Here is a 72,089-nt window from a genome sequence, read left to right on the forward strand (position 1 = left end):
ACAAAGGTTGCACACCACTGTTCGTCGGTCGTCAGGCGTCTCTGTGAAAAACTGCCAGACCTTAGAGCACCTCGGCCTCTGCAGGGTGGCATGGCGCGAGGGGGCGCTTTGGGAAACACTTGGTGGATTATTCGGTCTGGCCCTGCCTCTACCCCTGGCCACCGCACTGCCTCTTGCAACCTGCCCTGCTGATGCCCTTGACTCCCCCTCTGAAGACCTGTCCTCCTGAGTAAGCGTTGCACACCAGGTGGGGTCAGTCACCTCATCGTTCTGCTGCTCTTCCTCCGAATCCTCTGTGCGCTGCTCCCTCGGACTTACTGCCCTTACTACTACCTCACTGCAAGACAACTGTGTCTGATCGTCATCGTCCTCCTCACCCACAGAAAGTTGTTGAGACAGTTGGCGGAAGTCCCCAGCCTCTTCCCCCGGACCCCGGGAACTTTCGAATGGTTGGGCATCAGTGACGATAAACTCCTCTGGTGGGAGAGGAACCGCTGCTGCCCAATCTAAGCAGGGGCCCGAGAACAGTTCCTGGGAGTGTTCCCGCTCCTGAGCAGGTGTTATTGTAGTGGAGTGAGGAGGCTGGGAGGAAGGAGGAGCAGCAGACAGAGGATTCGGATTGGCAGCAGTGGACGGCGCAGAACTGCGGGTAGATGATAGGTTGCTCGAAGCACTTTCTGCCATCCAGGACAGGACCTGCTCACACTGCTCATTTTCTAATAACCGTCTCCCGCGTGGACCCATTAATTGGGCGATGAATGTGGGGACGCCAGAAACGTGCCTCTCTCCTAATCGCGCAGCAGTCGGCTGCGACACACCGGGATCAGGAGCTCGGGCTGTGCCCACACCCTGACTTGGCCCTCCGCGTCCTCGACCGCGTCCACGTCCTCTAGGCCTACCCCTACCCCTCAGCATGCTGTATTACCAATGATTTGATTTCACAGGCAGGAAATAAATTGGCGCAAGACTGCAGGCCAAATATAATTTTTGCCCTTTTTGGAAAACGAAAGGCCCCACTGCCTCTAGTGAATGAATTATCTAAGTTTAATAACTGTGCTGTGTCCCTGCTAATGTGTCACAGAACGTGAGGGTAGCAGAGTTATTATAACTCTGGCAGAGCAGGTATTTTTTTCCCAATTAAGGAAAGCAAATGGCGAAGCCAGCAGTAAAGCGTAGCTGGGTGCGTCTGATTTAGCAATGTTGTTCACGCAGCTCACACGTGTCCACAGCCCTTAGGACGGACAGAGGCTGGACAAATAGATTTGTTTTCAGTTTTTTTCCACCAAAAGGCAGCACTGCGTATATTCAATGAACATGAGAAGTTTAATAACTGTGCTGTGTCCCTGCTTATGTGTCACAGAACGTGAGGGTAGCAGAGTTATTATAACTCTGGCAGAGCAGGTATTTTTTTCCCAATTAAGGAAAGCAAATGGCGAAGCCAGCAGTAAAGCGTAGCTGGGTGCGTCTGATTTAGCAATGTTGTTCACGCAGCTCACACGTGTCCACAGCCCTTAGGACGGACAGAGGCTGGACAAATAGATTTGTTTTCAGTTTTTTTCCACCAAAAGGCAGCACTGCGTATATTCAATGAACATGAGAAGTTTAATAACTGTGCTGTGTCCCTGCTTATGTGTCACAGAATGTGAGGGTAGCAGAGTTATTATAACTCTGGCAGAGCAGGTATTTTTTTCCCAATTAAGGAAAGCAAATGGCGAAGCCAGCAGTAAAGCGTAGCTGGGTGCGTCTGATTTAGCAACGTTGTTCACGCAGCTCACACGTGTCCACCGCCCTTAGGACGGACAGAGGCTGGACAAATAGATTTGTTTTCAGTTTTTTTCCACCAAAAGGCAGCACTGCGTATATTCAATGAACATGAGAAGTTTAATAACTGTGCTGTGTCCCTGCTTATGTGTCACAGAACGTGAGGGTAGCAGAGTTATAACTCTGGCAGAGCAGGTATTTTTTTCCCAATTAAGGAAAGCAAATGGCGAAGCCAGCAGTAAAGCGTAGCTGGGTGCGTCTGATTTAGCAATGTTGTTCACGCAGCTCACACGTGTCCACCGCCCTTAGGACGGACAGAGGCTGGACAAATAGATTTGTTTTCAGTTTTTTTCCACCAAAAGGCAGCACTGCGTATATTCAATGAACATGAGAAGTTTAATAACTGTGCTGTGTCCCTGCTTATGTGTCACAGAACGTGAGGGTAGCAGAGTTATTATAACTCTGGCAGAGCAGGTATTTTTTTCCCAATTAAGGAAAGCAAATGGCGAAGCCAGCAGTAAAGCGTAGCTGGGTGCGTCTGATTTAGCAATGTTGTTCACGCAGCTCACACGTGTCCACAGCCCTTAGGACGGACAGAGGCTGGACAAATAGATTTGTTTTCAGTTTTTTTCCACCAAAAGGCAGCACTGCGTATATTCAATGAACATGAGAAGTTTAATAACTGTGCTGTGTCCCTGCTTATGTGTCACAGAACGTGAGGGTAGCAGAGTTATTATAACTCTGGCAGAGCAGGTATTTTTTTCCCAATTAAGGAAAGCAAATGGCGAAGCCAGCAGTAAAGCGTAGCTGGGTGCGTCTGATTTTTACAGGTTGCAGACGCAGCTCACACGTGTCCACCGGCGTTAGGCCGGACAGAGGCAGGACAAATTTAATTATTTTCCGTTTTTTGGCACCAAAAGGCAGCACTGCGTATATTCAATGAATAATAACTGTGTTGTCGCCCTGCCTATACAATTCTTTCCCTGCAGTATCAATGGAGGGTGCAATGGTCTGCAGAGGCGATTTTGAGAAGCAAAAAAAAATGCAGCACAGCTAACAGCAGCCAGCACAGTACTGCACACGGATAAATATGGCCCTAGAAAGGACCGTTGAGGTTCTTGAAGGCTACACTCACTCCTAACACTCTCCCTGCCTATGCAGCACTTCTGTCCCTAATGCCGGGTGCAATGCTCTGCACTGCCGATTTTGAGAAAAAAAAAAATGCCACTGCTAACAGCAGCCAACACACAGCTATCAGTGGCCCTAATAAGGACCTTTGGGGGGTCTTGAAGCCTACACTAACTACCAATTCTTTCCCTACAGCAGCTCCGGTACAAACAGCACTGTCCCTCATCTAACTCACCAGGCATCTGAGGCGAGCCGCGGGAGGGGCCGACTTTTATGTTCGGGTGACACCTGATCTTCCCAGCCACTCACAGCAGGGGGGTGGTATAGGGCTTGAACGTCACAGGGGGAAGTTGTAATGCCTTCCCTGTCTTTCAATTGGCCAGAAAAGCGCGCAAACGTCTCAGGGAAGTAAGTGAAAGTAACCAGAACACCGCATGGTGTTCGTTACGAATAACGAACATCCCGAACACCCTAATATTCGCACGAATATCAAGCTCGGACGAACGCGTTCGCTCATCTCTAGTCAATATCCAACAGACTTCAGGAACTTAACTACAAAATAATATCAAAATCATATAGGATCCCTACTAAAATATATAAAAAATTTCTGTCAATACCAGACACTTGTTGGAGATGCTCTTCAGCAGTGGGTTCAAAGCTGCGCATTTGGTGGAAATGCCCATTTATATTCCCTCTTTGGCAAGATGTTTGTAGTCTATGCAAACAATTATGTATATCCCCGATCAATATCACGCCGGAAATTGCACTTCTATCCATGTACTCAAGCTTGGTCTTCAAATTTAAAAAGGCCTACTATGACACATTATAATTGCAATGCACCAAGTAATCCTTAGGTATTGGAAACAAAACATTTATATCCTGAGAATAGTGTAAGTGGAAGCCCTGGATCATCTGAGATACATGGAAGAACTCAGATGCTCAGACCTATAATGAGGACTTTGAGGGGTTTCTCTCTACCTGGCCTGTATGGATAGACTTCAGAGGCTCATCCTCTTTCCTTAATTGATTATTAAATGGCTCCAGTCCATAGAGCATACTAGTTGGGTGTGGTTTGTGGGTCACTTCTGATAGGTACACCATACTCTCCTTTTTTCTGCTATCCCTTTTTTTCTTCTTCTCTATGTTCTTATTTTTATTATTTTCTTAGTCTCCTGCACTCTTTTATCCCTTTAGGTTATTTTCTTATATGGTTAATTCTTAAGATATTGCCAGGTACCACTTCCACTCTCAAGAATTCATTATGATGTCTTATTTGGTCTGCCCCCTTCATTATGACCATTATATTTTAGGACTGGCTCATGCTAGACTCAGAAGACCATCCAAGGAGGTGATACCTGCAGTATTATTAGTTTTTATTATAATCCAGAAGTCATTATTGCTACTAAAAAAGAAGAAGAGATGATTTGTACAAATTACTTTACTGTATCTTCACATATATTCTGGCTTCAATAAAAACCTTTTGAACATAAAGACTAGTATGTTGTCTCATGTCTTCCCCGACAGCAAAATACAATAAACCAGAGAGGTTCCAGTTACTTGTGTCGTGGATGTTAAACATGATTTTTCGAATTGAGATAATGGGACTGGTAGTTGTGATACAGAATCTAGGGACTGAATATAATTACAGATTTGTAGGTATTGAAACCATGCCTCAGCTGGTGCACCCCCCCCCCCCCTCCCAATAATTTGCGCAGAGACCTCATGCCCAAGCCAAAAATTAAATTGCATACCAGGATAAGGGAACTTCTACTTTAGCTAGTAACGATGAGCCCCTGAGCTGCTCCGAAAGGTAATAGTTGCCTACAAGAGGTGTAAGTGGACCCAAATTTGATATCAAGTTTAAATGTGTTGTAAAGCTGTGCCAAACATTGAGAAACTGACTGATAAAAGATGGTAACTTAGAGATTCGTTGGCATGAAAAGCAAGGTAGCCAGAAGATACCTTGAGCTTGGTAGGCGATGGAGTCTTGTTCTAATTTTCTAACTCTACTCACAATTTAGAGGAACGCTTATGAAAAAGGTCGAGCATGCATTTACATAAAGGTGCTTTGTGGTATAAAGAGAAATTTGGTAGGCCCACTCCCCCATCTCTTTACATTGCATAAGTGTCCCAAATTTCAGAAGCTGCCTGGTGTTTCCCCAAATGATGTTCAGGATGGCTTTGCAAATACTTGATAAATAGGACCTAGGTAATTTGATAGGAAGGGTTTGGAATAAATAAAGGAACTTGGGAAGAGCGTCCATTTTTAGGACTTTAACCCTACCAAACCATGAGAGAATAAGGGTGCGCCACCCTCTGAATGTCAGTCTCCTGGGAAGAAAATATAGGTTTGTAGTTTGTGTCAAGTAATTGATTTGGTTTGTTTTTTAAAGAGATCCCTAGATATTTAATAAAATCATCAATGACAGCGGAGAGAAATTGTTGATTTTAATTGAAATGCTTAAATTGTCAGGAGGGTTATGTTAAGGATCTCAGATTTGTGGACGTTAACTTCAAAGTTGCAAACTCCCCCGAATTTATTGAATTCCTGTAATATGGTTGTCAATGTAATTCAATGATTCGCCAAGTAGATCAAAAGGTCATTGTCAAATAGCTTATGGCTGTAATTTCCTGTCCCCATCCCCTGTATATCTGGGTTGCTTCTGTGAGCATTTGCTAGTGATTCCATTACTAGGATAAATAGAAAGGATGATAAGGGGTAACCCTGTCTAGTGCCATTTTTAATTTCTAGAGGGGAAGATAAAGTCCCATTAACTCAAACCCAAAATATTGGATGTTGGTGTAGCGCCATAATCCAGTTCCAATAACAAGGCCCCTAGGCCTATTTTTTGCAGGGTCACCTCCAAGAACCCCCAATGAACGCCATGAAATGCTTTTTCCACATTTACCAACAAAAGGTATAGGAGGCTCCAAGAGTAGCATGCCCGCCACATAAGAGCCAAAGTTTTTATGGTGTTGTCCCTTGCCTCATAACCAGGAACAAATTTATTTCACTTATTTAGTTAGTAGTTGCTTTCTTTGTTAATATGAAACAAAACAAAAAAACAAACAAACAGGGAAGCAGCATGTTAGCAGCCTCAGACGTTAGCCAAAGTCGCCAATCTGACCACTACGAACAGTCTGCATGCTTTACACATCTAACAGTGGTTTTCTACAAACTACAAAAGTTAGCTGATAAGTTACATAAAACTACAATAAAAAGTAAATGAAAAAATAGAAAAAAGAATAAAGAGGAAACATAAAGAAAGCAAGGGGTAGGAGACGTGTCAGTACTGGTGGTGGTGGAGGTGGTAGAGGATGGACCACGTTGGCACTTCAAGCGGCTCCTACTGAAGCAACAGCTCCATGTTTTGAAGGAGGCAAAGCAAGTTTACTGCCATTCCTTAGCCCGTACAATCCACGGCATGCAGAACAAGCCTTAGAGTGGATGACACAGCTTCCTTAAGTACCACCACCTCCTCTTTCTCCCAGTCGCAGGCACACAGCACTCAGTCTGCACAAGTGTCCCAACTATCTGGCCAGTCCGCCATTACTTAACACCAAAGGAAGGATGGCTTTGAGAAAAAAGGGGGGCATCTTTTCCAACATCTTTCTCCACCCACTGGAGAAGTATAGAGGAGAAAGAGCAGGAGGAGGAAAAGAGGAGGGAGATAATATAGGTCCAGTGGAAAGGGATAGGGCTATGCAACGTTCCTTCCATAAATCACTAACTGCAGCTATTCTGGATAGTGGGAGCAGCCCGAGGACACTTTTAGGCCTGATCTCGAGGAATATGGGCTATGATTCTTGAGCACTTCGAGGCATGAGTGCTTTTATACTGCAGTGCTTGCAGAAGGACTGTTATATAGCTCACATCAAAACATGAGATCATTATTAGGCCACCCTCCTTGATCCCAACTGCAAGGCCAAAATGACAAATCTTATTCCACCAGTAGAGAGGGACCTTAAATGTAGCAGCTTGAAAAAATTTCCCCATGGCCGCGGAGATGCATCCACAATGGATTGCAGCTCTGCGGCTCATGGCAAATGAGCAGGAAGGAGCTGCACCACCGTTGGCAGGGAAAGTCTAACATAAGTGTTGCATAGTTTTTTCAGCCCATTGCAGCCTGCAGGAAAAGCACAGGGTAGGACTCACAGTCACAGGCAGCACTTAGCCATGATGGTCCAAGAGTATGTCGACTCCCACATAGATTTACATAGAAAAGGCGTTGACCCCTTTGACATCTGGGTTTCCTTAGCGCAACTGCGCTATTGGATATAATGTGTGTGCCAAATCGGGTGTGGTTGAGCTCAGACAATCAATACATGTGACACATGAGATGTGTTCACAAGATGATTCCACACATGTTTATTGCTCAGCAGTTTATATATTATTTCAAGGAGAAGCAACCCCCTACAGTGAGCCAATGACCAGAATAGCAAGTTTTGTGATTATATACAACTAGAGATGAGCGAACGCGTTCGTCCGAGCTTGATATTCGTGCGAATATTAGGGTGTTCGGGATGTTCGTTATTCGTAACGAACACCATGCGGTGTTCTGGTTACTTTCACTTCCTTCCCTGAGACGTTAGCGCGCTTTTCTGGCCAATTGAAAGACAGGGAAGGCATTACAACTTCCCCCTGCAACGTTTAAGCCCTATACCACCCCCCTGCTGTGAGTGGCTGGCGAGATCAGGTGTTCGCCTAATATAAAAGTCGGCCCCTCCCGCGGCTCGCCTCAGATGCGGTGTGAGTTAGATGAGGGACAGTGCTGTTTATACCGGAGCTGCTGTAGGGAAAGAATTGGTAGTTAGTGTAGGCTTCAAGACCCCCCAAAGGTCCTTATTAGGGCCACTGATAGCTGTGTGTTGGCTGCTGTTAGCAGTGGCATTTTTTTTTTTCTCAAAATCGCCTCTGCAGACCGTTGCACCTGGCATTAGGGACAGAAGTGCTGCATAGGCAGGGAGAGTGTTAGGAGTGAGTGTAGCCTTCAAGAACCTCAACGGTCCTTTCTAGGGCCATATTTATCCGTGTGCAGTACTGTCCAGGCTGCTGTTAGCTGTGCTGCATTTTTTTTGGGCTTCTCAAAATCGCCTCTGCAGAGCATTCCACCCTCCATTGATACTGCAGGGAAAGAATTGTATAGGCAGGGCCACAACACAGTTATTATTCATAGAATATACGCAGTGCTGCCTTTTGGTGGGAAAAAACTGAAAACAAATCTATTTGTCCAGCCTCTGTCCGTCCTTACGGGCGGTGGAGACGTGTGAGCTGCGTGAAGAACAGTGCTAAATCATACGCACCCAGCTACGCTTTACTGCTGGCTTCGCCATTTGCTTTCCTTAATTGGGAAAAAAAATACCTGCTCTGCCAGAGTTATAATAACTCTGCTACCCTCACGTTCTGTGACACATAAGCAGGGACACAGCACAGTTATTAAACTTCTCATGTTCATAGAATATACGCAGTGCTGCCTTTTGGTGGAAAAACAAGTGAAAACAAATCTATTTGTCCAGCCTCTGTCCGTCCTTACGGGCGGTGGAGACGTGTGAGCTGCGTGAAGAACAGTGCTAAATCATACGCACCCAGCTACGCTTTACTGCTGGCTTCGCCATTTGCTTTCCTTAATTGGGAAAAAAAATACCTGCTCTGCCAGAGTTATAATAACTCTGCTACCCTCACGTTCTGTGACACATAAGCAGGGACACAGCACAGTTATTAAACTTCTCATGTTCATAGAATATACGCAGTGCTGCCTTTTGGTGGAAAAACAAGTGAAAACAAATCTATTTGTCCAGCCTCTGTCCGTCCTTACGGGCGGTGGAGACGTGTGAGCTGCGTGAAGAACAGTGCTAAATCATACGCACCCAGCTACGCTTTACTGCTGGCTTCGCCATTTGCTTTCCTTAATTGGGAAAAAAAATACCTGCTCTGCCAGAGTTATAATAACTCTGCTACCCTCACGTTCTGTGACACATAAGCAGGGACACAGCACAGTTATTAAACTTAGATAATTCATTCACTAGAGGCAGTGGGGCCTTTCGTTTTCCAAAAAGGGCAAAAATTATATTTGGCCTGCAGTCTTGCGCCAATTTATTTCCTGCCTGTGAAATCAAATCACTGGTAATACAGCATGCTGAGGGGTAGGGGTAGGCCTAGAGGACGTGGACGCGGCCGAGGACGCGGAGGGCCAAGTCAGGGTGTGGGCACAGGCCAAGCTCCTGATCCAGGTGTGTCGCAGCCGACTGCTGCGCGATTAGGAGAGAGGCACGTTTCTGGCGTCCCCACATTCATCGCCCAATTAATGGGTCCACGCGGGAGACGGTTATTAGAAAATGAGCAGTGTGAGCAGGTCCTGTCCTGGATGGCAGAAAGTGCTTCGAGCAACCTATCGTCTACCCGCAGTTCTGCGCCGTCCACTGCTGCCAATCCGAATCCTCTGTCTGCTGCTCCTCCTTCCTCCCAGCCTCCTCACTCCACTACAATAACACCTGCTCAGGAGCGGGAGCACTCCCAGGAACTGTTCTCGGGCCCCTGCTTAGATTGGGCAGCAGCGGTTCCTCTCCCACCAGAGGAGTTTATCGTCACTGATGCCCAACCATTCGAAAGTTCCCGGGGTCCGGGGGAAGAGGCTGGGGACTTCCGCCAACTGTCTCAACAACTTTCTGTGGGTGAGGAGGACGATGACGATCAGACACAGTTGTCTTGCAGTGAGGTAGTAGTAAGGGCAGTAAGTCCCAGGGAGCAGCGCACAGAGGATTCGGAGGAAGAGCAGCAGGACGATGAGGTGACTGACCCCACCTGGTGTGCAACGCTTACTCAGGAGGACAGGTCTTCAGAGGGGGAGTCAAGGGCATCAGCAGGGCAGGTTGCAAGAGGCAGTGCAGTGGCCAGGGGTAGAGGCAGGGCCAGACCGAATAATCCACCAAGTGTTTCCCAAAGCGCCCCCTCGCGCCATGCCACCCTGCGGAGGCCGAGGTGCTCTAAGGTCTGGCAGTTTTTCACAGAGACGCCTGACGACCGACGAACAGTGGTGTGCAACCTTTGTCGCGCAAAGCTCAGCCGGGGAGCCAACACCAACAGCCTCACCACCACCACCATGCGCAGACATATGATGGCCAAGCACCCCGCAAGGTGGGACAAAGGCCGTTCACCGCCTCCGGTTTGCACCCCTGCCTCTCCCCCTGTGCCCCAACCTGCCACTGAGATGCAACCCCCCTCTCAGGACACAGGCACTACCGCCTCATGGCCTGCACCCACACCCTCATCTCCGCTGTCCTCGGCCCCATCCAGCAGTGTAGTTCAGCGCACCGTTCAGCCGTCGCTTGCGCAAGTGTTCGAGCGCAAGCGCAAGTACGCCGCCACGCACCCGCACGCTCAAACGTTAACCGTCCGCATAGCAAAATTCATCAGCCTTGAGATGCTGCCGTATAGGGTTGTGGAAACTGAGTCCTTCAAAAGTATCATGGAGGCGGCGGCCCCGCGCTACTCAGTTCCCAGTCGCCACTACTTTTCCCGATGTGCCGTCCCAGCCCTGCACGACCACGTCTCCCGCAACATTGTGCGCGCCCTCACCAACGCGGTTACTGCCACGGTCCACTTAACTACGGACACGTGGACAAGCACAGGCGGGCAGGGCCACTACATCTCCCTGACGGCACATTGGGTGAATTTAGTGGAGGCTGGGACAGAGTCAGAGCCTGGGACCGCTCACGTCCTACCCACCCCCAGAATTGCGGGCCCCAGCTCGGTGCTGGTATCTGCGGAGGTGTATGCTTCCTCCACTAAAGCACCCTCCTCCTCCTCCTCCTCTGTCTCACAATCAAGATGTGTTAGCAGCAGCATGTCGCCAGCAGTCGGTGTCGCGCGGTGTGGCAGCACAGCGGTGGGCAAGCGTCAGCAGGCCGTGCTGAAACTACTCAGCTTAGGCGATAAGAGGCACACGGCCCACGAACTGCTGCAGGGTCTGACACAGCAGACCGACCGCTGGCTTGCGCCGCTGAGCCTCCAACCGGGCATGGTCGTGTGTGACAACGGCCGTAACCTGGTGGCGGCTCTGCAGCTCGGCAGCCTCACGCACGTGCCATGCCTGGCCCACGTCTTTAATTTGGTGGTTCAGCGCTTTCTGAAAAGCTACCCACGCTTGTCAGACCTGCTCGTAAAGGCGCGCCGGCTCTGTGCACATTTCCGCAAGTCCCACACGGACGCTGCCACCCTGCGCACCCTGCAACATCGCTTTAAGCTGCCAGTGCACCGACTGCTGTGCGACGTGCCCACACGGTGGAACTCTACGCTCCACATGTTGGCCAGGCTCTATGAACAACGGAGAGCTATAGTCGAATACCAACTCCAACATGGGCGGCGCAGTGGGAGTCAGCCTCCTCAATTCCTTTCAGAAGAGTGGGCCTGGTTGGCAGACATCTGCCATGTCCTTGGTAATTTTGAGGAGTCTACCCAGGTGGTGAGCGGCGATGCTACAATCATTAGCGTCACCATTCCTCTGCTATGCATCTTGAGAAATTCCCTGCAAACCATAAAGGCAGCTGCTTTGCGCTCGGAAACGGGGGCGGGGGAAGACAGTATGCCGCTGGATAGTCAGGGCACCCTCCTGTCTATTTCTCAGCGTGTACAGGAGGAGGAGGAGGAGCATGAGGAGGATGAGGAGGAGGGGGAAGAGACAGCTTGGGCCGCTGCTGACGGTACACCGGCTGATTGCCTGTCATCCTTTCAGCGTGTATGGCCTGAGGAGGAGGAGGAGGAGGAGGAGGATCCTGAAAGTGATCTTCCTAGTGAGGACAGCCATGTGTTGCGTACTGGTACCCTGGCACACATGGCTGACTTCATGTTAGGATGCCTTTCTCGTGACCCTCGCGTTGCACGCATTCTGGCCACGACGGATTACTGGGTGTACACACTGCTCGATCCACGGTATAAGGAGAACCTGGCCACTCTGATTCCCGAAGAGGAAAGGGGTTCGAGAGTGTTGCTATACCACAGGACCCTTGCGGACAAGCTGATGGTAAAATTCCCAGCCGACAGCGCTAGTGGCAGAAGGCGCAGTACCGAGGGCAAGGTAGCAGGGGATGTGCGTAGATCGAGCAGCATGTACATCCCAGGCAGTGCAACAGTCTTTAAGGGCCTGGCCAGCTTTATGGCTCCCCACCAAGACTGTGTCACCGCTCCCCAGTCACGGCTGAGTCGGCGGGAGCACTGTAAAAGGATGGTGAGGGAGTACGTAGCGGATCGCACGACCATCCTTGGTGACGCCTCTGCCCCCTACAACTACTGGGTGTCGAAGCTGGACACGTGGCCTGAACTAGCCCTGTATGCCCTTGAGGTGCTTGCTTGTCCTGCGGCTAGCGTCTTGTCGGAAAGGGTGTTTAGTGCGGCTGGGGGAATCATCACAGATAAGCGTAGCCGCTTGTCAACCGACAGTGCCGACAGGCTAACACTCATCAAGATGAACAAAGGCTGGATTTCCCCAGACTTCTGTTCTCCACCAGCGGACAGCAGCGATACGTAAGCAATACGTAGGCTGCACCCGCGGATGGAAGCTACGTTCTCTCTCACCATCCAAAACGGGGACATTTCTGCTTCATCAATCTGTGTCTAATATTCCTCCTCCTCCTCCTCCTGCTCCTCCTCCTGAAACATCACGTAATCACGCTGAACGGGCAATTTTTCTTAGGGCCACAAGGCTCACTCAAATAATTTTTCAGAACAATTTTTATAAGTTTCAATGCGCTTAAAAGCATTGGAACTTTAACTTGAACCAATTTTTCGTTACACTGGGCTGCCTCCAGGCCTAGTTACCACTTAAGCCACATTAACCAAAGCGATTAATGGGTTTCACCTGCCCTCTTGGCTGGCCATGGCCAATTTTTGGGATGTACATTAGTACTGTTGATACAGCAATTTTTGTGGGCCCTCGCCTACAGTGTAATCAAATTAATTTTTAGCCCACCTGCATTACAGCTGACGTTACCTCAGCTGTGTTGGGCAATGCAATGGGATATTTTTATGTACCGCCGGTGGGTTCCAGGGAGCCACCCATGCTGTAGGTGCACACTGAGTTTTTAATACATCTGTACACTTCTAAAGAACCCGTCTGACTGGGCCATGCAGTGTGGGCCGAAGCCCACCTGTATTACGCACGACATTACTACCTCAGCTGTGTTGGGCAATGCAATGGGATATTTCTATGTACCGCCGGTGGCTTCCTGGCACCCACCTAGGCAGTGGGTCCACAGGGAGTTTAACCTACATGTGTCCACTTGTAAAGAACCCCAGTCTGACTGGGGCATGCAGTGTGGGCCGAAACCCACCTGCATTAACCCTTTCCAGTCCACTGTGTGACCTGTGAAGACATTAGGGTTTAAGGCTGTACAGCTCCGTTGTTGGTAGACGTCCGTCGGGGTTCTCTTACTGTATATTGCCAGCCTCTCTGCTGTCGGAGCCTATCCTACGTGTCAGCTCATGCAGTACTGGCTTTAGCCAGCATATAACGCCGTTGTATAACGGCAGAAAAAGAGTAAGCCCCCTAGGAAAACCATATACAAATTGGATTGGAAAGGGTTAAGCACAACATTACTACCTCAGCTGTGTTGGGCAATGCAATGGGATATTTCTGTGTACCGCCGGTGGGTTCCAGGGAGCCACCCATGCTGTGGGTCGACAGGGACTTCACAATAGGGAGTTGTACCTGCCTGTGTCTATGAATTAAAAAGCCCGGTCTGACTGGGGCATGCAGACACCTTGACAGAATGAATAGTGTGTGGCACATAGGTTCCCCATTGCTATGCCCACGTGTGCAGCTCCTGATGGCGGTGGCACAGGATTCTATTTCTCATTGCTTCTGTACAGCATTGTGGGCTATCGCTCCGCCACTTTTAAAGAGGGTCGCTGCCTAGCCGTGCCAACCTCTGCAGTGTGTGCCTGCGGTCCCTCGTCATGGCAGACGCAATTCTAAATAGACATGAGCGTGGTGTGGCATGAGGGCAGCTGAAGGCTGCCCAGGGACACTTTGGTGTGCGCTGTGGGGGGGAGGGGGGGCGGTTGGGCAGCATGTAACCCAGGAGAAGTGTCAGTGGAGTGTCATGCAGGCAGTGATTGTGCTTTGTTGGAGGTAGTGTGGTGCTTAGCAAAGGTATGCCATGCTAATGAGGGCTTTTCAGAAGTAAAAGTTGTTGGGAGAGGGGGGGGCCCACTCTTGCCGGTATTGTGGCTTAATAGTGGGACCTGTGAACTTGAGATGCAGCCCAACATGTAGCCCCTCGCCTGCCCTATCCGTTTCTGTGTGATTCCCATCACTTTGTTGAAATGCCCAGATTTTCACACATGAAAACCTTAGCGAGCATCGGCGAAATACAAAAATGTTCTGGTCGCCCATTGACTTCAATGGGGTTCGTTGTTCGAAACGAACCCTCGAGCATCACGGGAAGTTCGTTCCGAATAACGAACACCCGAACATTTTGGTGTTCGCTCATCTCTATATACAACCAATTGTAACTTGTATTCCTATCAATCTATTAGCATATAATATTAACCTATTAGCATATAACCAATCATAGCAGATATTCACATTAACCCATGCACATGCGATTTGTCTGTTCTCAGTAAATATTTCAGCTCAAGGCTCCCATGTTATCTGGTAATTGTTTATGGCTAGACCTTGTGAGAAGGTTAATCTAATTATTACTTGGAGAAAGAATGTTTACCCACACTTATTTTTGCACATACTTTGCAAATATTACATATTAGTAGTTTGCTCTGAGAATCATATACTTTGCAGTCATAACTAACATTAACTGAGAACACATGACCACTGTCCATAAAAGAGGGGCAATTTACCCTAACAGCTGTAGGCAAAGGTTGTAATAGAAATGCGTATTACAGTATGCCATATCATCTTTGTATGTGGGGGAGATTTCAGTAGAATATCCTACTTGCTTTTCAGTATGTCTTACATAAGCGCATTTCAACTGAAATACAAAACTAAGCATATTAATACAAAATAGGCCTCCTGCACATGGCCGGGTCAGATTCTGCTGGCAGGAGGCAGGATCCCACAGTGGGATCCGACCCGGTGCCCAACCAGAGACCCATACTCACCTGTCCGAATCCGCCGCGAGTGTCTCGGCCGGAGCACATGCTCCATGCAGGGCATGACGCGCTGTCACGCCAGCAAAGACACGGATCTGCGGTGATTTCAAAATTGACATTTTGGAATCGCCGCAGATCAGACGGCTTCAATTGACTGCAGTTGAAGCCGTCTGTGTGTGATTTCTCGCACCAAATAGAGCACGCTGCAATTCTTCCTCCTTGCAATTTCCACTCCTGTGCAGGGAAGAATCATTTAGCATTGCATGCTATGGACGGACATTACTGCAGAATTCCTGGGGGGTGTCTGGCCGCGAATTCCGCAGCAAAAATCTGTCTGTGGGCATTGGGCCTTATAGTTTCCTTCACATTGTCTAAGCTAGATGAGTGGCTGGAGCTTGCACAACATACTTTAGAGGTGATTGCCTGCCCCATTGCCAGAGCACCATCACAAAGGTTGTTCAGCACAGCTGGGAGGGTGATAACTGGCAGACACATCTGCCAGTCCACAGACAATGTGGATCATACTTACATATGACTGGTCATAAATTTATATCGAAGACCACACTGTGCCCTCAAGGTGCTGTTGCTGATGGTGGCAGTGGTGCTACTACTCTTCTTCTCCTGCTTCTGCCATGTTTCTTCTTCCTACTTCCCCTTAAATGAAAAATATGTCAATATGGAAATACAGAGCTACAGCTGTCATGTTTCTACGAGGAGCACACTCTGCCCTCAAAGTGCTCTTCTTGATATATAAAAATAGGATACCGCGCTCCTAGGGATATACACACCCCAAACAGCTGTATATTTACTTCACCTTGTTTATTAATCCGTACTACGCGTTTCGTCCTATGGACTTCCTCAGGTACATAATCTAACAGAGGCTGCGGCACGATCTGAACTGTGTACAATGGTAACCATAGCAATGTTCATTCACAGAAGCTGTGGCACGGCCCGAGCTTACTCCTCCCCGCATTAGGGGCGGCGCCCAAGGAGCGACGTCTAGGTCATGTGTGCCTGCGTCACCAGTGATGCAGGATGCAGGGCGGGACGCCGCCGGACGCCGGAGAGGAACGGGACTCCCGAGCCCAGCTGATCAACTAAGGTAATAACCATTACATGTGTATATATATAGGAGTGTTTTTTACATGTTAGATTATGTACCTGAGGAAGTCCATAGGACGAAACGCGTAGTACGGATTAATAAACAAGGTGAAGTAAATATACAGCTGTTTGGGGTGTGTATATCCCTAGGAGCGCGGTATCCTATTTTTATATATCAAGATTACACTTCAGCGGCTCCCTGGCCAGGGAGACGGAGGATCCGCAGAAGCTCTCCCGCAGTCTAGCCCTGAGGGATTTTGAGGGATTCACCAGCAGCAACCATTTACAGGCTTTCCTGGATATTGGGTGGTGGCAGAGATCCGTGGATAGGTCTCTGCCATACACCGGGTAAGTGTGTTTTTCACTTTTAACACACGGAAATACTAGCACCAGTGGTGTATATCATTCAGGAGCGCTAACCTATTTGTACTTTGGTTTATGTCTACGGACTCCTTGCGGAGTTTCGGAATTTTTTCAGGAGTGAGCGCACCGAAAATATACATATATGGAGAAAATTAAGGATTTCTGGGCCAATATAGATGTGAGATTAATGTGTGCCCTGGAGGAAATACACAGTGACATTAAAAAGGTGAACCTTTCTGCTGTCCCACATTTGAATGATGAAGATCTCAGGTGGGATATGTCATCGGACCCAATAGAAGTGGGTAGAGAGATTCACCATATGAAAAAAACTCTACAAGAGGTTTGGAAACAATCATTGGACATAATATTTCTAAAAATGTATGATTTAAATAAAATAGTCCCGAGAGGTTTAAGAGTAAATATCCTCCCAGCGTTTCCACATGACAGCGATTTTTCTGGACAATGGGTGTTAATGTTGCATACTTTTGCGACCCTTATGATATCTAAACTAATTAGCAAACGATTATCATTGTTGGCATTGAGAATGAAAGAAATTGTACTATGCAACGATGATAGAGATTACGATGCAATTTATAAACATATAGAAAAATATGAAAAAGAAATTATATCTCGTAAAGTAAGAAAATTTATAAGGGATTATAGAGATTATGAAGAAAAAGTGTTTTTTCCCAAGGAATATAATAGAAAGAGACTGTCTCGGGGGGGAAATATGGGAAGGGATATACCTATTGAAGAGAGGAGAAATAGAGAAAAGGGACCTTATATAAGGGAAAATAGGAGGAATAATATAAAATCAATAGGTAGAGAAGATCACTACCTACATAGCCGAGAGCATAGATCCCCCTATATATATCAAACACAGGGGAACCATGGTGAAATAGGACTGGAGAGAGAGAGAGGAAGATATGAACAGAATTATAGATACTATGATGCTATATACAAACGGGGAGAACAAAATAGGAACTACTCCAAAACCGCAAGATTTCCCCCTCCACCAGAGAAAAGATACAACAGGTATAGGGGGGAATACTACCAACAAAGAGATAGAAATACTAATATGTATCAAAATAACAGAGTGAATAGACGGTTTGTAGACAATGACACCCAAACCGATAAGGTGATATATACAAGAGAGCAAAGAACCAACAATATTCAACAGACAATAGGGCGACCTAGGAAAACTATGGGGCAGTTCCTAGATGAGCATCATAAATCACTATTGGTGATGGACTCTACTATGGGTAGTATCCCAGAGAGTACACCATCCCACCAACGTCCAATAAATAGGAGCTCACAACAAGAAAATAATAGAGGTCAGGTTAGTGAATATAGGCTGATAGCGAATACACCAACAATAGTATCCAGTGAAATAGAGGAATTATTACTCAGGTCCCCTATGGCCAATTCCCCTCCGGACATCAATGGGGTTATTGACCTGAGTATAAGAAGTGGATCATATAGACAGTCCATAGAAAATAGTGACACTACACTGGTTCCTTTTTTAGGAGGAAGGGAATCGTTAACCAACAAAGAACCAGGGTTAACGTCGTCCCCTATAAGTCGGACATTAATCAATGCAAGAAATATGACATCAAACAATACTTCAGGGGTACAATCCAACAAAAATCCCATGACACTAGGGGCGAGATCAAAAACAAAAATACATCAGTTTTACCAGCCGATAAAAGTAACATCTACCTTGAAAAAATCCCTAAGAGAAGACGGCGGGGGAAGAGGGGTGGGGCAAGGTTTAACAAAGGGAGCAGGGGGACAAAATCAGCCTATGAGGAGATAGTAGGTTTTCAGGAAGCTAGAAATAAGGGGGTAATTAATATTTCTAGATATAATCTAAGAAGGAGTGAGATGGAGGTCCTAGCGAAGGGACTATCCTTCAGCCCTACCAGGGCATCTAACCTTTTTGATTTATTCGTGGATTTAAATTCTTTTTTACGCAAATTGACTTTAAATAGGTACTATATAATACAAGAAAAGAAAAATATAGAGAGTAACATCATTGATGAACAAGGAGAAAGGGATTTCAATATGGAAGACCCCATAGTAACTGATTTGAGACCTAATAGTAGATTTCACCCTATAGAAGTGAGGGGTGAGTACCTAGAATTATTCTATAGTAAAACCATGAAAGAATTTTCCTCCATGTGCAAAGATAATAAACATACAACACATAATCTTACAAAACAACAGAAAAATACCCTTAAAGGACTGATGAATGAGGATAGCATTGTAATTAAAAATGCCGACAAAGGGGGTGCTATTATAATTATGGGGTATGATCAATACCACGCGGAATCTCTTAGAATTCTCGGGGACCATAATTACTATGAAAAATTAAAAGAAGACCCAACTAAAATTATTACAAAAGAATTCCATGCATTGATAGACAAAGCATATGAAAAGAATAGTATGGGAAAAATGGAGTATAAATATCTAAAAGAAACACCGATTGGTGTCCCATACTTCTATCATGTGCCTAAGGTACACAAGAGCCTGTTCAATCCCCCAGGGAGACCTATAATAGCAGGCATGCAGGCTATCACACATAGGCTGTCTGAACTGATTGATCATCAGTTCCAGAAATATGTGGTCAGTTTACCTTCATACCTACGAGATTCGGGACACCTATTAGAATTGATTGAAAATATAAAATGGGAATCATCCTATATTTGGTGCACAATAGACATCGAAGCTCTTTACTCGAATATTGACCATGTAAAGGGTGTTGAAGCAGTGGGATTAACATTGAGTGAGGACCCATTGATGCCTGCTCATCAAAGAGGTTTCCTACAAGAGAGTTTGATGTTCATACTACAAAAGAACATTTTTTCGTACAATGGCGATTTTTATCGCCAAAAGATCGGTACGGCGATGGGAACTAAGTGTGCGCCAAGTTTCGCCAATTTAGTCATGGGGATATTCGAAAAGGAGAGATTCAAAGATGATAGAGTGGTTATGTACAAACGATTTATTGATGATTTGATCATCATATGGAATGGTAAGGAAGAGGATCTGAGAAATTATATCGAAGACCTCACCCCGAATGAATTCCACTTTAAATTTACATATAATATTGATGCAAAAAAGGCTATCTATTTAGATCTCGAACTGGAGGGCGATAGTAACATCAATAAAATTATATCCAAGACACACTTTAAAACAGTAGATTCTAACAGTTACTTAAACTACTTTAGTTGCCATCAAAAAAATTGGAAAAATAATATACCATTTGGTCAATATCAGAGAGTAAAAAGGAACTGCACGAGAATTATCTATATATATAAAATTGAATGTATGTCTGTCTGCGTGCGTGCGTGCGTGTCTGCGTGCGTGCGTGTCTGTTTGTCCTTTATGCGCTACTACACCATTCATCCGATCGCCATGAAACTTTGGGAAGTTGTTAAGTACACTCCTGGGAAGATTATAGGCATAGTACAAATATCCTACGATAAATGGCGCGCGAGCGTCGTCGAAAGTTACGCCCCCCCCCCCACGTAGATCGAGTAAGTAAGCCACCTGCTATTGTGATGTCATCACTGATGTCATCAACATCGGACGCCCTTGAACATGCCCCAACATGTTCTATAAAGCTGCATTGTGATGTCATTAAGGCTGTATTATGACACGTACAGCTTGGAACCACTAGAGCACGCCAGCCAATTACCATTGGAGTTGGAAGTGGGTAAACAAGTACTAGGATATCTTCCTAAGAAGCCACAGCAGCCGGATAAATTGTATGTTCCACCCAACGACTATTTTATTCAGCCCGCAAGGGGGAAGCAGCGGCCTACAAAATCTCATTCAGGTAGGTAGGTTCAGTTCTTGGAGGTTGGGGAATGCTTATGGGCAAGGCCTTATGTCTCATCCCAACTTAATTCTCTCACTTCCCAATGTCATAGAAACTTAAAATTTGGCACGAGCATTGATTATGTCATAAATAGGAAAAGTTAATGGGTCCCAACTCGATTATTCAATTCAAAGCGCCAAAGAATTAGCGTTCAAATTTTACGTACGGAATCTAATTCTCTCATTTCCTGATGTCATAGATAGATAGATAGATAGATAGATAGATAGATAGATAGATAGATAGATAGATAGACTGTATGCAATAACCCTGATAGATAGATAGATAGATAGATAGATAGATAGATAGATAGATAGATAGATAGATAGACTGTATGCAATGACACGTACAGCTTGAAACCATAAATACTAGAGCACGCCAGCCATTTACAGTCAGTCTCCATTGGAGTTGGAAGTGGGCAAACATGTACTAGGATATCTTCCCAAGAAGCCACAGCAGCCGGATAAATTGGATGTTCCACACAACGGCTATTTTATTCAGCCTGCAAGGGGGAAGCAGCGGCCTACAAAACCTCAGTGGTCGCTGCTGCCGTCATCTAGATATATAAAAACGAATGTATGTATGTATGTCTGTCTTCGCAGCAACGCGCGACGGGTACGCTAGTTGATTATAAAACACAGTCGAAAATCCTTAAAAAACGGTTTCTAGAAAAGGGTTATCCCAAGAAGTTAATAGAGGCAGCCTATGAACAAGCTTTGAGTCAAAAAAAGACGTCCAATATAAGTCGATCTAATATGAGTCAAGAAAAGGAAAAAGAAATTGAGGTGAAGATAAAAATGGATAAATTTCGCACATCTTTTGTGACTAAGTATAGTACACAGGCGAGTAGAATTAGTAATATCCTTAAGAAAAATTGGGCTATCTTGAAAGAAGACCCTTTCTTGGAGAGTAACCTTCCTGATAGACCTCCTTGTATATTCAGGCGAAATAAAACTCTAAAAAATCTCATAGCACCATCGTGCCCAAAAAAGGAAAATAAAATATATAAAACAATTGATTCTATCAGAGATCAAGGTGAGAAAGGAGGGATATATAAATGTAGGGAAAAACGATGCAAGTGTTGCCTTAATATAAATCATGGGGCTAAAGTCATTGAATTGACGAATGGCGAAAAGATTAGGATAAAACAAAGAATGTCATGTAACGTTAAGGGAGTCGTTTATATGCTAGAATGTCCGTGTAAGCTTAGATATGTTGGTAGAACAATTAATACACTGAGAGAGCGTTTGAACCAACATCGCAGTAATATTCACAAGGGTAAATATACAGCTGTTTGGGGTGTGTATATCCCTAGGAGCGCGGTATCCTATTTTTATATATCAAGATTACACTTCAGCGGCTCCCTGGCCAGGGAGACGGAGGATCCGCAGAAGCTCTCCCGCAGTCTAGCCCTGAGGGATTTTGAGGGATTCACCAGCAGCAACCATTTACAGGCTTTCCTGGATATTGGGTGGTGGCAGAGATCCGTGGATAGGTCTCTGCCATACACCGGGTAAGTGTGTTTTTCACTTTTAACACACGGAAATACTAGCACCAGTGGTGTATATCATTCAGGAGCGCTAACCTATTTGTACTTTGGCTCAAAGTGCTCTTGCTGCTTTTGGTGGGGGTACTGCTCCTTTCTTCTGTTTCCGCCATGTTTCTTTCTCCTTCTCCTAAAACAAAAATTCTCTAAAGCACCAGAAACCGTTGCAGCTCTACAGCTTTTCCTTGAAGAAGGCCCGTGCTTGGCTGTTCTATTCACCGAGGAGAATTTGTCCTTTTGAAAACTTTATGACATTGCTTTTACAAAAAGCAGCACACCTGTTGTCTTGTGTAGTGACATTTTTGGTAGCTCTACAGCTGTTCCTTGGAGCAGGCCTGTGCTTGAGTGTTGTTTTCACATGGCAAAATTTATCTTTATAGAAGTTATCGCATTTCTTTTAAAACTAGCAGTACACCTTCTGTCTTGTGTAACAAAATTTTTGGTAGATCTACAGCTGTTCCTTACAGTAGGTCTGTGCTTGAGTGTTGTGTTCATCTTGCAGAACTTCTCTTCGTACAACTTATGACATTGCTTTCAATACAAGCAGCACACCTACTTTCTTCCTTGGCACAATTTTTGATCTAGGAGACCGTATATAGGCCTTCTTTTGTTTTCAGTGACACCCCGGTGCTACGATTGACCCCTACACCACTTAACACTATGTTTACCAATTTTTGGGAGGAGTACAGTGTTCCCTAGATGTGTGATTATATTCCCATGCAATTTGGTGGGGCTTTGGCTGCATTGGGGACATTCTAGAGGGCAAATTAGTGGACCTGATTTTTACTACCATTGACTTTAATGGAAGTTGGAATTGACCATCCTGATAAATGATGATTTTCATGAAATCAGACCAATTATTGGCATTAACCAATCCATGACCTGAACAGATTATTCCACTAATCACCTATCACTACTGGAGACCACAGAAGACTCCAGATTCAAACCGATCTGTACTGCTAGTAGCAGGGAGGGCATTTGCACTCGCGAGGATTCACAGAGGCATTAATAGTCGATATTATAATCAATTGGCCCTTCACAGAATAGACTTGCTAAAAGATACTCTTTATTAATTCAATTTAAAACCGTATAGACGTGGGGCACATGTAATGCCAGAGGGGGAGGTATACGTCAGGTGTGTGTATACTCACTCCTGCGGCAGAAAAACAAATAATTAATACTCAGACAAAATCACATTGAACATGAACGTTATAGCCACAATGTTCAATGCCGGATAAGGAGTATGTAGCAGTCCTCACTGTCCATAGATAATTACCATCCAACAAGGGGTACATATAAATCCTCAAAGACTGCTCTCCTAAGTAAAGCCTACGTGGCTAGAATACTTGAAGTGTCGCTAGTCTGATAACCAAGATTATGTCACCACTCAAGCGTAGATACACATAAAGTGCCATTCGCAGATGTTATGGCATTTATAGATGCTCAACGTTGGAGGTATTGGATCTCCAAGTAGACAACTTAAATATATCGGTTTCACTTCAAGCTCGGATGTACTCGAAGTTCAAGATATTAGGTCTCAAATTATATGTCCTAGATGTCTTCAATTTTTAATATTGTAATTTCAACGCGTTTCACCGCTGATGTTGACGGCTCATCAGGAAACTCCAAGATTGGAGCCAGTTGTCAATGTGTCACTCTGAATAAATGGCGTCTATCCACAGAATGACACAGTCCAGGAAATCTCTGTCAGGGAGTCCCGCACATGTGATTCTAAGCAGGGCAAAATTCCCCCACTTGCTCACTGTCCATATAAGTTGATGTGCTAGACCCGGGTAACACCTTTCAGTTAGTGTGTTAAAGGTGTTCCTATACTGCATGTTGATACATGGTCAGTGAGGGTTAAAGATACAAGTGCTGGTAATGCATATGAGGAGAGTAGATAAGAGTAAAATAACAAACATATAGGGCCACTGGCCTGGATGGTAGGTCAGGGCATAAATGAGAGCAAGGATCATGCCCCCGTTATACAGGAAACCTGCAACACGCCCACTGGGCGTGTTTAAGAAAACTATGCCAATAGTGATGATATACCGCCCCTTGTAAACAGATACCAACTCCAGAAAGAATCAATTTCCTATGAATTCCAAACCTTTCCATGCCAAAATTACATTCACAGAATTGAATGCAAATTGCTGTATGATTATACCAAAAGATCACTGATAAAGTACAATATATGACCATACTCCTTGATCGGCAACCTGGTCACCAGGTAGAAATAGTGACGCCCACGGAGGAGTGTTGAGGGGCGCGGCATTGAACGTAGCAACCACACTTCCTCTGCACGTCATATAGGTCATGTGACCACGTTGCATAGCGGGGTACATCGCCTCTATACTGCACGTCATATAGATTATGTGACCACAGCGCCTGACCTGGTACGTCACCTCCATGCAACGAGGTCTCAAGAGAAAGTTAGCTGAACCAAAAGTGTTATTGGTTATATAGAGATTAGTTATTCCATTGTGTCTCAAGGCCAGAAGCCCTATCTGTTTGTTATTTTATTTGCATTACCAGCACTTGTATCTTTAACCCTCACTGACCATGTATCAACATGCAGTGTAGGAACACCTTTAACACACTAACTGAAAGGTGTAGCTGGGGCTAGCACATCAACTTATATGGACAGTGAACAAGTGGGGAAATTTTGCCCTGCTTAGAATCACGTGTGGGACTCCCTGACAGGGATTTCCTGGACTGTGTCATTCTGTGGATACACGCCATTTATTCAGAGTGACACATTGACAACTGGCTCCAATCTTGGAGTTAATGTCGTCTGGTAGACAAATGGTTACTACCAGACTGTTTGCTCACTGATCCCTCAGGGCTCAGTCACACGGACGTTTGTAATGGGCGTTTTTCCGCATGTCAAAAAATTCGCACTAGAAAGAACCAATGCTTTTCAATAGCAGCGGTCAAATTTGCTAAATTTACATGCGGAAAAACACCTGCAGCAAAAATTTTAGGACACCGGTTCGCAGAACGCATGTAACTGCGTTCTGCAGCGAACCGGTCTTCTGTGTATGTGAAACCCCTGGATGCGACAGCATCCAGGGGTTTCACCTTGCGCTCAATGGGGCCAGTGGCAGCAGCGTCGACCCCATTGAGAACATATAGTGAAGATCGCGATCCTCTGCCACAGCTGTGGCAGAGGAGAGAGATGTTCTCCGATTGAATTCAATGGAGCCGGCAATACAGCCGGCTCCATTGAAAGCAATGGGCTGCCGGCAAGCACTGCAGTGATTTTCAGGGAAGGGCTTAAGATATAAGCCCTTCCCTGAAAATCAATACAAAAATGTGTAAAAAATAAAAAAAATGTATACTCACCTCTTTGCAGCTGCCGGGGCTCAGTCGTGTCCAGCCGGCTCTTCTCCTGCACTGCACTGAGCAGTATTCAGCAGGCAGGGATTTTAAATTGGCTGAACACTTTGACCAATCAGAGGCAGCTTTCAGCTATAAAATGACAGCTGAGAGCTGTCTCTGATTGGTCCCTGCGCTCAGCCAATCAGAGGCAGCACTCACCCATTCATGAATTCATGAATGGGTGAGTGCTGCCTCTGATTGGCTGAGCGCAGGGACCAATCAGAGGCAGCTCTCAGCTGTCATTCAATAGCTGAGAGCTGCTTCTGAATTCATTAATGGGTGAGTGCTGCCTCTGATTGGCTGAGCGCAGGGACCAATCAGAGGCAGCTCTCAGGTGTCCACTTGGAGATCCAATACCTCCAACGTTGGGCATCTATAAATGCCATAACATCTGTGAATGGCATATTCGTGTTGCTCATCTTCAAGGGTAACTGAACTATACACTGGTGTTTCAGTAATATTTGCACTTTATGTGTATCTACGCTTGTGTGGCCGCGTAATCTCAGTTATCAGACTAGCGACACTTCAAGTATTCTAGCCACGTACGCTTTACTTAGGAGAGCAGTCTTTGAGGATTTATATGTATGCCTTATTGGATGGTAATTATCTATGGACAGTAAGGACTGCTACATACTCCTTATCTGCCATTGAACATCGTGGCTATAACGTTCATGTTCAGTGTGAGTTTGTCTGAGTATTAGTTCTATGTTTTTCTGCGCCAGGAGTGAGTATACACACACCTGACGTATACCTCCCCCTCTGGCATTACATGTGCCCCACGTCTATATGGTTTTAAATTGAATTAATAAAGAATATCTTTTAGCAAGTCTATTTTGTGAAGGGCATTTGCACTCACAGACCATATTCTGGGCCATACCTGGCATAACACTCCCTATCGCAGGAGTGCATCAAGATAGTTATTTGCTTGCGGCAAATAACACGCTGGAGGTTCAGCATTTTGCTTCTTATCTTTAGTAAACAGTAAAACAAGTCCCCGAAACAGTCTATGAATCTGTTTTATACATCTCATAACTTGTAAGTTGCCTTCTAGCGAAAAACAAACATATATCTAGGGATAAACAAAAATAACTCAAAGTGGACCTCCAATTCATGAAGGATTACTGGGCAGCAATCAACAGGTCGATTGACAGTAACAGTTTTGTAAAAACAAGCAAACATTCTGTAATACAAGAAACTCACAATAAGAGCCTGTGCCTTAATCCTCCGGTAAATGAAGAGTTTGGTGATAACCACACTCCTAAATTTTGCCTCATTCTTATGTATTGGAATACAGAGCTGTGTCCCAGCCTGACTGCAGGTCTACTGACCCAAACTCCGAGCATCGTAGGAGTGTATGATGCTCGGTATTCTGGTCAGGAGACACGCGGTCAGACTGGGACACAGTTCCGCATTCTATACATAAAATAGGGGCAAAATACGGCAATGTGGTTAGTCCCTTACTCTTTCCCCTTATTTCTGGTGGCAGTGAAACATAAAATGGTGGAAGGCATTAGGCTCCTCATGCAATACAGTCTTTATCTTCACCACTAGGCAACAAATCCTTTCACAGAGCTCAAAGACAGGATAGCATTTCTTGGATGTAGGCTGTGCCAGGGGGCTTGATACAGAATCTCCACCGGCAGCAGCTCCTTCCTTCATACATCTCCACTGGCCTAAAACTGCATAAAATTACTTTACACAGTGCATCAGAGCCTTTGAGACGTCTTGAAACATGTGATCTCCAAACAGCCTATCACAAAATAGTAGACATTTTTATTACAAAAAAGCCCAAAAGCAGTAACACCGAACAACCACTCGAGGTGAGCTTTTGTCCACAGTTTAACATAAAAATCAACATATCATATCTGAAAATAAGAAAACAAGATAATAACAGATGTGGATTGTTTCTTCACAACCAACTCCAATAAAATAGATTCCTCCCGCCTCCAGAAAAACATCAATCTAGACTAAAAGATTATATTTGCTGAAAGGAGTCATGGACTAGTCTTTTGCACTGAAAAATTTCATATTGTTTTAGTTTGATGATTCTTCATCAAGATTTAATGCGTCATGAAATAATATTTACTCCAAAGAAGGTGGATAATAGTAATGAACAGGTTACAAACCCAACGGCTCCCTACACATTTGATGAATACTCATTTTGGGTGACTTTAATCTTTAGGATTACCCAAAGAGTTGTTTCTTTCTTGTCCAACCTTGATATCAATTTAATTTAAAATGAGAGCAACTGGAAAGTTTCTTAAAAGACTTTTTAATTTCCTGATTTCTCAAGCCATATATGACAGGATTAGCTAAAGGTACGAAGACCGCATAGGTGAGACCAACAGCCCGATTGTAGTCTGCAGAATAGGACTTGCCTATACGTATATACATGAAACCAATACTGCCAAAAAATAACACAACGACAATAAGATGCGCTCCACATGTGGAGAAGGCCTTCTGGCGTCCAACTTCAGACTTAATCTTCAGTATATCAATCACAACCTTTATATAAGAAAGGAGAACACACACAAAATTCACCATGATCACTGAGCTTAGGGAAGACTCCACCATTTTAAGTAAACTGATGTCTGAACATGCTAAATCAATGAGAGGAGGAAAATCACAAAAAATGTTGTTTATTACATTTGGACCGCAGAAGGGAAGACGAGAGATTAAAATCATCTCAAAAATTGGACAATTAAATGCCCAAAAAAGACACCCAAGGACTGATTTTTTAAACAAACCAGTAGTCATAATGGCGGAATATCGTAATGGCTTGCAGATGGCCAGATACCGGTCATAGGCCATTATTGTGAGCACATAACATTCGGCAACAACCAGTACATGTAGGAAATAAGCCTGTAAGAGGCAACCACTGAATGATGTCCTCTTCTCAACCAATAGATCGCTCAACATCTTAGGGATAGTGACAGCTGTGCAACAAATTTCTATACAAGATAAAGTACCAATGAAGAAGTACATAGGAAACTGGAGACTGGGCTCCAGCAAGACCAAGAGTGCTATCAGCCCATTGCCAAAAACTATAAATAAGTAGATGAATAGAAATACCATAAAGAGTAAACCTCGAAATTGTTGTAGGTCCGAAAATCCAGACAAAATAATATCTTGTATGTTGCTGACATTGTTGTACATACTTTGTAAATTGACTGAAAATCAGTAATACAGGAGGAGACACAATGAAATTTACAGTAAACTAATGGTAATATCGATTTGCAAAAACTTAGTATCTTTTATATTATTGAACACATGCACTTTCACATTATCCATTGTCTGGTAAATCTCCCTTATAGCAACATTCAACTAAAATAAACATATAGGGGCACATTCATAAATCTTTCTGTGCCTGTTCCAGGCGTAAAAAAAAAAGTCCAAAATTTTTGGAAAAGCTGGTATTTGTGTAAAACATTTGTAAATTTTCTTGTTTCTTTTGAGAAGTGGGCAGAGCTTGTTGGGAGGGATCATGACCACCCTGGATTGACAGATTTAGGTATAATTTACACCAGAAACTGGTGTAAATTATGCTAGAAATTTATGCCAGGTTGGTCCCGGTGTGCATTTCTGAGAAGGTGTATTAGGGGCTGGGATGCACTTAATACATGAAGAGTTCTGCAGCTATATCAGGGGTCAATAGAGAATTTATACATCAGGGTCAATACAGAAATTTCTCCAGTCATCTATTTATACCAAGACAGCCAAGTACCTTATTTATTTTGGATTGTTTCTTTCTTTATACCAAGGACTGTGACTGTAAAGGGGGGCACCCTCTACATCTAGAGGAAAGAAGGTTTCTACACCGACATAGAAGGGGGTTCTTTACTGTAAGAGCAGTGAGACTGTGGAACTCTCTGCCTGAGGACATGGTGATGGTGAATTCCATAAAAATAAGTACAAGAGGGGCCTGGACACCTTTCTTGAGTGTAACAATATTACATGTTATAGTCCCTGATTACTTCAGAATGGTTGGTGATCTGGGGATTATTCTGACGTCAGATTGGAGTCAGAAAGGAATTTTTTTCACTTTAAATGAGGAAAATTGGCTTCTACCTCATTGGGTTTTTTTGCTTTCCTCTCGATCAACATTGAGAGTTAACCCTTTCCAATCCAATTTATATTCTGGTTTTCCTAGGGGGCTTACTCTTTTTCTGCCGTTATACAACGGCGCTATATGCTGGCTAAAGCCAGTACTGCGTGAGGGGACACGTTGGATAGGCTCTGACATCAGAGAGGCTGGCAATATACAGTAAGAGAACCCCGACGGACATCTTCCAACATCGGAGCTGCACAGCTTTAAATCATAATGTCTTCAGATGTCAGACAAAGGATTGGAAAGGATTAATAGACTGAACTGGATGGACATATATCTTTTTTCAGCCTAGCATATTATGTTACTATTTAATATGACTCACGTTCATCAAATTAGAGGTATGTTAGCAATGTTGAGATAGATATCATGGCTCACAGTAAAATTTCCAAATTACCAGAAATAAATGCAATGGGGTTAAGGTCAGAACCTAGACAAAGGGTTATTGTCATTCAAATTAAGAAAGAGCCCTTTTCAACTTGTTGCCACAAAAAAAATGGAAGTCCACAGTTCCCCTTCCAAGGAGAAAGTCAACCACAAGTACTCCATCCCACTTATCGCCAATGATTCAGGACCCTACTTTTCATGGACATGCGGTTGCACTTTTCCAGCAGATTCTTGCCAAAATACTGTACCCAGTGATCTCAGTCTTTTCTGTACCAACTTGGACTTGACAAAGGCTGCAACAACAGCCGAAACATTGGCATCAAGCTCCTGTGTGTAGGACATACCGCACAAGAATGCAACACACACACAGTGTACAGTATTGAGCCAGTTAACCATTTCACTGCTAGCTATTTTCTCTGAAGGTGGATATATGAGTATATATATATATATGTTTGCATAGGCTGATTTAAGAAAAACATTTATATTATAATTATTACAACAGTCCCTCCTTTTCGTTTCTTATAGCAGTCAGGCGAACCTCTATGGCAGGTACTTACAAATGCCCTAGTGGCAAGTGCCAGTATTCCTACACTACTTCCCCGGATCCCCCAACGGACGTTCTCATAGTATGCATAAACAAAAAGGTATCATAGGCCAGCACTGCAAGAAGAAAGGGGTTGATCGAAAGCAGATTCAGCTTCAGAGTCAGTAGTCAAAGGCAAAGACATCATCATACATCACAGAGACAGCTTTGTCGAGAGTCTTTGGGAAAATTCCTTGAAGGCACGAAATAATGCAGTCAATAATAGCGATGTCAGTAAGAATAGTCCCTAAAGTTCTAACAAAAGATGAAATCTGGTGGCTCCATCTGCCAAAAGTATCAGTCCACCAGGCATTAAAAGGGGTCGGAGATGCCAGAATTTGCTGCTAGTTCTTTAAAGAGGCTAGTTAGACCCTACAGAGACTTAGTTATGGAACCATAGCTGTGAGAAAGATAACAGGGATTGAACAACCTAGGAGAAAGCATATATTCATTATGGTGGGAAGACTCTCTTGCAATGAGACGCATGTATCCAATTGGATTTGTCCTTCCAGCTGAACATCTGTAGCGGTGGTCAGGAACACTTGTTATTGACTGTCAAGTCTGGGTTCTAGAGCTTTGCAGAAGTGTCTTTTGGTAACAACCCAATCTCCTAGTTTCGCAGAATGAGTTCCTTCTAAGCTGTCAGGATCTGGAGGGGAAGCAAACACTCGGGAATACACATTAGCTAAGTCTTTTGTAGGAGCAATAACACAGTTTGTCAAACCATCAGGCTGCATTTGGAGTTATTGCTCTAAATATAATCCTAACCTTGGGGCCGACCCAAAAAGTACCTCATATGGGCTGAGACCTATTCTTTCAGGTGTGTACCTTACGGAGAAGAGTGCCAGAAGGAGGCACTCGGTCCATTTTCTATTGAGCTATGCCATGGCCTTCTGGATCGTGGTTTTTAAGGTACCATTTAAGCTTTCTGCTCTACCACTGCTTTGTGGATGGTACGGAGCATAAAAAGCCAGTTCTACCCCCAACATTTTCATTACTTTCTGCGTCACTTCTCCCATGGAGGGAGTACCTTGGTCACTCTCAGTTGTCTCTGTTACTCTGTACCTGTATACCACCTCAGATATCAGTTTTTGTTAGTGGCATTTGTGAGCAGGTATGGCAGACTGGCTACCCTGAGAACGGGTTTAGGCAGACTAGAATGAACTTGTACCTGCCCACCCTTGGCAGTTGGAAGTAGTCTACTTGAAGACGCTGGAACGGGTAGTCAGGACGGGGGGTGCACTGCATGGGAGCCTATACAGACCTCCCCACGTTGTTCTCACGGATGTTATCCGTCAGCCCCCAATACTCTTCTGATTTATTCAAAGGAAGTACAATACAAATATAATTGACCATGATGCACCAATTACATGCATGCCCCTCCCAACATCATAACAACTCATGTTTGGCCTAGTATGTAATGACGCTAATAATTAACATATGTTTGCGCCCCAGGTGTATGTCGCTATGTGAACATGCAATTCCTATATACCCACGTAGCAAAGACTTTATTAATATGCCAATCTTCAACCAAGGAATCTAAGGGAGGAGCTAAGGAGCACCCCCCCTCCTCCTCCTCTTATGAGCGGTGGGTTCTCATTAGAAACACATCTGTAGACAGTGCTAAGTCCTGGGAACTGTGTAGCAGTGTGTTGGGGATACGCACAAGAATGCAACACACACACAGTGTACGGTATTGAACCAGTTAACCATTTCACTGCTAGGTATTTTCTATGAAGGTGAATATATGAATATATGTTTGCATAGGCTGATTTAAGAAACACATTTATATTATAATTCTTACAACAATCTGTATTCTTGTAATGTAAGTCTTACAGGCTGAGACCTTCACTGTCTTATGTGTCCTTCATTTTTTAATTAGCATTTTTATCCTTTTGAAACCTAATTAGCATTTATTTTTCACTTGTGAACCTTTTCTATGTAGTTTTACTAATATCCATGTATGGAGATTGCATGCTTGACTTTATATACCTGCTAGAAATGGATGTCTCTGAAATAGGCAATCCCAAGATGTCCATGTAGACATGAAGTTTTGATTGTATCATAAATTCTGTGAATTTAATCCACTTTTTCCATTTAAATGTTATATCTACCTCCAATAATCCTCAATAACTTGTTTGTATATGGCTTTTATGCAGACCTATGTGCCTCTATCTATCTATCTATCTATCTACACTACCGTTCAAAAGTTTGGGGTCACCCAAACAATTTTGTGTTTTCCATGAAAAGTCACACTTATTCACCACCATGCGTTGTGAAATGAATAGAAAATAGAGTCAAGACATTGACAAGGTTAGAAATAATGATTTGTATTTGAAATAACATTGTTTTTACATCAAACTTTGCTTTTGTCAAAGAATCCTCCTTTTGCAGCAATTACAGCATTGCACACCTTTGACATTCTAGCTGTTAATTTGTTGAGGTAAGCTTGTGAAATTGCACCCCACGCTTCTAGAAGCATCTCCCACAAGTTGGATTGGTTGGATGGGCACTTCTGGCGTACCATACGGTCAAGCTGCTCCCACAACAGCTCAATGGGGTTCAGATCTGGTGACTGCGCTGGCCACTCCATTACCGATAGAATACCAGCTGCCTGCTTCTGCTGTAAATAGTTCTTGCACAATTTGGAGGTGTGTTTAGGGTCATTGTCCTGTTGTAGGATGAAATTGGTTCCAATCAAGCGCTGTCCACTGGGTATGGCATGGCGTTGCAAAATGGAGTGATAGCCTTCCTTATTCAGAATCCCTTTTACCCTGTACAAATCTCCCACCTTACCAGCACCAAAGCAACCCCAGACCATCACATTACCTCCACCATGCTTAACAGATGGCGTCAGGCATTCTTCCAGCATCTTTTCATTTGTTCTGCGTCTCACAAACGTTCTTCTTTGTGATCCAAACACCTCAAACTTGGATTCATCCGTCCACAACACTTTTTTCCAGTCTTCCTCTGTCCAATGTCTGTGTTCTTTTGCCCATCTTAATCTTTTTCTTTTATTGGCCAGTCTCAGATATGGCTTTTTCTTTGCCACTCTGCCCTGAAGCCCAAAATCCCGCAGCCGCCTCTTCACTGTAGATGTTGACACTGGTGTTTTGCGGGTACTATTTAATGAAGATGCCAGTTGGGTACCTGTGAGGCGTCTGTTTCTCAAACTAGAGACTCTAATGTGCTTATCTTCTTGCTTAGTTGTGCAACGCGGCCTCCCACTTCTTTTTCTACTCTGGTTAGAGCCTGTTTGTGCTGTCCTCTGAAGGGAGTAGTACACACCGTTGTAGGAAATCTTCAATTTCTTAGCCATTTCTCGCATGGAATAGCCTTCATTTCTAAGAACAAGAATAGACTGTCGAGTTTCAGATGAAAGTTCTCTTTTTCTGGCCATTTTGAGCGTTTAATTGACCCCACAAATGTGATGCTCCAGAAACTCAATCTGCTCACAGGAAGGTCAGTTTTGTAGCTTCTATAACGAGCTAGACTGTTTTCAGATGTGTGAACATGATTGCACAAGGGTTTTCTAATCATCAATTAGCCTTCTGAGCCAATGAGCAAACACATTGTACCATTAGAACACTGGAGTGATAGTTGCTGGAAATGGGCCTCTATTCACTTTTGTAGATTTTGCACAAAAAAACAGGCATTTGCAGCTAGAATAGTCATTTACCACATTAGCAATGTATAGAGTGCATTTGTTTAAAGTTAGGACTAGTTTAAAGTTATCTTCATTGAAAAGTACAGTGCTTTTCCTTCAAAAATAAGGACATTTCAATGTGACCCCAAACCTTTGAACGGTAGTGTATCCATCTATCTAATCTATCTGTCTATCTGTCTATCTGTCTGTCCGTCCATCCATCCATCTCTCTATAACAGTTTCTTCATGCCTTAGGCACTATTCATATCTGCATCGAAGGTTCCATTCAGAGCCTTCGGGGCAGATCTGGCATGAAATGCTGGATGAAAAAGTCATTAACGCAGAACTTTTTTTGTTGGTTAAAAATGCCGGTGAGATGCAGGAACCTAACGGATCCCAATATAGTCAAGGGAGTCCAATCGACACAGTTTGGTTCTGTTATGAGACGGATCCATTTCAGGGGATACAATTTTCCAGTTCGTATAACGGAGCAGGAAAACAGAATCCCTAGCACAGAAGTGAATTTAGCCTTACCTTCTTGAATCATCAATGTCTCAAGACAATTATATTTCTAGGTGTTTATATAGAAAGTATCTCAGGTACTGGGGAATTGGCTCAAAGCTTGGGGTATGAATACACAAGGCTCATTAATTAGTTGGGAAACATTGTAGGATAATCAATGTTTTTTTTAGGTCTGTAAGGGGAATTAGAAAACGTTAACTCACTGTAGTGCAGTAAATGCTATACATACTAGAACTCTTAAAAAAAGAGATGATGTATAATACTTAGGAAAGAGACACAGATACAAATGTTTATATAGGAAAGTGATATAGAGTGCTTATGTTTTAGGGGAAGTGCTGAAATGGCTGAGGTTTAGTTGGTAAATACTGAGGTTGAGTATAGGTAATGCTATGTTATTGATAATTTATTCAGAACTGCTCGGGCCTACGGTGTATTGCTAATGTTTAGTATGTAAATGCTCATGTGAAAGGAAATATGTTTTATACGACTGATGGATATTATACAACTAATGCTAGTGATTTGATACAACTGTGCAGTTAGGTCATTGTCACAGTCTCTGACATAACCCGTGTGGATGTTGTTTGTGTGGTCTTATCCCCAGACTTGATGGCCATTGGAAGTTGCATATCGTCAGGACACCAAATTGTATGGGGCTTGTGAGTCAAATAGTTGAATGACAAGACATGTCCCGCCTGCCGGGTGGTACCTGATTAGGTGGGGAAGAGGAGTGTGATACACAGGTTGTTCTGTTGGCTGTATTGATGATGTTTGCAAGCAAATATGAAGCCTGTATAGTAGAAATCACACATTGGGACGCCCAGAAAATTGACAATTATCACCTATCCCGTGAAGAGATGATAAATGTCAATTGCAGGACTACTCATTTAAATGTGGTGTGTCTTTCTTCACTTTCATTTTTTGATATATGTAAAAGTACCTTTACAAGAGAAGACAACTATCAGCTCAAAAAAGCAAATTCATAGAATAGTCATTCAGTGTAAATGCAGCGATCGAGACCCAAGGCCCAAACTGAGGAGCCGGCAGGGAAGAGATGGCACTTGTCACAGTGGCTTTACCAGACGGGTCCCCGGAGGGATGCATGCAACCCTGGCCAAGGCACTGCTAGGCCTCTTCCAGGCAACGCAGGGTGGTGGTTACCTCAATAAGTGTAGTGGCCTGTGTGAGTTGTCACGCGTGACGCCACCATTCCTTTCACACCGATGACTCTTCAGCGATTGAAATAAAGTCCACACACGATGAAACTTGGAAAACTCAATCACTGGGAAAGGGCAGTACTGTATGCTTGTCAGAAATACAGCTTAATCGCTTGTTCAGGTGAACACAACTTTAGCAGACGGTCAGGGAGGAACCTGACTGTAGGATGATACCGGGCCTACAGTCAAAGTTATCTGTAATGCTCCACTCATGGACACACACACACTCCGGGACTCAGAATAACTCTGGATAGGAACACAACTCTCCTCAGACACTCACTTGATATTCTTTAAACGCTGCACGGCGGACTCCTTTCATCTCTTTCACTCCTCAGAGGTGGCTCCTTGCATTGCAGACATCAGGATACCTCTCCTCCACTTCCATCACTTCACCACATGAGGGTTGAAGGTACCTCCATGCGGCCGGCACTCTTCTCACAACTGTTGAAGTGGATAGAACCCTGACATTCCTCACTCACTCATATTTATAATCATCCGACATCACATGGCTAGACAAACTTGTTACAATTTCCAGACATATCCCAGCCACTTGCAGATATTAACCTCTTACACGCTGCAGCTGTGCAATACACATAACAGAAGACAAGACACTTTGTACAGTGCATGCACACTGAAGACATGACATGTATGACAATTATGGAGGGAACAGATGTATTGTGTTTTGGGCCACTACATAAACATGGAGACCAGCAAGGTGATAAGCAATAAATTGCTAGACATTTTGTTTTAACTCACCTAAAAAATAGTCACTGGTTGACCAAAAGCTGTCTGGTGTAAAGTTGCAGTTGTTTATATTTGAAGGACATATTTTAACTCAATAAGCTACCATACTGTTACTTAATAAAGCCAGTACAAAGATCAGTATTACTAATAAAAAACGCTATATTATGGCCAAATAATACTCCCAAGCTGTGATAAAATATTACCATACTGTTACTTAAAGGAGATGTCTCGAGGAAGCAGTGAATTTTTTTTTTTGCCCAGTCCCCCTAATTAAGCAAACATTACTAAGCCCCCCTGTAAATGACTTTTCTAGCTGGTTTGTACTTACCGTTCCAGCGTTTTAGCAACTTATAAAAGTTTCCCCAAGATGGCCGCCGGCTCTTTTCCCATCGCTTGCTGTAGCCCGACGTGCGCGCTCCCGAGACGCTACCAGCTGTGTCTCCATGACAACACGACGCCCCGCAGCCGCCGACCGGACCCCGGGATTGAACGCCGCCGACCAGTCACCCACCGCCAGGCAGCAGGTAACCGGCGCTAGCCCCCGGCTCCCCCGCGCTACGCCCCGGCTCCCCCGCGCTAGACCCTGACAACAGACGAAGGCCCCGGAGCCCAGCGCTAGGCCCCGGAGCCCAGGTGAAGGCCCCGGAGCCCAGCGCTAGGTTCCGGAGCCCAGGTGAAGGCCCCGGAGCCCAGCGCTAGGTTCCGGAGCCCAGGTGAAGACCCCGGAGCCCAGCGCTAGGTTCCGGAGCCCAGCGCTAGGTTCCGGAGCCCAGGTGAAGGTCCCGGAGCCCAGCGCTAGGTTCCGGGGCCTTCACCTGGGCTCCGGAACCTAGCGCTGGGCTCCGGGCCTACCGCTGTGGCCCGGGACCTTCACCTGTTAGAGAAGATCACCCCCCGACCCATCACTTACCTGGGCGGCTTCTCGGGGCTGCTGGGCTGGGCTTCTCTGCTGGGCAGCTCCAGTTTCTGCACCTTCCCCTAACAGAGGATGGTACAGAATGGCCGCTCCAGCGCGCTCCCGAGCAGTGACAGCTCGTCTGCGCATGCGCAGAAGAGCTGTAGCGGGGAGCACACTGAAGCGGCTCGTGCTGAAAGGAGAAGACCGGACTGCACAAGCGCGTCTAAAAAAGCAAGCTGCCAGCGAATTTAGACGGAACCATGGAGACGAGGACGCTAGCAACGGAGCAGGTAAGTGAATAACTTCTGTATGGCTCATATTTAATGCACGATGTATATTACAAAGTGCATTAATATGGCCATACAGAAGTGTATACCCCCACTTGCTTTCGCGAGACCTCCCCTTTAATAAAGACCAGTAGTACCAATGAGGGCTCCTGCACACGTGCGTTTTTCTTGCGCGTTTTTTTCACGTAATATCGCTGTGTTTTTTTTAACACGATCATCAATGGGACTTTTTAATGTTAAAAATGCATCACAAGTTGGTGCTGTGCTATTTTTGTGCAATGCGTTTTTAACATTAGAAAGTCCCATTGACAACTCCTCTAATATATGCCACCTTTAGCCCCTGTTATATATAATGCCACTTGTTGCCCCTGTTTTAAATGACACGTTTAGCCCTGGTTATATATGATACCACCTTTTGCCCCCTGTTATGCTACCTCTCTTATATAAAATTTCCCATTTTGCCCCCTGTAACATATAATGGAAAACTTTCCCCCTTAATGTGTAATAAAATAAAAAACAGGCCATGCTTACCTCCTATGTCACTCCCCGGCCACTACAGTAGGTGCTGATGTCCCCCACTGACTTCCGACTTGAGTGATCCACACATGATCACTGCAGTCAATCTGAAGTCTCACTAAAGCGGAGGCTGGAAATGCCTGCAGACTTCACAGCGATCATGTGTGTGTCACATGATCGCACAATGCGTCAGTCAGCAGAGGATAAAGTGGCTCAGACTAGCAGTGGTTGGGGAGCAACACAGGAGGTGAGTAGATAATGTTTTTGACTTTAGCATACATGTTTAAAAAAAACATTAAAATCAGTGGGGCACAACTGCTGTACCTGACCGAGCAGCCCGGGCCCCCGCTACCTGACTTGCCCACAAGGATTTCGAACAATGTGTACCTGCCCCGCCTAATGCCCCTGCTACGCCTGTGGGTCTACTGACTATATAGGCATGTTCACGTATAATAGATTTGGTGCAGATCTTTCACAAATTTTCAAAATACTGAATGGAGCCAGCATCAGCAGGTGCCAGAGCCTATTGAGCCAGGAGGGGTGCCCACTTCACTTGCTGACCAGAGTTGGGTCAGATGGGGGCCCAGGCTGCTTGGTCATGCATGGCAGTCAGGGACCCAAGTGTATTGCCAAGTTGCAAAGGCAACAAGTTCATATAAAGCTTTAAAGAAGGACAAGTGAGTTGATACAACACAAATTATTGTGATACGAATAAATTAACAAAATTATATAAAATAGGTGATAGTTAAACTAAGTTACAATATTTCTTAGGCAAAGGTTAAGTACTGATATCACCAAGTGATCATCTGTCTTGGATCATCAACTGAAGGAAGGAGCAGTGAAAGACAGAGAACCAATCCCATCTGTAGGAGCCTTCCTAATCATCACCTGCTGGGAGAGCACCAACGAGATGGACAGAGTCTCCTGGGGAAGCTTCATCACTGCACTGGCATTCCAAAAGACCCATTTAGGGAGCACGTGGGCAGATACGTGCCACCGAGCAGCCCTGGGCTCGGTGGAGGAAGCCGGCAGTTGTGTGTGAGTAACATTAAGTTACTGACACGTTGTACTTGGTAAGTGGCTCCAAGCCGCATAATCCGGGCCGGCTTTTCCTGGAGTGGTCAAAGTGAAGGGTGGGATGGCCACTCCCACGTACCAGGTGAGGCTGGTACCAGGCCTTATAAAGCCTGGACCTGCTGGTCCTAGGGAGGTGTGCTGAGACCTCTGCAGGTCTGAGAGCCAGGCTGGCTGTGCGCAGCAAGTGTTGGTTTCTGCAAGTGAGTAGTCAGGGTCGGTCTATGTCTAGTAAGTGCTCAGACGAGCAGGAGTTACTTTATGTTGGCCTGGTGTTAAGGCCTGTTTTTGCTTTGTTTTATGCTGAAATAAACCCAGGTGGAGACTGGACTACGAACTTTATCCAGAGTGTCACTGTCTCTGACTGGTTACGCCCAGATTGCTACCTATCCTAACGCTAAGCCCTCACATATGGTGTTTGGATGCGGGCAACAGTCTTAAAGAGACATACACCTATTAATGGACGTTCTGCTGCAGCAGCTGGAGAACTGTTGCTAAGGGCAACCGCCCAAGGGATTGACTGGAGAGTGCTGTAAGCCCCCCCCCCCCCATGTCCTAGGTGAAAGCTGCGACGGTGCAGCAAGCAGATATGGCCAAGATGGAGGACCTAATGAAACAGTTGCGCTGATGACGGCGACCCAGCAAAGGGTCCATGAGGAGGCCATGAGAGCTTAGGCCGAAACTAATGCTCTCCTGGTGGAAGCCAATTGTTTAGCCTTGCAGGAGCAACAGCGGGTTAACAAGCAGCTGCAAGAGCAAGTCCTGGCGGTGGCACAAAGTGTGCAGAGGTCATCTGGTTCGCTCCCCACCACCCGTACCGCGGTACAGGCATCCTTGCAAAAGATGACGCCCATCGATGACATTGAGGCCTACCTCGCTGTCTTTGAAAGAGTGGCAGAAAGGGAGAAGTTACCAGCGCCTCAGTGGGCTGAGGTAGTAGCGCCTTTTCTGAATGGGGTATCCCAAAAGGCCTATTTTGACCTGGGTGAGCAGGATGCCAAGAACTATACTAAGCTCAAGTGTGAGATCCTGGCATGCTTGGGCGTGGACACCAATGTGCGGGACGGACGCGTACACGCCTGGACTTTCGCTGACAACCTGCCAGCTCGCTCCCAGATGTACGACCTGTTCCACCTGGTGAGAAAGTGGCTGCAACCGGAGGAGTCGACCCCGGCAGAGATCGTGCAAAAAGTGGTTCTGGACAAATTTATCCGCTCGTTGCCCCCCGCAATCCAGCGCTGGGTGGGACAAGGGGGCCCCCAGGACGTGGAACAACTCGTGAGCCACGTCGACAGGTATAAAGCCACGGAGGACTTATTGCAAGCCATGCCTCCTGGACGCTCCAACCCCGGGAACAGCAAGTCGACCGGAGCACCTGGTAAGACTGTTCCGTATGTAAGCGATGTCAAAAGTGTCCCAAAGGGAGGCGGATCAGAGGGGGATCGTTTGGGACAGAAGAGGAGTCGCAAATGGACAGTCTGGTGCCGGGTAGAACCCCAAGGAGACCGGGCCCCCATACTGTGTTGGCGCTGTCATGAGCTCGGGCATATTGCCGCCAACTGTACCCTCACCGTGGAGCCAATGGACTGTGACTCTGCACGGCGGAGGTCGATGTTTGCACGGCCAGTATGCTCTGCAGAAACGGTGTCAAAGACTGATCGCCCCTTATGCCACATAAAGGTGAACGACTTTGCGGTGACCGCTCTACTGGACTCAGGGAGCTTGGTTACGCTAGTGCACTCCAGCTTGGTCGATCCCACAACCGTCACCGGCCGTCGCATGGGCATTGTGTGTGTGCATGGGAACACCAAGGAGTATCCTATTGCCCCTGTAAGACTTGAGACTCCGTGTGGACTTGCCACTCATGAGGTGGGCGTCGTAAGGTCCTTAATGCACACCGTGATCCTCGGAAGAGACTTTCCCCTATTTTGGGACTTGCGGCAAAGCCAAGGGTCGTCTACAAGTAAGGTTCATGATGATGCAAATATGTATGATGTATGTCCCGAACCATTTGACCCTGAGGGTATGGTTCCGGCAGTAGGGGTGACCCAAGAGAATGGGGATAACTTTCCCTTAACGGTACTGGCAGGTGAGACGGAGGTGCAGGAAGAAGTGGTTGCCATGCCTGACTTAGGGCTCCCACCCACTAGCGTTTTTTTTCACTGCGAAATTCGCACGTTTTTGTTTTCTACAGGGGGTCTATGGGACTTGTAAAGCTAAAATCGCGATCGCGCAAAATCGCGATTTACCGCGAAATCGCGATTTTGCGCAATCGCGATTTTAGCTTTACAACTCCCATAGCCCAAAGACCCCTGCAGAAAAAAAAAAACGCTAGTGGGTGGGCACCCTTAGAGGTCTCACGTGCCAATTTCGGAACTGAGCAGCTCTGAGACCCCACCTTGGTAAAAGTCAGGGAAAATGTTAAAGTGATAAATGGGGAGCATCAATTCCCAGGGGCTGAGGCAGTGTTCCCACACCTGGCAGTCAATCAAGAATTATTGTATCAGGTTGACAAGGTCCGTGGGGAGATGGTAGAACAGCTGGTGGTACCTCAGTCTTATTGTAGGATGGTCTTAGACCTGGCGCACAAGCATGTGCTAGGAGGTCATCTCGGGAGCGAAAAAACTAGGGAACGCGTCCTTCAGTGTTTTTTCTGGCCCGGGGTACATGGTGATGTAAAACGTTACTGCGAGTCATGCCCGGAGTGTCAAATAACAGCTCCTATGCCGCATTACCGGAGTCCCTTAGTGCCCTTGCCCATTATAGAGGTGCCGTTTGAGCGGATCGCTATGGACCTAGTCGGTCCCTTGGTAAGGTCTGCCCGGGGTCACCAACATATGTTAGTGGTTGTAAATTATGCCACCCGCTACCCCGAAGCAGTTCCTTTGCGCAATACTTCATCAAAGGGTATTGCAAAGGAACTACTTCATATGTTCTCCCGCACGGGTATACCAAAAGAGATTCTGATGGATCAAGGAACCCCCTTTATGTCAAAGGTCATGAAGGAATGATCTGGATCATATATTCCTCCAGCAGGTTTCAGGGTATTCTGTAGCTTCCTAATTGTATAGTGTGCACACATAATGAAAGAAACCAATCGGACACAAGTCATCAGCCTTGAATCTCAACCAGCTCTCTCTCAAGTTACAAGAGCTTCAGGTTTTTATTGAAACACATGATACCTGCCCTTTATGGGCGTGCAACAGATTACATCAGTAACATATATATATTCTTATTCGCTGGGTCATATAGAATTCCCCGCCTCCCTCCCCACCTTTCTCTCAAGTTCAGTATAGTGTGGACTTTGTCCTCTTAGCATGCAGTCAAGCTTAAGGAATTTCAGTGTACGTGGCAGTCATTGTTTAAGAAGTTTCTATGTTATTTAAGAAGTTTCTGTGTGGGGGCAGGGCTGGGGAAACATCCAAGATGAACACAAGCAATACATATAGCACTGTGATTTAACTCTTTCCTTATACAGCAGAGCTCCACATTAGGCTAAAATCACAAAACACACATCTTTCACCATGCCATTGTCCAGCAACTACCATAATGAAATTATGCAGTCATTAGCCTCTATAGAGTCAAATCACTACAGCTGCGTAATACTTCCAGTTCATTACAAATCAATAGACATTTTATGCTGACTAATCATCATGTCTACTACAATCCCCCCTTAAAATGTCTATCCTCTAACTATTCCCGTCAAATTTTCACAGTTCTCTGTGCGTGACCCTATAACTAGAGCACGTTGAAGGTTCGATTTAGTGTCTTCAAGGGGGTGTAGGACTTGTCCACTCCTTCTGGGGATGCATCCAGCAAACTCATTGTGGGAGCGGCTTTTCCAGCATCAGTTTCACAGGTCTCTCTGACACGGGATAACACAGCAGACTAGAATGGAAAAGATAATCTGTGCACATACAACAGCGACGCCCATCTGAGCCAGGATCCTTTTCCACCTGCTCATCCATGGCGAGTACTAGTCCCGAAGGTTAGCTCTTTTTAGTTAGTGCGGTCAGCTTCTTAATGGCAACTGCGTCTTTACCCGCGGGTCACGTGTTGTCTGGGATGTAGGTACAATAAGTCTCCCCTTTTTAGCTAAAATCATATCTAAGGCCATTCTATTTTGAAAAGTCATAGTCGAGGTAGGTCCTATTGGCCGACTAGTCCCTATAAGGCATCTCTAGTATCATTTGTAAACCGCTGCTAATTATAATAAACATAATTAATCCAGTCAACATTTTATTTACCATAATGATCAGGAAAATGGACTCGAATCTAGCTTTAACATAGTCTCTAATTTTTTTAAAACTCGTCAGGTACCCCCCTTGGCTGTCCTGTGATGTCAATGTACACGTGTAGATCAAAACTACCACCAGAAGTCTCTCTTCTCGCTCTAGTGTAATGTTACAATAATAGTAGTGTGCACAGATGCGCACAGCATGGGACTCCCTGATCTTCGCCCACACCAACGTCCCTCCTGGAGATAGCCCTGAAGGTGGACAGGTCCAGGCCGCCAACACTGACCCTACACTGCCTAGTGACAAGACTGGAAGGAACCGCCATACCTATGCAGAAAACAAGGATAGATCAACATGACAGGATAACCACAGAACACAGCAGAGTTGGATCGAGATAAAGTAACTATTGGGGGTAACCTCATTATCCTCAATGCTGTCTGACAGGATGTGGAGGAGCATAAGGGCTTTGCTAAGGCACACTCCCCTGTCCAATTACCTTCCAGGCGGGTCCTCCACCCCATGTCTCCACAAAGCCAGTAAACGTCTCCTAAGAACTGGTCCTGATTCTACTTCCATTCCCCTCCTATCGTACTGTAGGAGGTGCAATACCCGTTAGTGAGTTCCCCAAAAATCTCCCTCCACCCTGCACATTTGCCTGGCAAGTGTAGTTTCCAGGGTAGCCAGTAATACTCTCTCCGGTGCAAAACACTTAAAGGGGTTGTCCCGCGAAAGCAAGTGGGGGTATACACTTCTGTATGGCCATATTAATCTACTTTGTAATATACATCGTGCATTAAATATGAGCCATACAGAAGTTATTCACTTACCTGTTCCGTTGCTAGCGTCCCCGTCTCCATGGTGCCGTTTAATTTCAGCGTCTAATCTCCCGATTAGACGCGCTTGCGCAGTCCGGTCTTCTCCCTTCTGAATGGGGCCGCTCGTGCTGGAGAGCTGCTCCTCATAGCTCCGCCCCGTCACGTGTGCCGATTCCAGCCAATCAGGAGGCTGGAATCGGCAATGGAACGCACAGAGCCCACGGTGCACCATGGGAGAAGACCTGCGGTCCACCGTGGGTGAAGATCCCGGCGGCCATCTTCGCAAGGTAAGTAAGAAGTCACCGGAGCATGGGGATTCGGGTAAGTACTATCCGGTTTTTTTTTTTAAACCCCTGCATCGGGTTTGTCTCGCGCCGAACGGGGGGGCTATTGAAAAAAAAAAGCCCCGTTTCAGCGCGGGACAACCCCTTTAAGTAGTTATAGATTATTCCTTCTTCTACTTCTCACAAGCAGTGTAATTAGCGGAAATGTTCGTGAAGAGACTAAGAAACCACTCTTCAACATCTACAGGGAGATTCAGAGGGACCATCCCCGAGTGTGGTCGGGCACTACCGCACATGCAACAGTTAGACTTATTGCTCCTGTTAGCATTGTACCTCATCAACTCCAACCAGAGATTCTGGTCAGAGTAGCCAGTCTCTACTGTCAAGGGGTCCTCAAAGGTAGGGTCGGCTATGATCATCATGTTCGTCAAGGTCTTTTTCTTACGGCGGAGGGGGTTAATTATGGGCACAGGACTAAGTGAAAGCTTCCATTCGGGAGCATCTACCATATCCCTTATTTTAAACTTCCCTAAGGGATCTGTCCTCCCGTACCGGTATGTCCCCAAACAGTAAGTCCCCTCGTCCCCAATAACGGCAGTCTTCTCCCCAGACATTATCAGTGGCGCAAACATATTGTATTCCCCGGGTATATAAGTCATATAACCAGCTGGAGTGAGCTAAATCTGGCCTGCGGTGGGATTTTGCGCCTAGACACAGGACCACAGTACAATAGTCGAAGGAATATGCGGCTACTTGAGTGTTGGACGAGTTATACCAGAAGGTAACCATACCCTCAGATCCTTCCGACTAAGGATTCCAGTTGCCACTCTCCTCTCTCACTAGCCCTAACCAGAGTAATGTCCTCGGCACAACTAAGACTGGTCTCCCGGATCTGAGGCTTTCTTACAGTATCAAGCGTGGATCCATGTAAGTCTTTCGGCTAGTTTCACAGCTGTGGCAGTAGTCAGAAGCACCTGGTAGGGACCATCAACTCAGGGCTCAAGAGGGTACTTCCTGAGGAACTTCTTGACACACACCCAATCCCCAGGCTGCAAAATATGTGTCCCAGTGTCTGCCTCTGAGTCTGTAAGAGAACACCTGTGCATAGGCTTTGGTTAGTGCTTTAACAACGGAAATCACATACTTAGTCAACACATCAGATTGTAATTGCAACTGCTGAGGATAGTAGCAACCTAGCCTTGGGGCTAGCCCAAACCATCTCGTAGGGAGATAATGCATGATCCCCCATGGGTTCATATCCAACACTGAATAGGGCTATTGAATGACAGTCGTTTTCAAAGTAGCCCTATTTTCGGCGTCATTTTAAGTATCTTGCTTTTTAGCATGCCACTAAGTCTCTCCACCTTTCCACTACTCTAAGGGTGGTAGAGTGTGTAAAAAAGCCTGGGATACACCCAGAGCAGACATGACATGTTACATTTACCTGCGAAGTTTGTACCTCTGTCTGACTCTGAATCACTTCTGGTACCCCATATTCACAGTTTACCTCGTTCATGAGCTTCTTTGCGGTTATCTACTTGTTTGCCTTGGTAACAGGGTCGGCCTCCAACCTGCAAAGACATCATCATCAACAAGCACATATTCATACTTCCCAACAAGTGGGAGCTGAATGCAGTCAATTTTCAATCCCTGAAATGGGTAGAGTGGTCCCGGCAAGTGTGATATGGCTAATTTACTTCTGCCCTGTCTCACCCATGGCATAGATCATGCTAAACTGGACAAATGCTGCAGCAGCTACAGAGAACCCAGAAGTCGCCCGTCCTCTTTCAAGCGTCGACTTCATTGCTGCTTTACTAGGTGGGTCTTTCCATGTGTCAGCTGGGCCATCATGGGATACAGGAACTGTGGTAGGCAAGTGCTGTTGACTGTTCACCATAGGCTGTCCTGTTTCTGCTGCTCCCATATTAGTCCATTTATCCTTTCCTTCCTTGCTGGCTTGTAACTGTAAAGTCTTTAGCATATCAAAGTCCAAATTCTGTCAATGTCCAAAGTTTTTGCCACTGACTCATGCTGTCAGTATCTTTTCTTCTTTCTTCCACGGCTTGAGGGCCGCTGCCTTTGCTGTGTTGTCGGCGAGGGTGTCGTCTCTCGCTTCTCCATTGTAGGAATCGGTGTGAACTCTCCACTGCCAGGTAGCAGTAGGGTCTCCATGAGACTCTGCACCGCTGCACCATTCTCAATTGGTTGTCCTGCTAAGGTAAAAAACTGTCTTGCCTTCCATATTGGGCTGTAATCATGAGCTATGCCAGATGCATACCAGGAGTCAGTGTAAATGGTTGCCGTCTTACCTTTCGCCACTCTACTCGCCTCAGTGAGGGCCTTCAGTTCCACTTCTTGTGCTGAGACATGCGGAGGCATAGCTTTCGCTTCTAGGACATCTTGTTGTGTGACCACTGCATATCCGATGTGGAGTCATCAATCCTCACCCTGGTACCATCTGCAAAAAGCTCAACATATGCATTGTCAACAGAGGTTCCAGTAACTGTTTGCATACCTACAGTTTCTTACTGTATCAGTACTAAATAATCGTGTTGATGTTCTATTTCACATGGATCAGAATCTCGTAGCACAAAATCATTTATTTCCTATTTATTTATTTTTTTTTAAACCCAATAGCTGATCTACAACACCTAGATCACCTATGCCTCCCCCCTTTTGAACCAGAATACTCAATTGAAAAAAGAGTAGTCGCGTTCAAACTAGTACAACGTTGAAAAAGGAAACCAAGAGTCACAAAAACAAGCACTTTGTAGGTCAAGGTGACATTGTATGCAGCAAAGTCTGAGCGAAAATATCCTTTAGATCTTTTTTTTCTCTTTTTTTTTCAGGTCACAGTTAGCATTTTTAACACAAGGGGGCGCAACACAAGCAAAATTTACAGTCACCCAGTGAAATAGCATTCAGGGAATTTCAATGTTTAACTTTCACTCTCCTGTCGGAATATAATTATAGCTTCAGTGTAGACTGACACTAGAATATACAAAGACTTAAGGAAAATAACTAAAGAATACGGATGAATTGACATCAGTCCCTCTTTCTCACATAAAAACCAAAATTACTTCATCAAATTGTGTGAACAAGTTTGCTGGGTGACTATAGGGAAATTATTCCATCTGTAGGAGCCTTCCTTAACATCATCTGTGTGAACATCCATTGGAGAAGCAGGCAGCGGAAAACAGAGCCCCTGGGAACACACCATGAGAGGGCGTCCCCTGTTCATGGGTCCCTGGCCTCTGTCCCCCATGCATCAACTCCAATCTTCCATACTCTATAAACCAGCTTAGTCATCTACTATATTCACTGATGGGAACCACTGATTGATAAGACTTAACTTTTAATAATACAACAAATAAAAAAGGTTGCGTAGCTAAATACTATTCAGATTTTCTATGCATTTCAAGAGGAATACTCGGGTAATGTCACTGATACAGACACAGTCAGTCAGAGACCTGTAGATATAGGATATGTTGATATATCAGTCCAAACCCAGGTTGAGACCTAAACATATCCCTATATTGTGGCTGTAATGTAGGGTCTATGATAGACTACTAAACATATGTTAGCCTGTAGTCAGTCACAACCACTGGCATCGCAGAATAGGTCAATATAGAGACCGATAATATTGATCCGCTATGACATTAGTCACAATACCAGCAATGGGCCAATGTGTGAGGGAAGCACCATAGACAAATTATTATAAGTGCACAATAGATATAGTCAAACTCTATGTGCTCCCTAATTCACAGTCTGGCCATGGTATATTTATTTAGGGATGCAGAGTGTATAGATGTAAAACACACTCCATTCACATTAGGCTGGTTCACTAGTAGTGCATTACCCCCTCATAGATAGTAGAAGTGATGTCACTAAGCATAATAGCTTTATTGTCGCTGATGCTTTCCAACTCAGTGAGGAGACCAATTCACTGCTTAGAATTCATAAGCAGAGATGGACACTCCTCATCAAACAGAAGGAATAAAGTATTCTTGTTGTTAATCAACATTCCTCACTGTTTGATTTTAGCTCAGTATGGAGACCATATTACTGCTCAGAATTTGCAAGCAGACATGGATACAATGCAGATAATAATAATAAGAGCAAGTGCATATATAATAAAGTCATGTCATGTAATTGGATTCATAGTCACTTACCTGGTGTATAATAGACTGTCCAATGCATCGGGTGAATCCCTTTTTGTTATCATAGGACCCTAAATGCACTATAATTATCATGCATCTGCTATTTAGACAGGATACTTCTACCCTCCTCCTCAGGGGATTGAAAGTTTATTATTTTAATAAATGAGAGAAACTATCTCTACAATCACTCTCAGGCATATGCATCTACAAACATACATAATATGCCTGTCTAGATATTTTCTATATACCTCATAGAGATGTGCCTTAATCCAAACAGTGAACACAATGTCGTAATAATATCAGCCCCTGTGGGAAATATAGTCTCCATACTGGCGTACGGCCCCCTCTCCTGCTGTCCGGTGCACTCCGTTGCCATGGTGCCGGGGTGCCTGCCATGTCATCCAGCGGCGCACTCCGCTGGTTGGCAATGGTTGGCAGCCGGGCTCAGGCGGCGTCTGCGCATGCGCGGACCGCCGAAACAACGCGATATTATGCAGGAGGTGTGTGTGTGCCGCTGGCCGCTTATTGGTCCAGTGGGACGTTCCCCCACTGAGGGTGGGCGTGGCTTTGGCCTTATATACCCGCAAGAACGGGCTACATACCATCTATGCTTGTAACCATACAGCCGACAGGCTGTGTATGCTTGTCCTCTATATAATCCACCCTGATGAAGCAGTTAGCTATATATAATTGCGGAAACGCGTTGGTGGCAGGCAGTTAGAGCAGGGAATGAACTTTGTTGAACAAGAATAGTTCATCCTCGCTCATTTAGACATGGAGGAATGCTGATCATTAACAAAAAGAATATCGTATTCATCCAGTCTTGTCTGCTTGCAAATTCTGAGCAGTAATATGGTCTCCATACTGAGCTAAAATCAAACAGTGAGGAATGTTGATTAACAACAAGAATACTTTATTCCTCCTGTTTGATGAGGAGTGTCCATCTCTGCTTATGAATTCTAAGCAGTGAATTGGTCTCCTCACTGAGTTGGAAAGCATCAGCGACAATAAAGCTATTATGCTTAGTGACATCACTTCTACTATCTATGAGGGGGTAATGCACTACTAGTGAACCAGCCTGATGTGAATGGAGTGTGTTTTACATCTATACACTCTGCATCCCTAAATAAATATACCATGGCCAGACTGTGAATTAGGGAGCACATAGAGTTTGACTATATCTATTGTGCACTTATAATAATTTGTCTATGGTGCTTCCCTCACACATTGGCCCATTGCTGGTATTGTGACTAATGTCATAGCGGATCAATATTATCGGTCTCTATATTGACCTATTCTGCGATGCCAGTGGTCGTGACTGACTACAGGCTAACATATATTTAGTAGTCTATCATAGACCCTACATTACAGCCACAATATAGGGATATGTTTAGGTCTCAACCTGGGTTTGGACTGATATATCAACATATCCTATATCTACAGGTCTCTGACTGACCGTGTCTGTATCAGTGACATTACCCGAGTATTCCTCTTGAAATGCATAGAAAATCTGAATAGTATTTAGCTACGCAACCTTTTTTCATTTGTTGTATTATTAAAAGTTAAGTCTTATCAATCAGTGGTTCCCATCAGTGAATTCAGTTTTGTTCCAGTGGGAACTTTTCTGCCTCGGTGATAAATATAGTCATCTACTATGTCCTAAGCTGCATCTTCACAAAGAACAAAGGTTTGTTTCCCTGAACTTATCACATATCCAAGGTGGCCACATTTTGGAGTGTAACAAAGTCTGGTCAAACAAGACCTTACTTCAGACAATCATGATGTTAGCACTGGATACAGTGGCATTGGGTAATGTAGGCCTCCCAAGTGCAGCAAGATGGCCGCCAGAGGCAGAAAGGGGTGGGGCTAAAAAATCTCCCAGGTGAGGCAAGATGGCTGCTGGAGGAGGAAGGGGCGGGGCTTAGTCCTGGAATGGCCGGAAGTAACATCACACACCCTGAAAGTGAGCACATGGGGAGAAGTAATTTCAGGGTGGGGGCAGGGCTCACCACACTTCCTGCAGAGTCACACTATGTGGGGGTTTTAAAACATTGCAAGCACGGCCGCCATTATAGGGATGGGCTATAGTCAACACAAAGGCATTACATTGTTCATGATACAGGCAATACACATCCCCCACTACACTCTCTCCTCTTGAATCCCTTTCCTACATTATACCACCTTCTAGCAATCTAAAGCACCTTCCTTTCTGCTAGGGCTTCCTGCTTATCTTCTGAAAACTTTCTGCAGTCTGTCTTACATTTCTTTCTTTCAACAACTTTCCTGATCCTTTTCTTTGTAAAACTTTTCTACATATTTTGCATATTCCAAAACATCCTGCACTGATCCCTTATTCTATTCTGCCTGCTTATTCTATCCTATTTGAAATTTCTAGACAAAGTAAAACTCCTTTACCAAATTCCACCTATCTCTTCTTATATCCCTCGTAAATCACAATGCACATTAACACTATAAACACAAAACAAAAGGAACAGACGGGTTAACTGGGAAATGCTCTCAGTGGCTTAACATCAGCCAACTGTCTTATCAGTAAAACTCCCAGTAACAAACCCTGCACATTCTTTAAACAAGTCCTTTGACTATACACAAAGACTGACGATTATATTCAGTGATAAAGACCTCAATAATATCCGGAGACTTCAGCCGTCACACCATGGCTATAATTCCCGCGTATCCTTCCCTTTGTACAAGAGCATATACCGTGCTCGATCATACAAGTGAATACGCGTATTTTAAATTTACCTGACCTCACACTATTACCTAGGAGAATGCGCCCCTCGGGCGTGCGCCCTCAAAGCGTATAGGAACACAGACTATGTCCTGCTATACACTCAAGTCCGCCTGTCTACGCACATTAACCCTCACAGAATTTGTCTCTTGGTCTTGTATACACAATCTTTAACCGTCTCAGACACAATATTCACAGCATACAGAATACCCCTAGACAGGTTACACGGTGATAATTGGGTAGACAGAACTATATTACCTGCCTTTCAGTGATTTATTACTCTGGCTGTAGAGGCAGACAGATAAACCGACAGAAGTCATCACACAGGTAGATTAACATAAAGCAATCTTACCGTGTTCTGTAGATTTTCGGGCCCATGAGTTCTAAGTGTTATCTGCCAGTCTCTGTATCTTTCCAGAGTAAAAAAATCACACATCTACCCGCCCACACAGGAACGCCAATTGATCTGGATCATATTTTCCTCCAGCAGGTTTCAGTGTATTCTGTAGCTTCCTAATTGTATAGTGTGCACACATAATGAAAGAAAACAATCGGACACAAGTCATCAGCCTTAAATCTCAACCAGCTCCCTCTCGAGTTTCAAGAGCTTCAGGTTTTTATTGAAACCAGTATAGTGTGGAATTTGTCCTCTTAGCATGCAGTCAAGCTTAAGGAATTTCAGTGTACGTGGCAGTCATTGTTTAAGAAGTTTCTATGTTATTTAAGAAGTTTCTGTGTGGGGGCAGGGCTGGGGAAACATCCAAGATGAACACAAGCAATACATATAGCACTGTGATTTAACTCTTTCCTTATACAGCAGAGCTCCACATTAGGCTAAAATCACAAAACACACATCTTTCACCATGCCATTTTCCAGCAACTACCATAATGAAATTATGCAGTCATTAGCCTCTATAGAGTCAAATCACAGCAGCTGCATAATACTTCCAGTTCATTACAAATCAATAGACATTTTACCCTGACTAATCATCATGTCTACTACAGGAATTGTGTAAGCTGCTGAATATTAGGCACTTACGGATATCTGTGTACCACCCACAGACAGATGGTCTTGTTGGGAGATTCAATAAGACCCTAAAAAGCATGCTAAAAAGGGTAGTCAATAGGGATGGGAAGAATTGGGACTGTCTGCTGCCATATTTAATGTTTTCAATCCGTGAAGTCCCACAATCCTCCACTGGGTTCTCTCCCTTTAAGTTAGTTTATGGTAGACATCCACGGGGGCTCCTTGATATAGCCAAGGAGAACTGGGAGCACGAATCCACCCCATACAGGAGTGTTATTGAACACATCTCCCTCATGCAAGATTGAATTGCGGCGGCCATGCCCATTGTTAGAGAACATTTACAGCAGGCTCAAGAAGCCCAAAGCTGGGTATATAACAGGTCCGCAAGGTGAGAAGCTTCAACCCTGGGGATCGGATACTAGTGTTGGTGCCCACCCTAGAAAGTAAATTCCTAGCGAAATGGCAAGGGCCCTATGAAATAATCGAGAAAGTCGGAGAGGTAAACTATAAGGTGTACCAGCCGGGCAGGCGAAAGCCAGAACAGTTGTACCATGTAAATCTAATTAAGCCATGGAAGGACAGAGAAACCCTGACTGCAGTGAGCGCCCCCCCATGGTGGGGTCCCAGAGGTGTGTGTATCAGGGTCCCTGTCTAAATCTCAACAGCAAGAGTCTAGGAAATTGATCCAACACAATTCGGACATGTTCTCCGATATACCAGGGCGTACTGGCATCATAAAACATGACATTGTAACTGAGCCAGGGGTAAAGGTTCATCTCAAACCGTTCAGGGTTCCAGAAGCCCGCAGACTAGCCATTTCTGAGGAGGTCAAGAAAATGCTAGACCTCGGGGTAATTGAAGAGTCGAAAAGTGAATGGTCCAGCCCTATCGTGCTGATACCAAAACCTGATGGCTCTCTGCTCTTCTGTAATGACTTCCGGAAGTTAAATCACACCACCCGAAAAAAATTACAGTATTGTTGAACGGGAGTGCCTAGCCATCAAGTGGGCCCTTGAATCTCTAAAATACTACCTTCTAGGTCAGCACTTCAGGCTGATCACAGACCACTCTCCCTTAACCTGGATGTCACAGGCAAAAGAAAGAAACGCCAGAGTCACTAGGTTGTTCCTGACACTTCAAAACTTCAGTTTTTCTGTCGAACACAGGGCAGGAAAGCTACAGGGCAATGCCGATGCCTTGTCTAGGACGCATTGTATGGCAGCTAAAGGTGTCCAACCTCACAGGCTCGAACAGAGGGGGAGGGTATGGGAGACAGTGACGGGCAAAGTACTGGAGGGCAGATATATTTCGCCTAGGATGCTCTCCTATGAGGTTTTAGGGAGCACGTGGGCAGATACGTGCCACCGAGCAGCCTGAGCTCAGTGGAGGAAGCCGGCAGTTGTGTGGAGTGGTCAAAGTGAAGGGTGGGATGGCCACTCTTACGTACTAGGTGAGGCTGGTACCAGGCCTTATAAAGCCTGGACCTGCCGGTCCTAGGGAGGTGTGCTGACATCTCTCCAGGTCTGAGAGCCTGGCTGGCTGTGCACAGCAAACGTTTGTTTCTGCAAGTGAGTAGTCAGGGTCGGTCTATGTCTAGTAAGTGCTCAGACGAGCAGGAGTTACTTTATGTTGGCCTGGTGTTAAGGCCTGTTTTTGCTTTGTTTTATGCTGAAATAAACCCAGGCGGAGACTGGACTACGAACTTTATCCAGAGTGTCACTGTCTCTGACTGTTTACGCCCAGATTGCTACCTATCCTAACACTAGCCCTCACACTCTGCATTGGGGTTGGGGCCAGAAGTCTATTGGAAACAAAGTCAGCTATTATTCTTCTGGCTACAATCCCAAAGAAAATAGGTTATCAATACTAAAAGCCCAGAAAACCCCTTTAAGTTTGCTAGCCTTCTTGGAAATGAGATCATATTCAACTTTTTCTAAGACCTGCATGATTTGCACTATTGGTAACAGTTCAGTGAGTTAAAACATATACATCATTCTAGAAGGTATCAGGAGCAATTGCCTTTTCAGTACATTGGAGTAAGACTAGGGCTACATTGTGACTTTCGGTTGCTTGAAAGAATCTGAAAAATTGCAGCAATACTAAGATTCTGATTTCACCACATGCTGTTGCTACATGAAATAGGTGAAGGGAAATTCTGTGATCATCACAAAAAGTCTGATCCAGTGAGATTTACTATAATTTTCACCAGAAATTGGCATACATTTTAGTAGAAATCTACACCAGCTCATAGGTGGTATAGGCTTCCACAGAGGTGTCACCAGATGCGACAAATGTATGCATTTAAATATGCAAAATACATAACTTTAGATTGACAAGTTTAAGTAATTGTGCCCCAAAGTGTTTGGATTCCTACTATCCTTGGAGAAAGATCAATCTAGACTACAAGATTATAGGTGGAGATTTGCTGTAAGGAGTCATAGTCTAGTTTTTTGGACCTGGAAAGTTTCATATAAGATTGTCTGTTTGATTGTTCTTAGTGTCAGATTGTTATATACAATAAAAGTATATATTGAGAAGAAGGTGGAAACTGTAAGGAAGAGTTAACAAACCCAACTGCCCTCTACATATTGATCAATCCTCAATATTGGGTGAAATTAGGCTTTTGAATTACCCAAAGAGCTGTTTCTTTCTTGTCCAACCTGGACATTAATTGTATTTCAAACAAGAGCAAGTAAAAAGTTTCTTAAAAGATTTTTTAATTTCCTGATTTCTCAAGCCATATATAATAGGGTTAGTTAAAGGTGTGAAAACAGCAAAGGTGAGACCAACAGCTCGATTGTAGTCTGCAGAATAGGACTTGCCTATACGTATATACATGACACCAATACTGCCAAAAAATAACACAACGACTATAAGATGCGCTCCACATGTGGAGAAGGCCTTCTGGCGTCCAACTTTAGACTTAATCTTCAGTATATCAAAAAGAACCTTCATGTAAGAAAGGAGAACACACACAAAATTCAGCATGATCATTGAGCTTAGGGAAGACTCTATCATTTTAAGTAATCTGGTGTCTGAACATCCTAAATCAATGAGAGGAGGAAAATCACAAAAAATGTTCTCTATTAGATTTGGACCACAAAAAGGAAGCCGAGAAATTAAAACCATCTCCACAACTGGAGAATAAAATGCCCACATGATACATAGAATTACTAATTTTATAAACAAACCAGTAGTCATAATGGTGGAATATCGCAATGGCTTGCAGATAGCTAGATACCGATCAAAAGCCATTAAGGTGAGAAGGTAACATTCAGCAACTCCCAAGACATGCAGGAAATAAGCTTGTAAGAGGCAACCACTGAAAGATACCCCCTTCTCAACCAATATATTGCTCAACATGTTTGGGATAGTGACAGCTGTATAACAGATTTCCATACAGGATAAAGTCCCAATGAAGAAATACATAGGAAACTGGAGACTGGGATTCAGCAAGACCAAAAAAAATATTAGCCCATTACCAAAAACTATAAATAAGTAGATAAAAAGAAAAACCATGAATAATAAACCTCGAAACTGCTGTAGGTCCGAAAATCCAGATAAAATAATGTCTTGGATGTTGCTGCTGTTGTACATATTTTGCAAATTCCCTGTCAATTAGAAATATAGGAATTGTAGTGAACGGATGGTAATATTGATTGGCAAAAATTCCATATACAGTTATTATATTGTTGGATACAAGGGGTTTTTTTGCATTACAAGCATTGTTAGTAGAGATGAGCGAACGTGCTCGTTTAGGGCAATTACTCGATCGAGCATCGCTTTTTTCGAGTAACTGCCTACTCGGGCGAAAAGATTTGGGGGGGGCGCCGGGGTGAGCGATGGGGTTGCAGGGGGTAATGGGGGGGGAGAGCTCCCCCCTGTTCCCCACTTCTACGCCCCGCTCCACCCCACTGCCCCCTGCCCCCCGCTGCCCCCGAATCTTTTCACCCGAGTAGGCAGTTACTCGAAAAAAGCTATGCTCAATCGAGTAATTTCCCTAAACGAGCACGTTCGCTCATCTCTAATTGTTAGGCATATATATATATATATATATGTCTAAGACCATTTTTCATAAATATAGACAAGTAATGCTATATATGCAGTACATGGTTAAGAGTAAGTAGACACCTGAACATCACACATGCTTCATTTGGCCAAGCCTGTCTTACCCATAGCTGCTGTAACAACCTACGGAGAAGGCTTCCACAGGGGCCTCGGTGCTTGAAAAAGTTCAAAAGCACATAGTAGTTGGGAGTCCTGTTACAGATTTTGCATTGGAGCTCACGAGCTTCAAGTTATACCTGGGCTTCCAATATATGGGACTCGCGTTCATGAAACTAAAAGAATGCCAAATGTGCCAAGGTCACACTGTCTTATTTTCCCCCTTAGCTGCTGAAACAATCTCCATTCTTCTAAGAAGATCTTCAGAGGTGTAGCTTTAGGAGGAAGCAAAGGCAGCATTTATACCTAGCCTCTGGTGTGTCAGGAAACCCAAAGGCATCTCTTCCATATAAGAAGATATCAGTATGTTTCATGGTATATAGTTGGTGGGGGCCCTGTTACAGATTTTGCATTGGGGTCCAAAAGCTTCAAGTTGCACTTGGCTTTCTAATCTATGAATCTCACGTTCATCCAACTATAAGAATGTCAATAGTGTTGAGGCTTACAGTTTTTACTGTAGTTTTGTGTCTGTGTCAAGATCGCCATGAAGACAGACACTGTCTGTTTCATTATTAAATCAGTTTGCCTCCTCCGCAGCCACCTTTGCATCTTGAACCAATGAAAAGACAGGGGGTGTGCCCCAGACTACTACAAATTAGGCACTGCAGCAAAACTATCACAGATCCCAGCTCTGTCCTATAGCTAAACTAAAAAGCTGCCAAGGAGCAAGATCTGAACAAAAAAAAAAGCGTAGATCTAAAAAATAGCAATCATTAATAATTCAAGTGTTCCCCCCTCCCAAAAGGTCTAATCCTGTTACATTTGAACCATATGTGAAAATATATTCCAGTACTAGAATTACATCTCCAACAGTCTGGAGAGATATTTGCATTATATCTTTCTAGTAGTTGCAGTGTTTTGTACCAGAGAGCTGATACTTTATAACTAATTTCTTGTATTCTATTGGAAATGGCGAAGGAAATGTCGGTTTCTCAGAATTTCTTTAAATTGAATTGAGTCAAATTTGATTTCTTCTTCCCACTTTGTGATATGAGATGGGATTCCAACTCGGATAACCCCTTTAATATCCCAAATGAAAAGTGGAAGAAATTACATTTGAGAAGCATAAGCTCTAACATCATATACTTGGGCATTAAAATAACACTGAGTTAAGAAGGTCTATTTACACTCAATTAAGTTACACGCCTGCAAAGACTGGAATCATATTTAAAGGACTGGAGAAATATCATATGGCTCAGAAGAAACAATATCATTAAAAAGATTATTCATGTATGTTACAGACACTTCAAATAGACGTACCTTTCTCCTTCTTTACAAATCTAAGAAATTGATAGCTTTCTTTCTTTGGAAATCAAAGGGAGATAAAATTAAGCATTGAGCACTAATAAAACCTAAGAAACTCGGTGGCATAGGACTACCAGATTTCTAAAGCCTTATCGTTGCGGTTCACATAATCCACATTCTTGAATGGAATAATAAGATGACTTACAAACTGTTGGCAGAAATTGAACAATACTTGCTTGATTATTTGGATAGGTAAGTACAAGAGAATTAACAATGGGATATACAAAACCCTTAATCTGTCCTTTCCATCAAAATTTGGCACAAATTTCACAAGAAATTGAAAATCACTCCTAAATTTGAGGGTATTACACCAATAGTATTCTTAATTTCATATAAATACCAACAGTTTAAAAGGCTAAAATGTGGTTGTGAAACAATGTTAAGTCATGGGAAACCCCCTTTAGTTATCCATATACGTTTAGCTGATATTGATGTACAACAGAGAATTATCACTCATTGTCTATTTGTGAGTCTTTTCTTTGCAGGTATATTCATATAAATTCATAGAGATTACACTTGATTTTATAAATTTGCAAGGAATCCTTGTGTCTGAAATGGTGAATCTAAGATGTCCACATACTTTTGACCATATGATAAGTTTTGTAAAAGTAATCCATGTTCGCCACTCTAATGTTATATCCACCCCCGGAAGTCTTCATTAAAAAAAATGCTTTCTGATTTTTTATAAAAAGAGCTTGTATGCAGGCCTATACATATAATAGCTTTTCCACATCTTGCCTCCTTTAATCATCAGATGGTTGTGTTTCTTCCTGGTGGTTATATGGAGAGTATCTAGGGAACTGGGGAATTGATTAAGAGCTGAGGGTATAAATGCACAAGGCTTATGAATTAACCTGGGAGACACTATAGGATAATAGTTATTGTTTTTAGATTCAATATTCTTTGCTGAATAATTTTATTAGATGTATCTTCATTGGGGTCTGTTTGGGTCCTTTTACATGGACCGATCGTTGTTCAGATTCTCGCTGGATCGTTAAGTGTAAATATTTGCACGATCTGAATGACGACCGATAAGTCATTCACTTATCATTCGGGGTTCAGTTTATGCAGGCATACAAACTGAACGCCGATCAGCCCATTTAAACAGGCAGTTATTCATCTATGAACTACTACCTGTTTACTGTGAATAGAGACGAGAGCTGGAATAATCTCTGGAACTCCCTGCCTCCATTCACTGAACGATGATCACTCCTGTGTGAAATCACAGGAGTGATCATCAGTGGGACAGCTGTCAGGCACATCTGCACCCTACAGTTGTCCCATGTGTTAGTGAAATGAATATGGCTCCATTTTCCTATTCATTTTATGCTATGCACCCTCCATTTGGTATGATATAGTTTGTGTCAATGTTTTATACCTTTCCTTTAACAAGATTTACTGAAATGTATTGAAGAATAAAAAGGGACCTCGTGATTAGAACATTTCAAGGTCCTGGATTGAATTACTCAGATCGTCACGTCTTGTTCTCCAATTTCTCTTTAAACTTATTGTTTACCATTACTGTACTTTTGTGTTCTGAGAAGCTAATCATATATGATCCTACTGCGCGGGTGTGTGTTTGTGTGGCATTTTAGATTTTAAATTCTTTACCTTGCATATTCATATTTGTGTATCAATATTATGGACCAATGGTAATAAACTAATTATAATAAATTTGAATTATTGTAATTGAAACATGTGCCTCTATAAAAACTGATGCCTGTCAATCAATAAATAGATAACTTTTGATCATGTCCAATTGTGTTGTGGTGAAAGTTATTTCCCGGGTTTTGCTATCTTGTAACTGAATTTGGACCCCAGAAGCATACCACATAGCAAATAGATTTATTTGCACTAACATATGTAGAAAGGGCCCTTCTTCTGATTTGGAGATCCAAATAGTATTAAATGTTATGGTTCTGGTTGGCTGCAGCCACCACTAGCAGGGAGTTCAGGAGCATATGGCATACTGTAACTAAGTGTTTTAAAGCTTTTGACATGTCATAGTGACATCAGAAGTTTTGATCATTGGGATCTGGGTGATGATGCCCCCCTGGATTGGTAAAACAACTGGGCAGAAGCACTCATGTGAGTGTTGAGCCCATTCTGCTGTTATGAGTGAGCAGCATGTGGCATTTCTTTGGAGTCTATATATCGCTCCCAACAAAACTGGAGCTGAAAAGGCATGTGGCCTAGAAGAGCGCTTCTGCCCATCCTATCTCAGTATCTAGACATTCATTAAAAACTCTGACTTGTCACTATGATAATTAGTGACAACTAGTATTGTACTACTTTTGGGGGATTCAATCCCTAGTCCCATCACCATTCCAGGCATGCCTTTCCTGGCCTTTTGGGCAATGTTATAACCTGACGCATTATATCGATACAATCTAAGGTGCCATGGACTTGCAAAATGGCGCTATCCACCATAAGCTTATGTTAGTCTACTCCGTCCACAAACCTGTGTTCCTTGATTTGCCTACAGTGTTACAGATGCTTTACCTTTCTGTACTACCTTTTTCTGCACCCCAGTTCCTGTTTTCATGCATTGTTGAGTCGCTTGCCCCTTTTACGGATGCAGTGATACCTAATATGTTTACTTTTTTCCACTACACAGAAGTAATGTCAGCACTGTTTCAGTCTGTTGCACCCATCTGTCTCTGCTCACACTAAGCAACGGAAAAAAGTAACCGCAAACTTTTAACTACAAGTCAGTGTCGCAAATTATTCTTCTGGTTATGTTTATTTTTTTCATCTTGAATTTTTTTGTTAAAAATTAGAAAAGGTATTTTTCCCCAAACATTTTATACATACTTTTTTTCTTCAAATTAAAATAACTTTAACTTGTTTTGACTGCTTTTTTTATTTTTTTACTCCGCAATGGACTTAAACTGGCAGGACACAATAGGCAAACATAAATTACAATCTGAGGACCTTCACAAGCTGCCAGGCTGCCCTAACTAAACAGCACCTCATAATCTCAATGTGGGGAGCCATTCGGAAAACAGAGAAAGTCTATGTGAGTGTCTGTCCTATTATCTTCAATGTGATTGGTAATGTCCTTTTCTAAGTTGTCCAAGCAGCAGAGAGAGGAGTGTACCAGGGTTTGGGTGGCACTGCTGTCCAAAGCACGTTTTTCTTTTGAACTGATTTTGTATAGAACCTTTTGACACTTATGTGTTGCCTTTTTGTATAATTGCGTGGTACACCGAATGGGCTTTGCTATCCAATAAAAGATTGTTTACTTGTTTTTTTAATGTAACTGTTCTTTCAAATTTTCGTGCTCCCAGGTGCTGGATGAGTGACATGATGGTGTAGCTTGGGAACTAGTGAGTTGGTTCTGCCTCATATTAGGCAACCAACAAGATTATAAAGTTCCATTAAGTAGCGAAAGCTAATGTTGCGGCGCAGCAGTTACTGTTCCAGACAGAAAGGAACAATTGTTACTTCTGAGACCTGCCAAAATTTCTACAGACCATCATCGCTGACCTGAATGGTGTCACTGAATGCTAAAAGACAAAGCAATAAAACTGAGCAAAGACTGTGTTTCCAGGATAGGAATGCTGCACCATCCATTACAAAAGTCCATCACTGGGTTATCTGCACTGCTACCATGAGGAACTGCTGGTGAATATTTCAGTTGAGTAAATAGTGGAAGTTACTTTAAGAAGATGTGGTCATCCAGCGGCCATTTTAGCATCTGCTGTAACAGTACCTTCGGCTGCTGCCCAGGCGTCATCTTAGCTCCGCAGCAGAAATGAGCTGGCTTCTCATTTCCTTTTACCTGGCATCCCAATTTTTGCACTACAATGATGGGTGCTTTTTCTGAATTTTGCATAATAATATTTGAATCCCCTCCATTCCGGCTGCAAACACCTTTCCCCTGATTATCTGTCCTGCAGTCTGTATTTAGCACCCTCAAGTAGTTTTGTCTAGCGTTGCCCACATATGTAGTTGTTGCTGGAAAAATCTTTTCCACTCCACAAGGGGGGAAATGGGGGAGAAAGGGAATCCTTTCATAGTCTGTGGAAGCAAGTTCATGCAGAACCTGTGGACAACTATGTGACAATTAACCACCGTACCGTTTGATCATTGCTGTACGTGATAATAGTTATATATGCAGTGCAAGAGTGTGATTGTGTCACCTATACATATATAGGAATAGATAAATGGTTAAATGCTTGATGGTTAATGCAAACCCCTCCCCTTCAGAGTTTAGTGAGTGAGAAGCAAATCTTTGACCTTCAGTGAGACTGTGTGTTTACCAGGAGCTGCGGGCAGAAGCAGCCCCCCTCCTTGCCTCCCAGCTTCTCATGGTGTGTCTGACCTTGCTAAAGTACTTGTTCTACAGCTGTACTCTGCTTGCATCAATTGAATAGAAACTTGTAATGAATCTAGTGAATTATACTGTCTTAGAAGGCAGAAAAAGATAAGAATTTTAAGGTACATTCTTGCTGTTATTTGTGTAAATGTCAGTTCTGTGATTAGTTGGACATGTGTATACTTGCTAAATGGTGTTACTTTGGAGGATGGGCAAAGCATTACAAACAGTTAAAGGTTGAATGTTAGTGGTAACGATTGAATGCAAGAAGAAGAGAGTTGTAGAACGTCTGTAACTTTTTCTTTGGTCAGATCCAATATTTCAAATACATCTATATTTGCCAAATCCCAAAATTCAATTACTATCATCTACAGTGTTAACTCATCACAACTGTCCGCAAACTTACAACATAGTAGCTAGATATTAGGCGTTAGAAGTTCCCTGTCTTATTAGGAATGACAGTCTGAGGTTGAAGAAGCAGAGGAGGGGTGAAACGTCACCAATACCCACGCATTCCAAAGACACTTTATTCACTCAGAATAATCAGTGATAAACAGTGGCATCCCTGAAATTCCACAGACTGGATGGCTGGCAATGACCCCCCCCCCCCCCCCCCAGCATATTACGCAACATGCCTCCACTTTGTTGCCTGTGTTGTGCCCTCTTGTGTTAGAAATGCTAACTGCAGCTGAAGAAAAAAAAGGTTTTCGCTCAGACTTTGTTTCATAGAATGTCACTTTTACCTACAGTGCGCCCTGCTCATGCCACTCAACGTGCCAGTGTTGCAACACCCTCAGTCAAGCTACCTTGCTACCTCTGGAGAAAGGGGGGAAGTGGGAATAATCACCTGATAGATTTTCCTTTTAGCTTGGTACACATGACTATGCACTATCTAATGGCCTAGGAGACGGGGGATTCAGTCATGTTGATCATTCATTACATAACCCTGATTTTGCACTCTTTGTGGATGGATCAAAGTATGGTCAAGAAGGCAGATTCTATACAGGTTATGTTGTTCTCTCCTTACATGATGTAGACAAAGCCGAACCTCTTCTAACCTAATGTCCACACAGTCTCCCGCTATGCCTATGGCATTGCTCATGACTACAGACCCATCTGGAGAGCGAGGTCATTCTTAAAAAAAGCAATTAAAAACAGAAAAGGTGTACCAGCACTGAAGGAAGCCCTCTTGCTGCCCAAGAGAGTGGCCTGAAAATGCAACAAAAGGCGACTCCAAAGATGGCACAAAAGAGGCAACCTTAAATCACCCGGCTGATCAGGATCTGAACACAGCCACACAGAAGCCCAGACTTGATCCTCCATGGGTTGGGGCAGTACAGGTACCCGCTCAGATGTCGCCCCCGGTGAATTATGACTGTTGATTCAGGTACAAAAGCAGGCAACCAAAGGGGGGAAAAGGAACAATGGGAACCAGCAAGAGGGACAGAGAGATACTTAGAGATAAATGGATGGTATCCAACAAGCCTTGTCTCCCGTCATGGTTCCGGCCTCCCATGGAAATACACACCTGTCAAAAACAGCTATGACAGATGTGATTACTAGTCACTGGTCTGCACCAGGATTTAGCGTCATGGCAGCCAAACACACAGGGCTGCCTGATTTGTGCAAAGAACAATGTGGGTAAGTCTGTATAGGCTCCTATGCAGTGCACCCCTCGTCCTGACTACCCGTACCAGGGTCTCCAGGTCTCTTCAAACTGCCAAGGGTGGGCAGGTACGAGTTCGGTCTGGTCTGCCTAGACCCATTCTCAGAGTAGCCAGTCTGGCATACCCGCTCATAAACGCCACCACCAAAAACTGATCTCTGAGGTGGTATACAGGTAGAGAGTACTGGAGACAACTGAGAGTGATAGAGGTACTCCCTCCATGGGAGAAGTGATACAGAAAGTAATGAAAGTGTTGGGGGTAGAACTGGCCTTTTATGCTCTGTACTATCCACAAAGCAGTGGTAGAGCACAAAGTTTAAATGGTACCTTAGAAACCACGATCCAGAAGGCCATGGCATAGCTCAATAGACCATGGACCGAGTGCCTCCCCCCGGTACTCTTTTCCATAAGGTACACACCTAACAGAATAGGCTCAGCCCATATGAGGTACTTTTTGGGTCGGCCCCAAGGTTAGGATTGTATTTACCACGATAACTCCAGATGCAGCATGGTAGTTTGACAAACTGTGTTATTGCTCTCACAAAACACTTAACTAATGTATAGTCTCAAGTGTTTGCTTCTCTTCCAGATCCAGACACTGACACGAGGATCCATGACCTGCTCCCCGGAGATTGAATCTATGTAAAGAAATTTGTTTAAAAACACTCCCTTGAGCCCAAATACGACGGTCCCTAGCAGGTGCTACTGACCACAGCCATGTTAGTGAAACTAGATGGAAAGAGCTCCTGGATCCACGCCTCTCATTGCAAGAAGGCTCCGCCTCCTGAGGAGCAAGTACAATTATGCTATTTTACCTTCTACTACTGGGGCTATTCAGAGAGGGGGGCGGATCTCTGGTAGCCATGACAAGAAAAAAGGATGGGGATTGTAACCCCTGGTTGATGGCATTCAAGGGTACAGTTACCTTCTGGTACAATTCATCCAACACCCATGTAGCCACATTCTCCTTTGATTATTGTGACCTTAGCCCCCTGCCCTCATGCTTCGTGGCAGTGTAACGGATATGCAGGCATAATATACATATGCATCACGGATTCTTATTGGGGACAGGACTGTAGCTATTGGGGATCCGTGGGGTGGAACACAGGAACAGACTGGGGATACAAACCACAGAGTGCTTTAGACAAAAAAAACAAACGGGAAATCCTTAATTAGTCGCATGACCCTACTCAAGACTGGCAGATGCCTCCACATCGGAAGATCCTGACTTCAGCATGCCCCTCCGCCGCCCTACACTGGCGACCTGCCGTACTGCACATGTCTCGCTTGTGACATAGATAATCCCAGATGACGTGACATCTGTCTTAATTGTGGTGCATCCCGACCCCATCCCTATGAGACGTCACCTCTTCTCCCTGTGCTCCAAGCCACTCCTACTACAACTCCGGTGACCACTTCCTGTCCTGGTGGCCATCTTATCACTCCTGGAACTACACCTTCTCCACCCTGTTCTGGCAGCCATCTTGGTACACCAACCGGAATGCACAACTAGGAAGGACCTAAGCCCACTACATCCCTCTATTCGGTCCTTAGGGCAGATGGCTCCTTCTATGTACCACCTAATACTGGTCCTCCTGCACCTGTAGCCAACCCCCTACACCCTAAGATACAGACTTTGAACAACATGATAGCTATAGCTGACCCTACCTTTGAGGACACCAAAGACACCCTACAGGGACTAGCGGACCAGCTAGGACCGTTCTCCTCCATGACTTTCCAGAATAGAATGGCCTTAGATATGATCTTTGCAGAGAAAGGAGGGGAATGTAAAATGATAGGGAAGACCTGCTGCACATACATCCCCGACAACACAGGACCAAACGGTAAAGTGACTTTAGCCATCAAGAGTCCAGAGGACTACGAGAAATCCTACATCCCCCTTTAGACTATTTCCCCTAAGCAATTACAATACCTTTAAGCCCACAGGGACAACATCTGACTTCTCTATGTGCAAAGCCCGTGGCAAGGGGGGTCATGGGATAGCCATGAGTCGTCTAACTTGCGGCACAAAAGAGTTCTGAGGCACATTGAGACAGATGAGATAGGGATTAAGAACAGATAAAATAGTCATTTTAAGGGGGGATTGTAATGGATTGTAGTAAACTAAGTAAAATGTCTATTGCGAATATGTGTTTCTTTTCCTCATTACTAACACAGCTTCCTATCCAAAAGTGCTAACTAACTCCCTCTCCTCATCCCCTCACACTGTGTTTCTAAGATTTTAATCAATATGGCGCATTCCTCATCCAGAAATCCCAAGATAAGGACGTCAGCACTTGATGGAAGAGACCCATACAAGACAATCACCAATCAGCTACAGCTACAGATTCATGACATACAAACTATGTACACTTTCTGTAAAGCCCCATGCAGCTTGATTAGAATAAAGAAGTTTCATTTTCCAATCTATAACAGTACAGGAGCTTGTAATAACAATCAGTAAAGTTTATTTAACATCAAACCTCTCCTTGAGACGAAGGTGGTGCAAGGCCGCACATTAAGATATAACAGTCCATAGTACCAGGGTTCAGTATGAACTCAGATAGTTTCCTCAGTCAGAACTACCCATTGGGTGAGGATGTGATAGCTACTGCACAATTCTTTGGGTTCGCATAGCGCAGAAAGGGTTTCCATGGAAGCAGAGTTTGCAGCAGGCCTCAAGATACTGGGAGCATTGGGTCACTGTATAAATAACATGATTATTTTATATTATAGGTCATTATAAATGAGGCAATGCCAATTTTAAATAGTTTTTTGCTTGATTTATTCATAAGAGGATATTTTTAGTGTAAACATTGTGATTTTATTTGTTTTCACTTGAGTTACTGTACTTCTTAAAAGTTTATTTTATCGGCTCTTTTCACACACAGTGTTTTTCAAATCCAGTATTGCTTCTATCCTGGCATCTATCTTCCAGGCATAAAACTGTACAGGGAAGTAAACCTGCACAGAACCTAGATGGGGTATTAGTGCAGTATGTCTCCACTGGTAGTATAGGTTGGCTGGGCTGAGATGAGATATAGTGGATTGCATATGTATAGAACAAGGTGGGCCAGGAACACTGTCCAAAAGAAAATCTGTCTTTTCTGTCCATAGCAACCAATCACAGCACAGCTTTCATTTTACCTCAGCAGTTTAAGAAATGAACGCTATGTGTGATTGGTTGCTATGGACAAGAAAAATTGATTTTCTTTTAGACAACTTTCATAAGAGTGTGATGCTGGAGTACTCTCCTATGGTCTACCCTGTATTTGAAGAACATAACACCTATTATAAATTTCATAGTGAACATTAACTTTTTAAGCAATTTGTGCTGCATTACATTTTCTGTGGAGCAGACTTGTTTCAATGAGCCTGGGACAACCACAACCCTAGCTCTGGTTTACCGGTAGCCCTTCCTTGCAGCAGATTTGGTAGGAACTAACCACTGCACACTGCACAAGACCTGCTCTTTTAGAGATGCTCTGACCCAGTCATCTCAAGATTTGGTACTCGTCAGAGTTGCTAAGAAACTTGCCCATATTTCCTGCTTCCAACAGATCAACTTATCAACTTGAGGCCTTATTCCCATGAACGTTTTTACGCAGCTATTTCGTGACCATATGAAGCATTGGATTCCAATGCATTCATTCAGATGGGCAATTTTCTGGTGTGCAAAATTGGTCAGCCGGAAGAGATAGCACATACGCTGCAGATTCTGTCCGGCCGCTTTTACGCGTGGCAAGAAAAGATAGGTCTTGCCCCATCTTTTTGCCGAAATATTCAAGTCATTCCCATATACACCTATGGGAGCCTGTGAGAGCTGTCAGAAAAGGGAAGGGAATAATCTTTAATAAATCAAAAAATGGATTGTGCACATCAAAATATGTGTAATGAAGCATTAAAGAAGCACTTCAGGTTTTGTCTTTCTTCAGACATCTCTCATAATATCGCTGAGTTCTGTGAAGAATCTAGTTCTGTAGCTTGCCCCCTCCAGGATGTGTACTCGCACTTTTCATCCGGCATCCAGGTCACATGATCAGCACTCTGACAATGCTCTGGGTCCTGCAGTTAATAGAGAAAGATTTAGGATAACTGCCAAAAAGTAATCTGTCTGTCTTGCCTATAGCAACCAACCACAGCTTAGCTTTCATTTTGCATTCTGCTCTTGAAAATGATAGCTGCACTGTGATTGGTTGCTATAGGCAGGTAAGACAGATTTTCTTTGTGGCAGTTATCCCAAATCTTCCCCATTAACTGCAGGACACAGAGAATTGTCTGAGTGCTGGTCAGGTGACCTCGACAACAGTAGAAAAGTGGAGAATACATAGAATTCTTCTCAGCAGACCACAGTGATACTGTGATAGAGTTCTTGGGAAAAAACAAAACAAAAATGCACTGGTTTAACTTATTGTCAGCCACAAAAAAAAAAATAGAATTAAAATAACATTTATCATTAAAGTGCCTTACCTGTAAAAGATGTAATGTTATAAAACATATAAAAGAACACAATCCTGTATGTGATGAACGTCTCTCATAGATTAATACAGATGTTTTTTGCGCCATTTAAATAGATCCGAATGATCTGGGAATTTATTCTCTACAGGTACATAACTCTCAATTCCCATTTAGAATTATTCTTCTGTGTTGTGAATATGTGATCATGGAATATTTTGCTATTAAAATGTATTGTTATTTTACTATACCTTATACTTTCTGATCTTTTTGTTTTGTTTATTATGCTTTTATATTGTGTCTTCTTTGATACTGAAAAACATCAGCATAGGGTTTTGTGCAAAGGTGTATTTACACAGGTGATAAGTCCAAGTTGGATTCACGGGTTGATCTTGGCTAACATTTAATGAAAAGCTAGCAAGTGCAATGTGTTAACAACTTTATCGATTATTACACCAAGAATAGGAGCAATACTTAACCATAAACTCAGTGTATTTATCCACAAATGTAATATAGCTAGACAAGAGAATGCAATCAGATATTCGCATAGTATAGTGTATAGAAATCATCTATACAAGTTTTTGTCCCTCCGATCCTGTTAGAAGTTTCTCTTTTGCATATGTTTCGGACACGTGATGAAGCCGACGCTAATGAGAGCATAACGTCTGGCTATGCACAATTGTGATCTGGGTAATTCTATGGAACAGGTTATGATGTAGATATAAAGGGAGTGTTGGGCTCATCCACTACATCCCCTGGAGGAAGCAGCATGGGAAAAACACATCAGGGTGGGACAGCTATAAGGTAAGTAATGTACAAGTGTTAGCATATGGAGTAAATGGATTGATTTTTGTGCCTGATTTTCTACATATCTGCAGTTCAATTTTAATAGATTTTTATTAGAGATGAGTGAGCACCAAAATACTCGGGTGCTCGTTGCTCGAGTCGAACTTCCCGCGATGCTCGAGAGCTCGTTTCGAGTAACGAACCCCATTCAAGTCAATGGGCGACCCAAGCATTTTTGTATACAACCGATGCTCCGCTTAGGTTTTCACTTGTGAAAATCTGGAAAACATACGAAAGTCATGGAAACGCCACAGAAACGGATAGAGCAGGGGCAGCATGAAGGGCTGCATCTCAGGCTCCCAGGTCTCACTATTAAGCCACAATAGCGGCAAGTGTGCCCCCCCCCCCCCTAACACTTTTTACTTCGGACAAACCCTCATTAGCAAGGCACACCTTAGCTTCATTCCAATAGTGTCAACCTCCGTCAGGAGCTGCAAACGTGGGCATGAGTTACATAGCTATGGGGAATCTATGTGCCCAAACAGTATTCATTCTTTTTAGGTGTCGCATAGCTCAATCGACACCGCAAGGGGAAAGCCATCTGCACTCTGCCCCCTACCAAGTCAGTCAGTGTCTTTGAGCCAGACAGGTCAAACACCGCGATGAGAAGTCTGTGTGCAACCACAGCATAGGTGGGTCCTAGGCAACCCAAGACATGAATAATAAAGAAATCAGAGTGGCAAACATGGCAGACTTACACTGCGCCGAGGACATAGGCCTCGAGCAACAGCTTCAGCAATCGTAGGCATGAAGCGGACTTTGATGCTAGTACACCTGTGAAGGTCTCATTAAATCAGTTACGTTTTCTTTCACCCCTCCAAAGACTGGATTAGCCAGGAAAAAGTTCCACAAGTCCAACCTGGCGCAGTTGCAGTTCCCCCGGGACATAGGCCTCGGCCAACAGCTTCAGCAATCGTAGGCATGAAGCGGACTACGATGCTAGTACACTTGTGAAGGTCTCATTAAATCAGTTACGTTTTCTTTCACTGCTCCAAAGACTGGATTAGCCAGGAAAAAGTTCCACAGGCCCAACCTGGTGTAGTTGCAGTTTCCCCAGGACAAAGGCCTCGGCCAACAGCTTCAGCAATCGCAGGCATGAAGCGGACTTCGATGCTAGTACATCTGTGAAGCTCTCATTAAATCCGTTACGTTTTCTTTTACCGCTCCAAAGACTGGATTAGCCAGGAAAAAGTTCCACAGGCCCAACCTGGTGCAGTTGCAGTTCCCCCGGGACATAGGCCTCGGCCAACAGCTTCAGCAATCATAGGCATGAAGCTGACTTCGATGCTAGTACACCTGTGAAGGTCTCATTAAATCAGTTACATTTTCTTTCACTGATCCAAAGACTGGATTAGCCAGGAAAAAGTTCCACAGGTCCAACCTGGCGCAGTTGCAGTTTCCAGGGGACGTAGGCCTCGGCCAACAGCTTCAGCAGTCGTAGGCATGAAATGGACTTCGATGCTAGTACACCTGTGAAGGTCTCATTAAATCAGCTACGTTTTCTTTCACCGCTCCAAAGACTGGATTAGCCAGGAAAAAGTTCCACAGGCCTAACCTGGCGCAGTTGCACTTCCCCTGGGACATAGGCCTCGGCCAACAGCTTCAGCAATCGTAGGCATGAAGCGGACTTCGATGCTAGTGCACCTGTGAAGGTCTCATTAAATCAGCTACGTTTTCTTTCACCGCTCCAAAGACTGGATTAGCCAAGAAAAAGTTCCACAGGCCCAACCTGGTGCAGTTGCAGTTTCCCCGGGACATAGGCCTCGACCAACAGCTTCAGCAATCATAGGCATGAAACAGACTTCGATGCTAGTACACCTGTGAAGGTCTCATTAAATCAGTTACGTTTTCTTTCACCGCTCCAAACACTGGATTAGCCAGGAAAAAGTTCCACAGGCCAAAACTGGTGTAGTTGCAGTTCCCCTGGGACATAGGCCTCGAACAAAAGCCTCAGCAATCGTAGGCATGAAGCAGACTTCGATGCTAGTACAGCTGTGAAGGTCTCATTAAATCAGTTACGTTTTCTTTCACCACTCCAAAGACTGGATTAGCCAGGAAAAAGTTCCACAGGCCCAACCTGGCGCAGTTGCAGTTCCCCCGGTACATAGGCCTCGACCAACAGCTTCAGCAATCATAGGCATGAAACGGACTTCGATGCTAGTACACCTGTGAAGGTCTCATTAAATCAGTTACGTTTTCTTTCACCGCTCCACAGATTGGATTAGCCAGGAAAAAGTTCCACAGGCCCAACCTGGCGCAGTTGCAGTTCCCCCGGGACATAGGCCTTGACCAACAGCTTCAGCAATCGTAGGCATGAAGTGGACTTTGATACTAGTACACCTGTGAAGGTCTCATTAAATCAGTTACGTTTTCTTTCACCACTCCAAAAACTGCATTAGCCAGGAAAAAGTTCCACAGGCCCAACCTGGCGCAGTTGCAGTTCCCCCGGGACATAGGCCTTGACCAACAGCTTCAGCAATAGTAGGCATGAAGTGGACTTTGATGCTAGTACACCTGTGAAGGTCTCATTAAATCAGTTACGTTTTCTTTCACCGCTCCAAAGACTGGATTAGCCAGGAAAAAGTTCAACAGGCCCAACCTGGCGCAGTTGCAGTTCCCCCGGGACATAGGCCTCGGCCAACAGCTTCAGCAATCGTAGGCATGAAGCGGACTTCGATGCTAGTACACCTGTGAAGGTCTCATTAATCAGTTACGTTTTCTTTCACCGCTCCAAAGACTGGATTAGCCAGGAAAAAGTTC

General features: G+C 44.3%; 2 protein-coding genes across 2 annotated transcripts; both read right to left on the reverse strand.

Moving 5' to 3' along the window:
* Positions 1-27,486: 27,486 nt before the first annotated feature.
* LOC136633571 (olfactory receptor 6N2-like) lies at positions 27,487-28,419 on the reverse strand. Its single transcript, XM_066609334.1, has one exon. The coding sequence runs from the start codon at positions 28,417-28,419 to the stop codon at positions 27,487-27,489; it is 933 nt and encodes a 310-aa protein (XP_066465431.1).
* Positions 28,420-55,179: 26,760 nt separating this feature from the next.
* Positions 55,180-56,109, reverse strand: LOC136633572 (olfactory receptor 6N2-like). The gene has a single exon (XM_066609335.1). The coding sequence runs from the start codon at positions 56,107-56,109 to the stop codon at positions 55,180-55,182; it is 930 nt and encodes a 309-aa protein (XP_066465432.1).
* Between the last annotated feature and the right edge of the window lie 15,980 nt (positions 56,110-72,089).

Source organism: Eleutherodactylus coqui, chromosome 6 (genome assembly GCF_035609145.1).
Source record: "Eleutherodactylus coqui strain aEleCoq1 chromosome 6, aEleCoq1.hap1, whole genome shotgun sequence".
NCBI classification, from domain to species: domain Eukaryota; kingdom Metazoa; phylum Chordata; class Amphibia; order Anura; family Eleutherodactylidae; genus Eleutherodactylus; species Eleutherodactylus coqui.

Excerpts from the sequence above, each read along its gene's own strand:
- LOC136633571 (XM_066609334.1), bottom strand. The coding sequence starts at position 28,419 with ATGTACAACAATGTCAGCAACATACAAGATATTATTTTGTCTGGATTT.
- LOC136633572 (XM_066609335.1), bottom strand. The coding sequence starts at position 56,109 with ATGTACAACAGCAGCAACATCCAAGACATTATTTTATCTGGATTTTCG.